This window comes from Pinus tabuliformis, chromosome 6 (genome assembly GCF_031772625.1).
Source record: "Pinus tabuliformis cultivar Carrire ecotype Pingquan chromosome 6, CPIR1, whole genome shotgun sequence".
Lineage (NCBI taxonomy): Eukaryota > Viridiplantae > Streptophyta > Pinopsida > Pinales > Pinaceae > Pinus > Pinus tabuliformis.
In genome coordinates this window covers 170,418,245-170,479,192 of record NC_142292.1, presented here as the reverse complement: position 1 = coordinate 170,479,192, position 60,948 = coordinate 170,418,245, and the positions used below count along the sequence as shown (strand labels likewise).

At 33.6% G+C, this 60,948-nt stretch overlaps 3 protein-coding genes across 3 annotated transcripts in view; all 3 read right to left on the bottom strand.

The window, feature by feature from the left end:
* Positions 1–13,646: 13,646 nt before the first annotated feature.
* Positions 13,647–15,499, bottom strand: LOC149257930 (uncharacterized). Its single transcript, XM_089370421.1, has 4 exons — positions 15,374–15,499; positions 14,662–14,788; positions 14,455–14,524; positions 13,647–14,324 (listed from the first exon to the last, which is right to left on the bottom strand). The coding sequence occupies exons 1-4, from the start codon at positions 15,393–15,395 to the stop codon at positions 14,040–14,042; spliced, it is 504 nt and encodes a 167-aa protein (XP_089226547.1). The 5' UTR covers positions 15,396–15,499; the 3' UTR covers positions 13,647–14,039.
* Positions 15,500–28,656: 13,157 nt separating this feature from the next.
* LOC149257929 (uncharacterized) lies at positions 28,657–30,275 on the bottom strand. Its single transcript, XM_089370418.1, has 4 exons — positions 30,136–30,275; positions 29,429–29,555; positions 29,245–29,314; positions 28,657–28,952 (listed from the first exon to the last, which is right to left on the bottom strand). The coding sequence occupies exons 1-4, from the start codon at positions 30,167–30,169 to the stop codon at positions 28,716–28,718; spliced, it is 468 nt and encodes a 155-aa protein (XP_089226544.1). The 5' UTR covers positions 30,170–30,275; the 3' UTR covers positions 28,657–28,715.
* A 13,118-nt stretch (positions 30,276–43,393) lies between these two features.
* LOC149257928 (uncharacterized) overlaps positions 43,394–60,948 on the bottom strand; it is an 18,225-nt gene continuing 670 nt past the window's right edge. Inside the window, exons 2-4 of the mRNA XM_089392192.1 lie at positions 44,171–44,297; positions 43,983–44,052; positions 43,394–43,689 (exon numbers count right to left, since the gene is read on the bottom strand). Of these exons, the coding sequence (XP_089248318.1) occupies positions 43,453–43,689; positions 43,983–44,052; positions 44,171–44,297 (434 nt within the window). The 3' untranslated portion in view covers positions 43,394–43,452. The remainder of the gene's footprint in view (positions 43,690–43,982; positions 44,053–44,170; positions 44,298–60,948) is intronic.

Below are 60,948 nucleotides of genomic sequence, written 5' to 3'. Positions count from 1 at the left end.
AAAAAAGGGGATATAAATCAACCATTCCGAGGCTCTTTAAGAGAGTCTTAAAAAATTATCCTATGTGGTTATATGGACCCAAATTCCAGCTAGATTCAAACACACATAGTGCTTTCTTTCAAATATTATGTTTGAATGAATTCCCCATCCCCCCACCCTCACTGTTGTTTGATCTTTCATGCCAAATCCCCCTCACACACACACATCAATTTGTAGTTAATTGTAAATATTATCTTATGTCATATATTTTCCCTAATTTATTTAATTTTAGTATTTTTTTTGGTTTAGTTTTAAGCTAGAATAGGCAATTGGGCCTTTGTTCCAGAGAGTATACAACTAATTCAAATGAAAAGGGGTCTAATTGGGACCCTGGTCGGGCCAATACTCAAATCGTTGTAGTTGGGAACTTTTGCCCTGGTCAACATGACCAAAACTGTACAAACCAAGCCACATAACCAACTAATTGGATGGATGAGTCATTACTCATCACCATATCACAAATATACATACCAAAATTCAAGCATAAATACAAAAAATCATAGTGTGTCCCTTCATAGATCACATAGCTCACACGTTAACAAACCATCATCCACAAAATCGAAACACAAAGGCAATAAATAAAACCATAGAGCTCGATGTTCGTGCTATCAACTCAAACTTTCTCTACAAAACCAGATAGATTGTGTGTATGTTCTTTTGAGTCATGGCATTGTTGTATACATACATACATACATTGTGTGGACCCACAATTATTTGGAGTCGACCATCATTTTCCCATATAATATGGGATTAGTCCCTTTTCCTTTGACGTGGACCATATGACCATGCCATGTGACTTTGACCCTAGGGGTCCATGGTTTCTTGCATGATGATGTTAGCATGATGTCATCATGCCGCATGGTAGCCCGTGAAGGGTGCCACATGTCACCCTTTTTTGGACTTTTTACAAGTCAAAATGTGCCAAGTGTACTTGCCACGTGGCAGGCCTTAGAGGCACCACATCACCTTTCTGATGTCACTCAAGTGATGTGTCAGGACACATCATCCATTTCCTATCATGTTATTATCTTCGCCTAATCACTCTTTGCCACATCACCATGGCTGCCACATCGACTTCTCTATCCAATTAAATTTTATCGTGTGTCAAAATTTCCACATCTATTCCTTGGGCCAATCATGGTGCACCACATCGCACTATGTGGTTGGATGTCATGGGGGGCTACCCGAGATTAACTAGTGAGCATGTTGGTAAAACATCTATTGTTTGAACCATCACTTGTTTGTCTGATTCGTCGAACTTGAACAAATGTGCTCGATGTTTAACATCATTAACTATCGTGCATGTTTAGCTACTATCCATCATTGACTTAACTACTAAACCATGGATTTTCACAGAAGATGCACACTCTTTAATGAATTTGCTATTAATGAGTTTTGCGTCATAGTTTATGTCCTTTGCCCAATGCTCATCCTCAAATGGCCATAACTTCTCATATGGGAGGAATTTTTTAGAGTGAGATATATCATTGGAAAGGTCTTAATGAGGACTACCCAACCATATTATCCACATGATCATTAGGGTATTATAACTTCATCAAAACCAAATAAACTTCAAACATATTTCACTTCACTTAATGAGGTCATGCAAGAGATCATATTGTCATACTCCTTCATTGATGACACTACTTCTTCCTTAGGCATCCCCTTTGACATCAATGGCACTTGTTGTCATAAGTGATGATACTATGTGAAACAATTCAGGGCTTGGCTAGTAGACAAAAAAGTTATGTCCTTCAACAATATTCCTTGTCTTTTAATTGTTTGTATTTAGAGATCCATGAATTTATGTGCTTTTTTTCAGGATTATTGTATGCCCCCCACAGGTGCGTGCAACTAAAGTGACAACACTAGCCTATGAATTCAAGTCATATCAAAAGAAAAATAAACAAAGGATCCCTATCATGCTAGAGGTTGATTACGACACTCCTTGGGGATATTTTGATGGCGCTAGCCAGGGACACCCCCCTTGATGTGGTGTATGCATGGTTTTGTACTTCAATCGCACTCATTTTGTATATTGCATTTATGCTCCTAGGAGGGGTCAAACAATAAGGCCAAATTCACATCCTGATGGTTATTATTGGAGCTGGCTAGGAAAAAATGCTTGTCAAGACTTCGGGTGATGAGGGATTCAAAAGTGGTTATTGATTGGGCCAATCATAGGGTTGAAGTATCGCATATCGGATTGGACACCCTTCTTAGTGACATCTGAGAGCTAGCAAGCTCTTTTTAGCATATCTATTTCTACCACATCCTTAGAGAATTAAATGTGGAAGTTAATGGACTGCCAAATGAAGCTTTTATCTTCCATTTGGTTTGGTGGGATTATATGAATTTGCAGATGGAAATGAGATGTCAATCGATCTCTCTTTTTAAATTTCGGCCCCCTGTTATTAACTATGTATTCACAATGAACAAACTATGCAAACTTACAAGATGTAGATATATTGGAGAGTCCATCCCTTGAGTATTAGATGCAGCGTTTACTATTTTTGAGCTTTAGGTACAACCCAATATGGGTAGATAGGTTCATACAAAATGATTTTTGGAACTTTCATGAGTATCAAATGTCATATCTATATCTATATATATGTTTTTTTATTAAAAAAAACACAGTGCTCAACATTTAATGCAATTAGTATATATATATATATATATATATATATATATATATGTTTTTTTATTAAAAAAAACACAGTGCTCAACATTTAATGCAATTAGTTTAATGAGTTATTCTTTTAAAAAGTAAGATAAAAATTTGTTGTCAATATATAAATAAATTAAATGTTAATGTTCAAATATAGCCGTTACTTGAAATTATGTCTTTACATTGCTCTCTATTTAAGCTTAATTTGTTTTTAATATATTAATAAATTAAATAATTTGTTTTTAATATGTTAATAAATTAAATAATTTAAATATTATTGTTCAAATATAGCCATTACTTGAAATTATGTCTTTACATTGCTCTCTATTTAAGCCTTTGCCATGGTTTGCCTCTTCATGTGAAACTGATGATGAACTACACTTGTTGGTTCGAAACACATCTACCAAAAATTTCTCTTATGTGATTTCTACCGAAAGACTTTGCTTAATTAAAAAGATTAAAATTTTTATTATCAAATCATACCATATTATTTCTCATTTTAAATAGATAATTAAAAATTATCTACAGTAAATATTATTTATGTACATTTACAATTTTTATAATCAAATTCCCATGACTAATAAATAATAAAGTAGGTGAACATTAGAGTTTTAAATAATTAATTCCAAAAAGCAATATGAAATAGGTGTATGTTAAAACTGAGAGATGTTGTATATTTCCACTGAGGATGTTGTACAACCTAGTATGGCGGTGATGTTGTAGTGATGTAAATGTTTACGTTGTACAACCCAGTATGGGGGTGATGTTGTAGTGATGTAAATGTTTGTAAACATTTACATGTCAGTTCAATTAAAAAGTAATGAGCCTAGATCCATCTTAACTCTAGATCTACCAAGGGCCAAAAGGGGTCAAATGTGCAAACCTCTCTTTTAAAGTGAAAATAGAGTTAAAATGGATCTAAGCTAATATAAAAACAAACATATTAACATTCATGAAAAAAAATTACTTGATACAATAATAGATTTTGAAATAAATTATATCTAAAATAAATTATAATAAATTTCAGTCAGAAATACAACAAATTTTCAAATTTTTATTTCAAATTTATCATATAATACTAAATTAAATTAATAATTTAAATAATTAACGTAAACATTTTTATATTGAAACGTTTTGATTTAAAAAAAATCCAATTTATGATTCTAATAATGAAAAATAATATTATAATATAATAATTTTATATTGCCTAGTTTCCATTTTAGAAAATTCCAATTTATGATTATAATAATGAAAAATAATATTACAATACAATAATGTAAATATAAATATAAAGTAATATAAATATAAAGTAGTAATGGTAAACCTAATATAAAGTAGTACTGATAGCATAGAATCATTAAGGCCCTCACATGGCTATTGACGTTTGTACGCTGCGAATGGAGATTCTAACGACAAATGAATTTTTGTTAGGTTTGTTGGACTAGGGTTATCTACACGATCTCGCTGTTTGCAATTCGATGAAAGTAATATTAATGTATTAGACGAAAGTAATATTAAGGTATAGTGCTCAATAAAATATTAAAAGTAACATAGAGTTTAATATGGGAAATGTTATAGGGCTGAAATTTAAATATTGGTTTAAATAACAATAAATAATTAAAAGTAATAAAAATAATAATTTTGTTTTTATTAATGAAATTATAAACAATTTTACAAATAAAAAAAATTATGATGATGATGATGGTTAACGTCCATTGAGACCAAACATTGGTCTATCGGACCTAAAGAAACAAATTATTTATTTTGAATTAAGATTTTATTCCTATGCTCAAAAAGCTTGGAGAGAAGCCTTCCGAGCTCACTATAATTTTGACATTGTAAAAGGCTAGGAAGGTCAGTATTGTAACAAAGGTTGTGAAACTGAGATCTAACGTGGTTGTACGTGGGGCACTCTAAGAGGAAGTGGTTTTCATCCTCGATGTTCCTATTCTCACATATATGGCAGATCCTTTCCATCCATGGTGTTTTAGGAACTGCCCAATGACCTGTTTCACTATGGAGCTCATGAGAATTCGTTCTAATCTTTGCTATATTCATTTTCTTCTTTGAGCTAGTTAAAAAAGAGAGATACTTTTGATCTTCTAGGGTGGGGTTGATGACCTTCTTATAATAACTTAATTTTCTTTTAGCCGCTAAATCTTTCTCACACCACATTTTTTCTTTGAACTTCGAAGTAACAATATATTTAATGTTATTTATGTTTTGCAATGCATCATTCTCGTTGATCTCCCAATAGTTTAACCAGGCCCTTGTGTCTTTATGCCACCCCCGATTGAGCCTTAGGTGGTTTTGGCTGGAATTTAAATCTAGCTTAGGAAGTCTATGATCGTCTATGTTATTGAGTTTGTGCTTGTACAACAGAAACCTAATCATAGCTAGGATCTTAGTAGGGGAAAGCCCTGCTTCTATAAGGAGAATAGGATAGGGTGTATTACTTTTAATTTTCAGCTTATAAGTTATAAAACGCTTCTGCATTTGCTCAATCTTTCTTCATGATTCTCTGGAGATGCTGCAACTCCAAACCACACAGCCATATAAGATAACAGGAGTGACTAAAGTTTCAAAGAGGAACTTCTTTTTATCCCACATTACGAGGTTTGCTGTTTTACAATTATTTTCAAGACGAAAATAAGCTTTCCACCCCCCATTAATCCTTTTCTCAATGCTATGGTTCCAGTTGAGCTTGTGAAGAATATCGATTCCTAGGTACTTGTAAGAATACACTTCCTCCAAGTTATTATTGTCATACATAAAATTAGCGTAAGTGTCCTTCTTGGATTTGATAATCATAACTTTTGTTTTGTCAGCGTTAACAGTCATACCCATGGTAGAGCAGAAATCCTTAAGAAGCCTGAGTTGCTTATCAAGATCAGATGGGCACCTTGCCAAAAGAACAATATCGTCAGCATAGAGAAGAAGGATGACGACTATCCCAGCTAATATCGTGCCATCACATCCTGCTTCCTCTAAATAGCCTTCAAGCTTATCGATGTAAATGCCAAATAGGGTAGGTGAGAGGGGGCAAAGTTGTTTAAATCCGATGTTACACTTAATATCTTTCGACCACCCCTCATTGCTCTTTAGTTTGGCAATTACATTCTCGTATAACCTTATAGCGGCAGCGCTCAACTCAAGAGGAACCTTTAGCTCTTCTAATCTATTCCAAAGGTTGTATCTAGGAACCGTATCGAAAGCCTTTCTAAAGTCCACAAAGCAACAAAATAAATTGGATTTATCATTACGACATTCCTCTGCAATGATCCTAAGCGTAACGAGGTGGTCTGTTGTTGAGTGATGCCTTCTGAAACCTGCTTGGCCTTTAGCCCGCTTACCTTCACTTTCAAGCCATATGCTTAACTTCTTTTCCAAAATACTACCATATAACTTGGCTAAGAGAGGGCTGATCATAATTGTCCGATAATTAGAGGGGTTATTTGTATCTCCACTTTTAAAAATAGGGATAATGAGGCTCTCAGTCCAAGGTTTAGGGAACCCTTGCTTGACTGCTTGATTGAAAAGCTTGTGAATGTGGGGGATGAGGACATGACCTCCAATTTTTAAGATTTCCGCCTGTTAACCTTCAATGTCCTTAGCTTTCCCATTAGCGAGGCAATTAACCCCAAACTTAATGTCTTATAAAGAGAAAACTTATTTCGTTGTGAGCAGGGTTTCCAAATTATCCATGACATTTGGAGATTCATAAAGCTTTTTAAGATAGGAATTCCAATCGTGAAGTGCAATTTTATTATTATCTTTAGTCTTCCTAGTCAGAATCTGCCTCCAAAATTTCTTAGGAGCTACCTTAGAGAGGTGTAAGAGATTCTCCTGTCTTTGACGAATGTACTGCCTCTTTTTCCTTTTAGTTAGGACTTTGTATATTTTTATCTTGTCCATTTTAAGAGATTCATCAACAGCTTCCTTAATTGCTCTCCTCGCACTTTTACAATCTTTGTCATACCATGGATTGGTTTTGCTATTTCTTTTATTATTTGAAACTTCAATTGAGAACTTGTTAATAGAATATGAGAGGGTTGTAGTAAAATTATGATAAAGGTCTTTTATGTTGTCTATACTAGATAACGGAAGCAAATTAGTTTTTAATTCCTTTAGAAAGACATCATTTTTATTTCTATCAAATATTAAGTTCTTTTGGCTGTAAGTATTATTTTCTATGGGAACTCTATGCATGACAAAATTGAGAGTTATAAGTAAAGGCTTATGATCAGAGTCAGGTTCGTGGTCATTTAAGACATCAAAATTTACTATTTCGTTGTATAATGGGAGATCGGAAATACCGTAGTCTACCACGCTGCTACCAAGTCCATGGATGCAGGTCATCTTGCTGGAATTGGGCCACTTCTTTAGACCGTTGCAAATTATGAGATCCTAAGCACTACAGAGCTTGACTAGCTCTGACCCAAACAAATTTTCCCTGAGGTCTTCAGAGCTCCTTTTGTACCTACTAGCCAGAGTAGGGTCTTCGTCTAACCAAAGAGGATTAGGGTTGGAATGATTGCTTAGAATAATAGCTTGGTTGTTTGAAGTTCGAGCATTAAAGTCACCTATTAAAAGGATATTATTGTCATTCCTTAGGCTAGAAATATCATTCTCTAAACCATTGTAAGGGTTAGTTTTATCTAGATTCTTCTTCTTATAGAAGTTAGAATTGATGGGGGGAAAATAACATATTGCTATGTAGGACTTTTTATTATTAATGTCTCTGATCTCTATCCAACTATATTGGTTATGAGGGTCGTTTTTATAAATCCTAGCATGGGGGGAGATGTTTTTCTTAATGTAACAAGCTATTCCCCCAATGCCTCTACGGGAGGATCACTTGTTCCAGGTAGACCATAGCGTAAAGCCATCTATGTTAGGGACCTTAGATTCTTCATGCTCCCAAGTTTCAACAAGCAAAATAATATCAACATCATTTGAAATCCAACTTAGCTTGGGGCCTTTGTTCCATGGGAAGCCCCGACAGTTCCAAGAAAGGATCTGGAGCATGTTTAATTGATATTGATTACTATCTTTTTGGTTTCTATCTCAAATAAATGTTTTTCTATTTCTGATTATTGCCCATTTTCCTTCCTTTCTAGCTTCTTTTACCTTTTGAACCTCCTTTCTTAATTCTGCTTGATCTTCTGGAATGAGATCTTCATTTATGAATATTCCCGTTCCTTTTAGACTTGAGGTTTTACTAAGTATGTCATACTTATGATCAGTGGAGCTCACCTTTATGCAGATTAGTCTTCCTTTATTCTTGGTTAATTTCCCCAACCTTGTTGCTTATGTGAGACACACTGTTTCAATTTGTAATCTATTATGTAATTCTGTCAGGGCTAAGGCTAAAGTATCCTCATCTACTTCCTCTTTTAAACCGAAGATTATAAGGTTCAAGGCCCTTTTGTTACATTCGTGGTCTAATTCTATTAATTTTTTCATTTCATCTTTAATTGGTTTGATATCTAACTTATCTACCACATTATTTAGGGTGAGGCAGCTATTAACTTTTTCTTCTAGTTCTTTAATCATGTCTTTCATTTTAAGACTCTCTAAAGTATCAACATCTCCTTGCTGGGATGGTTGGTTAGTATCTTGGTTTTGTTTTTCCATAACCTGCAATCTAGTCTCCATTGCCTCCATTTTATTCTCCAGTGGTTCTATTTTATTTTCTATTTGTTTTTGGAATGTGTCTTCAAGAGATGCAAATTTATTTTCCAGCATGGCTTCTAACTCTTTTTGTAGCTTGGCTTCTCTTTCTTCTCTACATTTCTCTAAAGACTCTATATACTCATAAAGGCCTTATAGAGTAACTGTGCTAGGTCTGCCCTTGGTAATATTTGGTAACTGTGGTGAAATATTCATACTTGAAATTATATGAGCAAATATGTATTAGAAAAAGAAAAAGATAAGGAATGTGTGCACCTGATATCAACAAACCCGATTGCAGATCTCCCGTGCCCACCGCAGCCCACAGACCGAAGAATATATGCGAAGAATATATAGAGTACGTTTTTAATTCTTTCACCGAGACTCAGAACTCTTTCACCGAAGAATATATGTGAAGAATATATAAAGTATGCGTTTAACTCTTTCACCGAGCCTCATAACTCTTTCACCGAAGTATATATAGAGTATGTGTTTAACTCTTTCACCGAGCCTCAGAACTCTTTCATCGAAGAAAATATGCGAAGAATATATAGAATATGTTTTAACTCTTTCACCGAGCCTCAGAACTCTTTCACCGAAGAATATATGCGAAGAATATATAAAGTACGTGTTTAACTCTTTCACCGAGCCTCAGAACTCTTTCACCAAAGAATATATGCGAAGAATATATAGAGTATGTTTTTAACTCTTTCACCGAGCCTCAGAACTCTTTCACCGAAGAATATATGTGAAGAATATATAGAGTATGTTTTTAACTCTTTCACCGAGCCTCAAAACTCTTTCACCGAAGAATATATGCGAAGAATATATAAAGTACGTGTTTAACTCTTTCACCGAGCCTAGAACTCTTTCACTGAAGAATATATGTGAAGAATATATAGAGTATGTTTTTAACTCTTTCACCCAGCCTCAGAACTCTTTCACCGAAGAAAATATGCGAAGAATATATAGAGTACGTGTTTAACTCTTTCACCAAGCCTTAGAACTCTTTCACGGAAGTATATATAGAGTACGTGTTTTCCCAAAATACACTGAATGATAAGAAACTAAAGAGAGAGTTTCATATAAATAAATTTATTTATAATTAACCTGACCATAATATTAACATATAAATAATAATTATAAATTAAGGTTTATTTTATCACATAAATTAAAATCATGATTTTATAACCATAAATAAATTTAATTAATAAGTACATAAAAACTTATTACTTACAATAAATTTAAAATATAACAAGGCTTTTAACTATGGATATTCACTTTATTTTTATCATGGATATTATTATTAAACTGTAAATAAGTTTAGTTACAATATCATGATTTATCAATACCACATACTCAACAAATATAACTCATTTCAAAATCAAAATATTTTATTTTAATTTAATTTTATAACTTTTTTTAATTAAGTATAAAAACAAAAATGTGTAAATAAGTTTAGTTACAATATCATGACTTATCGATACCACATGCTCAACAAATATAACTCATTTCAAAATCAAAATATTTTATTTTAATTTATTTTTATAACATTTTTTAATTAAATATAAAAACAAAAAAGTTATAATTACTTTTCAGATATATCTAAACCCTATATCCTCACTACTATTAAAAATATTTCATGGATATTCCATATAAGTTTTTTTTCAAGATAAATCATTCTCTCTCTTGGCCATTTTCCAAAGTCTGAGAATAAAGATTAATAAAAGAAAAATTATTCATAAGACATAGCCATTACATGAATATTTCTCATCATCATGTCACTCAAAGGGAATTGCACTATATTCATAAACACATAGCCATTACATCAATATTCTCATCATCATGTCACTCTAAAGGAATTGAACTATATGCATAAACACATAACCGTTACATCAATATTTCTCATCATCATATCACTCAAAGAGAATTGAACTTGTTTTGAGAAGATAGCAACCGTTCTACCTAACCACCCAAGATAACCCCAAATGACATATTCCATAGAAATTAAATCAAAGTTTAATAAAATTAAAAATGAAAATAATTATATATATAAATGCGAAATTTATATAATGTCAATAATATTATTAAGTATAGATCCATATTAACTAAAAATTTATCAAGATATAAGAGGAATCAAATTTTTTGAAGTATAAACTTTTTCTCTAATTTTACACTATTTTTTTTTTTTTTTTTGGACATTTTCACAAATTTAATATCTCTATACTTAATAAAACTGAAATTAAAATAAATCTATACTAAATATATTATAACGTACTCTAATATTATTAATATAAAAAATGAAAAATACATTATATAAATATTCATCCATTTAGTGAAATGATGCAAAATATTTATTACTAACTTGAGAAATGCATTGTATGAAATGATACAAAATATTAGCCGGTGAATGTTATTAAACTTGGCCATATTTTATTTCGATGCATAACTAACATGGAAGTAACCTGATAAAAATTTGAGGAAAAACGACAATATGTTTTCATCATTTTGAAGGATAATATAATCATAACAACTAATACATGAAATTCAACTATTAGAATTTTCAAGTATGCATATGAATTCATGGATGTGAGTGAATACGATTAACGACAATTTAACCTAACCATCTCAATTTTAGTTTGATTGGTTACTAAAAATTTCATGTTCCTATTTCACTATTAGGGGGCAACCTGCACTATTACTTATTATATTTGATAAATATTTTGATGTGTATATTTTTATGGATATTTCACTAAAGCAATTTGTTATAGTATATTTGATAAATTAATTGAAATGTATAAAGCAATTTGTTATAGTATATTTGATAAATTAATTAAAATGTATATCACGAAGGATTATTTTTTTCAAATTCTAGATTTTTATAGTTATAAATATTTTATTTAAATATATAAAATCTAAAGAATAATTATTAGAAACATACATATATATAAATAAATATAAATTTTATATTGAGAAAATTAAATGAGATAAAATTTAAATAAAAGGTGAGATTGTTTTGCTCTATTTCTTTTGTTATGGAAATGTGCAAGTATACAGAAAGAGGTTCTCCCTATGGAGTTAATTGAGAGTTATGGCTTGCAAGATTGTTACAAAATCTTAACTTTTTTTGTTTTGCTCTCTAACTTCCTACTCTTAGTTGCTTTTCTCAACTATGGAGCAAAATACAATAACATTGAATGGAACACCTACTCCTCTTAGTAGTCTAGTATTTAACATAGCTTGATAACGATCTAGGGGTAAGGTTTGACTTCCTCAATCCTCAACTAGTGGTAAGGTTCTTGGATCTTCTAGAGACTTCTTGAAATCCTACAGGTGGCTAGCTTCACATGTGTGAGTAACGAAGCCAACTCCACTCATACCATGGTGATTGACTTGGTAGGTCAACTTGTGAAAGGCATATATTTCTCATACAAGTTCTAATTGAGGTGATTCTTACACCATTTGAGGCCTTAAAATAGATCTCAAGTATTTTAGGCAATTTTCCAAAATGGGATCACTGCTAAAATGACCCTACAAATTTATTCCTCCAATTTTTTCCACTCTAAAAACATTGAGATAAATAAAAAATAATTTAATGATCCAATCTCAATCATAACTTTTAACCCAACCTTAGCCACAACTTATGGTTACTCATGAAAATTTTAAATTGTGTGTTGAAGGTGTTGATCTCATCCCCACATCCTCTGGACATTTTTACCCATTGTGGAAGTCACTCTTCATGTATCTTAGATGCCTTGCACTTATCTTAGTAGGAAATACATTTTCTACAATAAGTTTATTGGTAAAACTACATGAATTTAAACCAAATTAGGTTAGGAGTTAGAGAGAGAGAGAGAGAGAGAGAGAGAGAGATCCATTATAAATGAGAGTAGTTTCTTTTGGTAAGATAAAAATTGTGTTGATGGAATTCAAGAGTATACATCTAAATAGATTGAAGTATGCCTTCACCTATCACTAAAACTAGGCCAAAGGAAAAACTTTAATTTTATTAGTAGCCAAATAAAAAGTTCTGTGATCTTTAAGCAAACATTATATATACAAGTCTCATATGCTATGCCTCTATGGTCATTATTATACTTATAAGAAAAATCATAAAAATGATAGAACTAAAAACTGAAAAAGAGGATAGCATGGAAACTATCTCTAAGACTTATTAGATTTGTAAGTCTTCATAGGAATGGACTCCTTATTGCATCTTGGAGACCAAACTAGGTTAAGGTAGATGTACCTAAGTGAGTTTCTATTCGTTTGATCCTACAAACCCTTATGTACCTAAGTGAGTTTTTATTCGTCTGATCCTACAAACCCTTGAGTGCATATTCCGCTGCATTTCTTCCAACATTAAGAGAATCTCTTTTTCAGTCTCATTTCTATTAAGAATAGCTTCAAATGTTAATATACATCAATGATATGCATGCACTGGTAGTAGTGGGCCGTGATCGTGTTTGAGATCCACTTTGCTACCTTTACCAACACCTCCCATCAATTAAACAAATACATTCATTAACAATTTATTTATCCACCTAAAAAATCTCTTCCTAACCTAAAAAATAAATTACTCATCATAACAAACTAAAAATATACACTCATAAATTTTAAATTATTGATCATTATATATATATATATATAAAATTTTAAAATATTTATATGTTAAAATAATTTATAATTTCATAAACATATTCAATTGATTAAAAAACAAATTATATATATAGATATATAACTTTTCAATTAAATAAAGTAATATATGAAATTTACACCATTTTTAAATGTTTTCATTAATCCGTGATAGGGCAAGGATTAATAATGGCTATGGCGGTGTCCAAACCGTATCATGATTATAATATTGAATTGATATAAGTCAGTCAACCATGTAAATGGTATCGAGAGTCGAGGTTTGATGATAGGAGAGAAATTCAACCTGGATGAAGTATCAAGAAAAACAAAACTATATAAATCTAATAATATTTGAATTAAAATAAAGTTTATTCTAATGTATTTTTACTTTATTAAGTTATGAAATTTACTTAATTTGAATGTTGACAACAACTTAAACCTTATAACTATGTTAATATTTTGAAATATGATTAGGAAAATGTGATTCTCTTATATTTAGTTACAGTGGTTTATCTTCTTGTAACTATATGATAATAATCTTAATTTCTATGGTAGAATATTGACGGTCGAATATCATTCAGAGTTGTTAATCTAAACATTTTTTTTCCAATTAAAGAAATCATACCAGGAACAACAATTAGATGTGTTACATCAACATTTTTTGAAAGCAAATATCACATATTGTAATGGAGTGGTCTATAATGCGACTTTTTGAAGATTCCGGTGACGGAATCCCGCAAAGAAATTGAGGTCAAATCTTGATTTCTTGCAGTTAAAATGGTTTTTGAACTGCATATTTGGATTCAGCACTCTGAAAAACCCCTGGGACGTTTTCATTGTGCAGAAACTAGCTATCAAACTTGCCATTCCAATAATTCCGGCCGGATTTCGACCGGAAAAATCCGCCGGAAAAACTTTCAAAATATCGGGTTATAGACAACTCCTATTGTAATGGCCATTCTCTTCTCTATTTAAGAGGACCTTCAACCATTTGCTCTCAGATTCAACATTCGGCCCGGAGATTTTATTTCTTGAAAAACTTGCTTCTGATTAACAGAGTAGCAACCATGGCAGATGCATAAAAAACTGGACTGGGTAGTTGCCGAGTGGCCTTCCTTGTCAACGTCGCCGCAGCAGGGACTGCTACTGTCACAATCAGTATTTCTCTTGCGAATGTTGTTACCGGATTGCTCGAGACTTTTCCGACAAACCCGTGGAATATTTCTCTTGCGAATGTTGTTACCGGATGTCTCGAGAATTTTCCGACAAACCCGTGGAATTCTTCGCGATCTATTTCAAATTTAAAATTCTAACAAAATTTCAAAACAAAATTAATTCATTAAAAAAAATAAATAATAAAGCTGTTTTTCAAATAATCAAAGTCAATCACACTGGTCTAAAAATTAATAAATATACCATACAAATAAACTATTACAGACCTTCATCATTTTGACCATGGTTTCCTTTGATGGAGGAACCCAGCGGGCGCCACCTATCTCGTTGAGTTTCCTGTTCAAAAAAATCAGAAGGAAAGAGAAAAAAAAATCAGAAGGAAATAGAAAAAAATAAGGAAGAAAGGATCTTCAACCATAGAGAAGAAATGAAATTTAGAGTTGCAGACTTTTGCCCTAATTTTACAAGCCTACTTGAACATTTCAATTATTGTTCCATGCAGCTGCTCAAAGGTCACAGATTTCTTCTTAGCGTTTCCACCGGGCAAACTGTCAAATGCGGCGTCTATAATCTTAGTCACATATTCTTGTGAGACGCGGTCTGTATCATAGCATTAATGAAAATTTTAGGAATTAATATCGGTAAGTGATTTTTTAATAATTTTTGAATATATATATATATATATATATATATATATATATATATATAATATTAATGATTTGCCCATATTTTATAATATAAAATTATTTTATTTTTAAAATCATTAAAATTTTAAAAGGACAATATATAAAATGATTAGAAATTTAAATAGTTTTATAAGAATATCTAAAATTATGTAGCGTATCTTCAGGATACATCGTATTAGATTTCTTTATAATCGACGTTTCGAACCAGCGACGGTGGTTCATCTTCAACAATCTTTCACATCCTGAAAATGAACCACCATTGCTGGTTCGAAACATCGATTATAAAGAAACTTAATGCGATGTATCGAGAAGATATGCTACATAATCATGAAACTCACAGAAACCTCAAAGACAAAATATCCAAAATATTTTTGGATTAGTTATACTTTTAGAGGTTTCTAAACTTTAAGATAAATTTCTATCTTTAAAATTTTCTATACAAAATTAATATAAAAACCAAAAAAAATGATCATATTTCAAATGTTTCCGAAATCAATACATTTACTCCAGACTTCACCCATGACTTATGACAAATCCTAATGCTTGCAAACACAAAAATATGATGTTGGCAGCAACACACAGAATGCTGAGCTTATGTGATTCACAGCTCTTCAACTTCGCTTCTTTACTGCCATATTGGTTTTGATGTAATTTCCATTCTTATAGTCTTGAAGGCAGAATACTTTGCCAGAACCGCCATTGCAAGGCAGAAATAGTCCGTGCAACCAAAAAGAAAGATATGTTTTAAGAATAACTGGCCATGAGGTTATTCTAAAATTTTGGCTTTATCAAAAGGTTCCCATTTCTTTGAATCTCTAGTTTCTATTTTCTTCTCGGCTATTTTCTCATTTTTATTCGAAGTACTTCTCTCCTCATTTTCTATTAAGTGCATCTCAGGCAAAGATGTAAGCAGGGCCTTTCTCAATGCTATTGGTATAGCTTTTTATATTTTAATAATGAATATAAATTCATTTTACAAGTTTTTTTTACTTATAAATTATTTAAAAATAATTATAATTTATTAATTTTAACTTTAAATTAAAAGAATTTATTAATATAATATAATTAAAAGAATTTATTAAAATAATATAATAGAAAATGGTAAAATTGAATTTATATTAATATAATCGAAATAGAAAAAGCCATGAAAAATGGGTTAACATAATATAAAATAGTTTATTATAATAAAATAGAAAAAAAAACATTCAATTATTTTATTAAAAAAATTATTAATCTAATATAATTAAAAGAATTTATTAATATAATGTAATAGAAAAAGGTAAAATTGAATTTATATTAATATAATAGAAATATAAAAAGACATGAAAAATGGGTTAATGTAATATAAAATGGTTTATTATAATAAAATACCAAAAAAATTCAATTATTTTAATGGGTTAATGTAATATAAAATGGTTTATTATAATAAAATAGAAAAAAATTCAATTATTTTATTAGAATATTAAAATATGTATATAAATATTTATGGTTAAACATACTGAAAACACTATATAGATTTGTCTAAAAACAAAACAAACTTGCTTAAAACACTATATGGATTTATCCAAAAGTAGAAACTAGGCTTAAGAATTCAAATGACAAATGACAAATGACAAATAACAATCATATTGAAGGGCTTTCCCTAAATGAAACTAGGATTATAATACTAGATAAAAGATAAGTTTATTTGGAAAAGAATAACTCCATGAAAGCTTAAAGATTAGAGAGGAGTGTTGTAACTAACTCTTTTAGAAGAGGAATGGAGAATAATTGGAGTTTCCTTAGAAGATATAGGAGTTTCAACTTGAATTTTTTCACCATGCTTCATGACCAACCAAGACATGGAAGTAATCATTTTTGACTAGCTCCACATGGTCGCAAACATCCTTCTATTCATTATCATAAGATGCTCGAGCATGGGCCAAAAATGCCTTTTTGTGCCAATATATCTTCCTTGTGCAGTAGAATTTTTCTTCCCTAGTGCGGCTTGAACCTGGATAAAAAATGAAGTCAAGAATCATGGCCTTGACCTCCGCTTTTTCCAGTAAGGCTATGGAAATTTCAACCTTTTCTTCAACAACATGCACAATATTTTAGAGGCAAAGCAGAGTTGTTCTAAGATAAGTCGAAGCAATAGTGATGGAATTTTCTTTATCCCTAGTTGGATATAGAGCATTCTTCCCTTTCAAATAGAGTGAGGGGTTTTGCTCATGTAAGCAAAATGAGAGGCCATAGAGTCAAGGCTATTATGAACTAAAACCAAATTCTAAAACTAAAAGTGAGCTGGGACAATTAGACAAGCTAGTAAGAGATTAGTGGATGAATATGGAAAATTACCACAAATATCTCCCTTAAACTAAGGGATTTTTCCATTAAGGGATGGCATGATCATGTAAAGGTGCTATAAATTTAGGGAAATTTACCACATACAAATTTTAAGGTAGATAGATCAAGTCATCATTCCCATGATTCACATTTTCTTTATCTCTTCAAGTGTGCCATGAATGTGCGATAGCCCCTTCATTTCCTTCTTGCATAAAGGTGTATTCCTCTTGTCTGATTCAATGGCATAACATTTAGAGCTATGCATTGGGGTGCCTTCTAGTAATCTTATTCCACAACAGTTGGCTACTAATGAGGTGGATCAGGTGACCTAGATCATTTTCATGGTGCCCCATGCCAATTGGGACACTAAAAAAATTAGATTAATATAATAGAAATAAAAAAAACTACTCAAAAAATGGATTAATCAAAATGTTGGGAGATGAACATATTCTATGTTGACCATAAACTATATGGAATCTCACAAATATAATTTAGTTCGAAAATGTGACAAACAATCATTATGAATATATAATGTATTGACGAATACTTGTGTTGGAAATAATAACGAGAGGGGGGGGGGGGGGGGGGTGAATCAGTATTATCAGGTCAATTATTTTTCATTTCACAATTAGATTTGTATACACTACTTCAGTTAGTAAATACCGCGTATGTACGCAACTTCAGTTAAGGAAACAAGCGTATATAAGTAGACTTGTAATTTAAATTATTCTTCAGATGTTGATCATTAATCTGTGCATCAAACCATATGAACAGTAAAACAGGACAGGAAATCACACATAAGAACACAAGATATAAGGTGGAAACCCAATGTGGGTGAAAACCACCTGCTACAATTTGTCCCTATCTTCTTTCAATTAGAAACTTCTTTTTACAATGTTTCTGTACTGGTGCAGTCTTATACCAGTACGCAAGCTGCTCCCTCCAGAAGGCTACAACCTTCTCTCGTTCTCCAGCTTCTCCTTGAAGGGAGCTACAACCCCCTTAGCTCTTGTACTAGCTGAGGTACTAGTACGTAGGTGCTGACCTACAGAAGGCTACAACCTTCTCTTTTCTTCCAGGGACCATGTTTCATAAATTTTCAGACTGGATCCATGAATATCAATCAAACATCAAGTATATCTGCATTAACCAAACTCCTTTGTACAAACAAATACTGAATCAACCAATAACTTCTCAGAATGTTGTAACCAGAAAACAGTACCAGTAACCAAACACCAATTCTGAACCCAGAACACTGCAGCAATAAATAGAAGCAGCTAAAACATATTTCATGAGATGTACGCTACTTCAATATGTGAAACCTGCGTGCATACGCTTCTATATCAAGGCCAACCAACGTATACGTTGTTTTAAGTTAGTGGCCCAACGTGTATACGCACCTCTGCTGCACTGAACCTGCGCACAGATCTATAAAAGATAATTTATCCTTTTTACTTATTCAGACAATAGTTATACCTAGATTATCATATTTATAGATCACGTCATGCGCCAAATATAACAGATCAAAAATTACACAAAGATACTTCTCTTCAAACCGCCTTAAGATCTTGACCCATCAATAGAACTTATCCTTCTCCTTACGCTTAGGTTCCTTCTTGATTCAGATCTAGTTATGCACCATAACCCAATGACAGTATTCTAGATCTTGCTCTTCATAAGATATTCAATGCTTCAGTTGATACATTGCCAAATGATCTCCTTCCCTTTTTATAGACTTAGGCCTTACTCAAACCATGGTCCAAAACCATAGAGATCCAACACTAGGGACTCAATACCTGGATTCAACACTTTGGATGCAATACCAAGGACCAAAACCATAGGTTCAAATATGTCGAACTAAATACCATGGACCAACCATAAGTTTTCCCACATGTACGCGCTTTTCTTTGCATGAAAGTGCATGCATATGTAACGCTCCTTTTGATCGGTACACCTGTGTGTATACGCAATTTTGTTAAGAGGAACTTGCGTATACCTCATTTTCTTTCATTCTGAGAGCCTGAACTGTGATCTGCCCTTTTGAGTGAGTTGCCATCAAGGACAACACCTGTGCCATAGTGCCAAACCTATGTCATAATGCCAACAATCTCCCCCTTTGGACTTGATGGCAACCCCAAGTCACTCAAAATCATTCCCCCCCTTTGACATCAAGGACAAAGGGTTATGCTCCCCCTGAATTCATGCTGAAATCTCTGCTCTGCTGTGCTGTCCAAGCTCCCCCTGACTGTAGGCAAGGTTTGCAAGAAGATGTTCTACAAAAGAAACATGACTTTATACATTATAAATGAACTTCCTATCACCAAAGATTCATACATACATCCATCTCCCAACCAAGTGGGGACTGACTCATCTACCCAACCAAGTGGGGATACACCAATAATTTACACATGATAACAACAAGAGAATTACTTAATCAATCCCAGGCATAGTGGGGAAACCAAGATAGGCCGTTACATGGCCTTGATAAGAAAAGAAATACATGACATAGAGACGAAATATCTATAGCAAGACTAGCATCTGTCAATCATCAATCATCATAACCCTCAATCATCATTTAGACAAGCAACCATGCTCTTCCTCATGCACCTGTTCCACCTGAAATTAAAACGACTGTGAAAGTAAACCAAGATCTTCTAAGATAATGCCAACAATGAATTATTAGAAGAGAATATGCTCCCCCTGAACCTGTGCCAAATGGTCTCTACCAGACCTATATCAGACTCTTTTCATCCTGAAGCTGGTCCACTGTTTTTCTTTAGACCAACATATACACGACTGTATCTTCATAAACCGGCTTATGTACACGGATCCTCCTCATGAAACTCGAGTACAACCACTTTTCTCTGAAACAGACAAGATTCAACAGCAAGATGATGCATCAACTACCCCCAAATTTTGTCTGAGGTATTCAAATGTCTCCCTGGGCAGTGGTTTGGTGAGTATGTCAGCAACTTGTTCCTTAGAGGGAACGTATTCCAATTTAACCTTTTGTTCAAGCACTTGTTCCCGAAGAAAATGATACTTGATAGGTATGTGCTTAGTCTTTGAATGCATGACAGGATTCTTTGAAATACTGATTGCACTTGTATTATCAGAAAAAATGGAGATAGGTGGTGTACAAGTGATTTGTAGGTCTTGCAATGTTTGCATCATCCAGAGGAGTTGTGTGCAACAAGATGCAACAGCTACATATTCTGCTTCATCTGTAGATAATGCAATTGAACTCTGTTTCTTGCTGAACCAAGATACTAATCTACGACCCATGAAGAATGCACCGCCACTAGTTCTTTTTCTGTCATCCACGCTTCCTGCCTAATTTGCATCTTTATATGCATGAAGTGTGAGATCTATACTTCTAGGATACCATAAGCCATAGTTTTGAGTTCCTTGAAGATACTTGAAAATTATCTTAACTGCTTGAAGATGAGTTTCCTTTGGCTTTGCCTGAAACCTTCCAACTATTCCCACTGCATGCATAATGTCTGGTCAGGTACCTGTTAGATAGAGCAGACTACCAATCATGGATCTATAGGTTGGTTGATGCACTGTTGCTGATTCATCATTTGCGCTGAGGCTGCATCCTGTTACCATAGGGGTACATACTGGTTTCGAATCCTCCATCCCATATTTCTTCAAGATCTGCTTGAGATACTTGGTTTGTGATAGAAAAATACCGTCTTTGTTTTGTTGGACTTGTAAACCAAGAAAATATGTGAGCTCACCAAGCATGGACATTTCAAACTCTTTTTGCATCACCAAGGCAAAATTTTGACTCATGTCTTCTTCATTGCTACCAAAGATGATATCATCAACATACACAACAAGTATTAGCAACTTATCATTGTCAATTTTTATATATAGATTGTTATCTGTTGATCCTTTTGTAAAACCTTGTTGATGGAGGTACTTATCCAACTGATAATACCAAGCCCTTGGAGCCTGTTAAGGCCATAGAGAGCCTTTTTGAGTCTACATACAAGTTTTCGATCACTTCCAAGAATAAACCCATCTAGTTGCTAAATATATACTTCTTCATCCAAGTCTCCATTTAGGAAGGCAGACTTCACGTCATTTTGAAATACTTTGAACTTCTGAAAGCTAGAAAGAGCAAGGGAAATTCTTATGCCTCAAGTATAGCAACTGGTGCAAAAGTTTCTTCAAAGTCTATACCTTCTTCTTGAGCATACTCTTTACAAACAAGTCTGGCCTTGTTTCTAATCACATCTCCATTTTCATTTAGCTTATTTTTGAATATCCATTTTGTTCCTATGACATTCTTATCTTTTGGTCTAGGAACCAACTCCCAAGTGTTATTCTTTTCAATCTGCTCAAGTTCTTCCTCCATGGCCTTTACCCAGCATTCATCTTTGCATGCCTCTCTTACATTTTGTGGTTCAGTGGAGGAGATCAATGCTAGATAATTTGAAGCTTCTGAAATGGTTCTTATTGTTTGTACACCTACCTCCTTTTGCCCCAAAATTTGAGTTTCTGGATGATTCTTTTGAACATACCTGGATGGAGTCTTTTCTTCTATCCTTACATGTTCTTCTGGTGCCTCATGGGTTTCTTCTTCATCATGAGTCTGATTTGTTGTAGAAGGATAATCCTCATCATCTTCGAACTCTTCAGATTTTACTTGCCTTGGAATGTTTCCTTCTTCAACAACCACTACATCAATACTTTCAACAATTTTTCCAAGTCTTTTATTGTAACACTTATATGCTTTACTGTGGGGAGAGTAACCAAGAAGAATGCCTTCATTTGCTCTAGGTTCAAATTTTCCAAGGTTTTCATTAGTCTTTTTGATGTAGCATTTGCTTCCAAAAATTTTGAAGTATTTTACTGTGGGAGTCTTACCATACCAAAGTTCATGAGGAGTTTGAGTGATGTTCACTCAGACGTTTGTCTTGTTGAGGATAGTGATGGCAGAAAATGCAAATTCACCCCAGAAGGTTGCGGGAGTTCCAGACTCATCAAGCATAACACGAGCCATTTGTTGAACTGTTATGTTCATCCTTTCCACTACTCCATTTTTCTGAGGAGTCCTTGCAGTTGAGAATTCCATTCTTATTCCATGTTCTTCACAAAAATTGAAAAATTCATTTGAGGTAAATTCCCCTCCTCGATGACCTGAGGCATTTGATTCTGCGATTTGATTCGTTTTCAACCAAGGCTTTGAATGCTTTGAACTTTTCGAAGGCTTCATCTTTATGCTTCATAAGTCCTAACCAACACATCCTGGAAAAGTCGTCAATGAACAATATAAAGTATTCTTCTCCTCTGGGAGACCTTTTCCTAGATGGACCATATACATTAGTATGGACAAGTTCAAGTAGCCTGCTAGCTGATCCTTCCTTATCAGGGAAATTAGTTCTGGTTTGCTTACCAAACTGACATGATTTGCATATTGTATTGTCTGGAATTCTAATGTCAGGGAGATCACAAACCGCTTGATATTTGCATGCTTTCCTTATCTGAGAGAAGCTTAGATGCCCCAATCTTCTGTGCCATAGCCAGTGTTCATCATTGTTGCTTAGATAGCATTGTTGTTGTCCTCCCTTGAGTATGTATAAATTATTTTGAGTTCTTATGCCTTTGATCACTGTTTCTCCTGTATCAAGCTCACGAACAATGCATCCATTTGATCGAAATATTACTTCATTTCCTTGATCACACATTTTACTAACACTCAATAGATGATGCTTTAAGCCATCAACATACATAACATTTCCAGCCTTGACCTTTTCTTTCAAAAACACAAAACCTTTACCTTTTATGAGTGCGGGGGTGTCATTTCCAAATGAGACCTTCTTTTCCTTTTCTAAGGCACTATATGACTGAAGTTTTTCTTTATCAATTGTCATATGTTTCGAGCATCCATTGTTGATGTACCACTGATTTTCCTATCCTTCCGCATATAAGGCTATGCCACATCTTTCTGGTTGCAATTCTTTCTTTCTCCATGTTTTAGAATTCATTGAAACTTGCTCCTTCTAAGTTGTTTGCCGAAACCTACTCCTGCATTCATAATCTTCATGACCAAAGTTGTTACAAATAGAACATTCTACTTCATTCTCAAGAGCAGGAACATTATTGTAGGTCCTTTTCATGATCCTAGTCATACTCCTTTGTTTTTGAGCTTCTCTAGTCATGATGGTCTTGTAGGAAACACATTGAGCAGCTTTGTGATCAAAGTTATGACAAGAGAAACATTGGCCATTGAAGAAATTTCTGCGATTATCAAACCTACCAACCAAATGATTGTAGTTTCCATTGACATTCATTCTTGAGGAAAATTGAGAATGATTTACCTGTGGTTGGTTGAAGCTTCTGTTCATCCTTGAAGTAGATTGCCCCCGATTTACTTGGTAATCTTTATTCATTCTTGAAGCAAATTGTCCCTGATTTACTTGGTGATCTGCATTAAGCTTTTGCTGTTGATTGTCAACCTGTTCACTTTTTCTTGCTGCATCAAGATAACTTTTGGAGGTGGATGGCTTCTTTGCTTGCTTCTGTGCTTGGGATGCTTCTTCAATATATCCAAGACCTGTCTTGATTAGAGGAGAATACTGCACTTTGATAATCTCATCTAAAGTTTCAGATCCCTTAGCAAATCTAAGATTAAGAGCTTTTGAGTTCTCAATATCTTGTCTAAGTCCCACAATTTCACATTCTAACTTTTCATTGTGTTTTTCTCTTTCAGCAAGTTGGAATGTGAGAGTATCTATAATTATATTCTTTTCTTCTAAACAAATTTTGAGTTTAGAAATTTCTTCATAGATACCTTCTTCATCTATAGCATCCAAGAAATCATCATCTTCAAAAGCCATCAAAAGTCTGTAATCATTACGTTGTTCATCTTCATCACTATTTGAATATCCATCAATGTCTTCATGTGTATAATATCTCACTTACATTCTGTTTTCTATTCCATCTAACTAGTTCCTTACCTTTGTCAAGTTTATCTTTATGAGGACACTTGACAGCATAATGACCAACTCTTCCACAAGAAAAGCATTTGAAAGGCAGCTTACTTCTGAATCTTCCAGTTCCCCGTTGAAGGTTCTTGACAAAATTTGATTCTTCCTCTTCTTCTGACATATGTCATGACTCATTGTAATCTCCTTTTCCTGAGGCTTTGAATGTAGCTTCTCTCCTGTCTGATAGTCCCCCTTTTCTCATTTCGTAAGCAGTTAGAATTCCGTGCAGCTGTGACATGGTAATACTCTGTAGATTTTGTTTTTCTTCTATGGCAGAACTTTTGAATCAAACTTAGGAGACAAAGATCTTAGAATCTTTTCAACCAAAACAACTTCTTTTATTTCTTCACCCAAGTTTTTCATACAATTAACAATCTCATCTATACGTAGGAAATAGTTAGCCACGCTTTCATCATTGTGCATTCTGAGATTTTCATATTGAATTCTGAAAGTTTGTAGTTTTGCTCGTTTTACCTGTTCATATCATTCATAGCTCAGAATGATCTTGTCCCATATTTCTTTTGTGGTTTTGAGCTGCATAACCTTGACGAATTCTGATTGAGATAGGCTCCCTAATAGAGTATTGACATCCTTTGCATTTGTTTCATATTGCTTCTTACCAGCTGTATCTATAGGAGTTGCTGATGGAAATATGTATCCTATTTCCACAATATCCCAAACTTCTCTACCAAGAGATTGAAGATAGAAAGTGATTCTTACCTTCCAATAGACGAAGCTGCTCCCATAAAAAATTGGTGGCCTGATTGATGCTTCTTTTTCGTAGTTGCTCATGATGATAGATCTTCCTTCAAGTGATCAAGCTTCTTCTGAAGGACCTGCTCTGGTACCAATTGTTGGAAATAATTCTGAGGGGGGGGGGGGGTGAAAGAGAATTGAACTTGTTTTGGGAAGATAGCAATCATTCTACCTAACCACCCAAGATAACCCTAAATGACATATTCCATAGAAATTAAATCAAAGTTTAATAAAATTAAAAATGACAATAATGATGTATATAGATGCGAAATTTATATAATATCAATAATATTATTAAAATTAAGCATAGATCCATATTAACTAAAAATCTATCTAGATATGAGAGGAATCAATTTTTTAAAGTATAAACTTTTCCTCAAATTTTACACTAATTTTTTTTGGCATTTTCATAAATTTAATATCTCTATACTTAATAAAACTGAAATTAAAATAAATCTATACTAAATATATTATGATATCAAAAATGAAAAATACATTATATAAATATTCATATTCATCCCTTTGGTATCAAAAATGAAAAATACATTATATAAATATTCATATTCATCCATTTGGTGAAATGATGCAAAATATTTATTACTAACTTGAGAAATGCATGGTATGAAATGATACAAAATATTAGCCGGTGAATGTTATTAAACTATTTTATTTCGATGCATAACAAACCTATTACATATGGATGGAAGTAACACGATAAAAATTTGAGGAAAAATGACAATATATTTTCATCATTTTGAAGGATAATATAATCATAACAACTAATACATGAAATTCAACTATTAGAATTTTCAAGCATGCATATGAATTCATGGATGTGAGTGAATACGATTAACGACAATTTAACCTAACCATCTCAATTTTAGTTTGATTGGTTATTAAAAATTTCATGTTCCTATTTCACTATTAGGGCGCAACCTGCACTATTACTTATTATATTTGATAAATATTTTGATGTGTATATTTTTATGGATATTTCACTAAAGCAATTTGTTATAATATATTTGATAAATTAATTGAGATGTATAAAACAATTTGTTATAATATATTTGATAAATTAATTGAAATGTATATAATAAAGGATTATTTTCTTTAAATTTTAGATTTTTTAGTTTTGAATATTTTATTTGAATTTATAAAATCTAAAGAATAATTATATAATTATTTTATATATATGAAATTTATAAATAAATATAAATTTTATATTGAGAAAATCAAATGAGATAAAATTTAATAAAAGGTGAGGCCTTTTTGCTTTATTTCTTTTGTTATGGAAATGTGTAAGTATATAGAAAGAGGTTCTCCCTAGGGAGTTAATTGAGAGTTATGGCTTGCAAGATTGTTACAATTTTTTTTTTTTTTGCTCCCTAGCTTCTTACTCTTAGTTGTGTTTCTCAACTATGGAGCAAAATACAATAACATTGAATGGGACACCTACTCCTTTTAGTAGTCTAGTATTTAACATAGCTTGATAGCTCAATCCTCAACTAGTGGTAAGGTTCTTGGATCTTCTAGAGACTTCTTGAAATCCTACACATGGCTAGCTTCACATGTGTGAGTAACAAACCCAACTCCACTCATGCCATGGTGATTGACTTGGTAGGTCAACTTGTGAAAGGCATATATTTCTCATACAATTTCTAATTGAGGTGATTCTTACACCATTTGAGGCCTTAAAATAGATCTCAAGTATTTTAGGCAATTTTCCAAATTGGGATCATTTCTAGAATGACCCTACAAATTGATTCCTCCAATTTTTTCCACTCTAAAAACATTGAGATAAATAAAAAAATAATTTAATGATCTAATCTCAATCATAACTTTTAACCCAACCTTAGCCACAACTTATGGTTACTCATGAAAATTTTAAATTGTGTGTTGAATGCGTTGATCTCATCCCCACATCCTCTCACATCTTTACCCATTGTGGAATTCACTCTTCATGTATCTTAGATGCCTTGCACTTATCTTAGTAGGAACTACATTTTCTACTATAAGTTTATTGGCAAAATACCTGAAATCTTCGAAAACTGCATGAATTTAAACAAAATTAAGTTAGGAGTTAAATATTTGACATTCATATAACTTTTGTATATATATATATATATATATATATATATATATATATATATATATATATATATATATATATATATATATATTTCCAGAGATTAGATTCATGATTAGATCCATTATAAATGAGAGTAGTTTTTTTTTTGGTAAGATAGAATTTGTGTTCATGGAATTCAAGAGTATACATCTAAATAGATTGAAGTATGTCTTGACCTACCACTGAAACTAGGCCAAAGAAAAAACTTTAATTTTAGTAGTAACTAAATAAAAAGTTCCCTGATGTTTAAGCAAACATAACATTATATACACAAGTCTCATATGCTATGCCTCTATGGTCATTCTTATACTAATAAGAAAAACATAGAACTAAAAACTGAAAAAGAGGAAACTATCTCTAAGACTTATTAGATTCATAAGTCTTTATAGGAATGGGCTCCTTATTGCATCTAGGAGACCAACCTAGGTTAAGGTGGATGTACTTAAGTGATTTTCTATTGTATGATCCTACAAACCATTGAGTGCATATTGAGCTGCATTTCTTCCAACATTAAGAGAATCTCTTTTCTGCCTCATTTCTATTGAGAGTAGCTTCAAATATTAATATATGTCAATGATATGCATGCACTGGTAGTAGTGGCTTGTGATCGTGTCCGAGACCCACTTTGCTACCTTTACCAAACACCTCCCAATCAATTAGATAAATACATTCATCACCAATTTATTTATTTACCTAAAAAATCTCTTTCTAACCTAAAAGAAATAAGTTACTTGTAATAACACATTAAAAATATACACTTATAAATTTTAAACTATTTATCATATATAAATATAAATATTTATATGTTAAAATAATTTATAATTTCATAGACATATTGATATATCAAAAATATATATATTTTTAATTTTAAAACATTTATATGTTAAAATAATTTATAATTTCATAAACATATTCATATTTAAAAAAGTAACATATTCGTATAATTACTTTTCAATTAATTAAAAAACAAATTATATATATGGATATATAACTTTTCAATTAAATAGAGTAATATATGAAATTTACACCATTTTTAAATGTTTTCACTAATCCGTGATAGGGCAAGGATTAATAATGGCTATGGCGGTGTCCAAACCGTATCATGAGTATAATATTGAATTGATATAAGTCAGTCAACCATGTAAATGGTATCGAGAGTCGAGGTTTGATGATGGGAGAGAAATTCAACCGGGATGAAGTATCAAGAGAAACAAAACTATATAAATCTAATAATATTTGAATTAAAATAAAGTTTATTCTAATGTATTTTTACTTTATTTTGTTTAAAATGGGAAAAATAGTTGGAATAATAAATATAAGTTATGAAATTTACTCAATTTGAATGTTGACAACAACTTAAACCTTATAACTATCTTAATATTTTGATTAGAAAAATGTGATTTTCTTATATTTAATTACAGTGGTTTATCTTCCTGTAATTATATGATAATAATCTAAATTTCTATCAACAGTCGAATATCCTTCAGAGTTATTAATTCATACTAGGAACAACAATTAGATGTGCTACATCAACATTTTACATTTTTTGAAAGCAGATATCACATATCTCTTATATATTTAAGAGGACCTTCAACCATTTGCTCTCAGATTCAACATTCGGCCCGGAGATTTTATTTCTTGAAAAACTTGCTTCTGATTAACAGAGTAGCAACCATGGCAGATGCATAAAAAACTGCACTGGGTAGTTGCCGAGCGGCCCTCTTTGTCAACATCGCCGCAGCAGGGACTGCTACTGTCACAATCAGTATTTCTCTTGCGTATGTTTTTACCAGATGTCTCGAGAATTTTCCGACAAACCCGTGGAATTCTTCGCGATCTATTTCCTTATTTTTGTCTAAATCATATTCCTGCATGTAGTTGGTATCCACCCATGTTTAAATTTCACTTTGGAAAGGAATCCGAGAATCAAATTTTTAATTAAAATTGTAATTTTCTTATTATTATTTAAATTAAAATTATTAAAGACTTTTAAAATATTCGAATTATAAAAATTTTCCTATCTCAAATTTATAATTCTAACAAAATTTCAAAACAAATTTATTAAAAAAATAAATAATAAAGCTGTTTTTCAAATAATCAAAGTCAATCACACTGGTCTAAAAATTAATAAATATACCATACAAATAAACTATTACAGACCTCCATCATTTTGACCATGGTTTCCTTTGATGGAGGAACCCAGCGGGCAACACCTATCTCGTTGAGTTTCCTGTTCAAAAAAATCAGAAGGAAAGAGAAAAAAATAAGGAAGAAAGGATCTTCAACCACAGAGAAGAAATGAAATTTAGAGTTGCAGACTTTTGCCCTAATTTTACAAGCCTACTTGAACATTTCAATTGTTGTTTCATGCAGCTGCTCAAAGGTCACAGATTTCTTCTTATCGTTTCCACCGGGCAAACTGTCAAATGCAGCGTCTATAATCTTAGTCACATACTCTTGTGAGACGCGGTCTGTATCATAGCATCAATGAAAATTTTAGGAGTTAATATCGGTAAGTGATTTTTTAATAATTTTTGAAAAGAATTATTATTATTTTTAAATGATTTGCTCATATTTTATAATATAAAATTATTTTATTTTTAAAATCATTAAAATTTTAAAGGGACAATATATAAAATGATTAGAAATTTAAATAGTTTTATAAGAATATCTAAAATTATGTAGTATATTTTTTGGATACATCGTATTAGGTTTTTTTATAATCGATATTTCAAATCAGCAATGGTTGTTTATTTTCAACAATCTTTCACATCCTGAAAATGAACCAGTGAAGATGAATCACCATCGCTGGTTCGAAACATCGATTATAAAGAAATTTAATGCGATGTATCCAGAAGATATGCTATATAACATAATCATGAAACTCGCAGAAACTTCAAAAGATAAAATATCCAAAATATTTTTGGATTAGTTATACTTTTAGAAGTTTCTAAACTTTAAGATAAATTTCTATCTTTAAAATTTTCTATACAAAATTAATATAGAAACCAAAAAAAATTATTATATTTCACATATTTCCGAAATCAATACATTTACTCCAGACTTGAACCCAGACTTGACCCATGACTTATGACAAATCCTAATGCTTGCACACACAAAAATATGATGTTGGCAGCAACACACAGAATGCTGAGCTTATGTGATTCACAGCTCTTCAACTTGGCTTCTTTACTGCCATATTGGTTTTGATGTAATTTCCATTCTTATAGTCTTGAAGGCAGGATACTTTGCCAGACCCGCCATTGCAAGGCAGAAATAGTCCGTGCAACCAAAAAGAAAGATATGTTTTAAGAATAACTGGGCATCAGGTTATTCTAAAATTTTGGCTTTATCAAAAGGTCCCCATTTCTTTGAATCTCTAGTTCCTATTTTCCTCTCGGCTATTTTCTCATTTTTATTCGAAGTACTTCTCTCCTCATTTTCTATTAAGTGCATCTCACGCAAAGATGTAAGCAGGGCCTTTCTCAATGCTATTGGTATAGCTTTTTATATTTTAATAATGAATATAAATTCATTTTACAAGTTTTTTTACTTGAAAATTATTTAAAAATAATTATAATTTATTAATTTTAACTTTAAATTAAAAGAATTATTTATATAATATAATTAAAAGAATTTATTAATATAATATAATAGAAAAAGGTAAAATAGAATTTATATTAATATAATAGAAATAGGAAAAGCTATGAAAAATGGGTTAACATAATATAAAAAGGTTTATTATAATAAAATAGAAAAAACCATTCAATTATTTTATTAAAAAAATTATTAATATAATATAATTAAATTTTTTATTAATATAATGTAATAGAAAAAGGTAAAATTGAATTTATATTAATATAATAGAAATATAAAAAGACATGGAAAATGGGTTAATGTAAATATAAAATGGTTTATTATAATAAAATACAAAAAAAAATCAATTATTTTAATGGGTTAATGTAATATAAAATGGTTTATTATAATAAAATAGAAAAAAAATTCAATTATTTTATTAGAAAATTAAAATATGTAAATAAAATTTATGGTTAAACATACTGAAAACACCATATGGATTTGTCTAAAAACAAAACAAACTTGCTCAAAACACGATATGGATTTATCCAAAAGTAGAAACTAGGCTTAAGAATTCAAATGACAAATGACAAATAACAATCATATTGAAGGGCTTTCCCTAAAAGAAACTAGGATTATAATACTAACGAGTGACAGATAAAAGATAAGTTTATTTGGAAAAGAATAACTCCATGAAAGCTCAAAGATTAGAGAGGAGTGTTGTAACTAACTCTTTTAGAAGAGGAATGGAGAATAATTGGAGTTTCCTTAGAAGATATAGGAGTTTCAACTTGAATTTTTTCACCATGCTTCATGACCAACCAAGACACGGAAGTAATCATTTTTGACTAGCTCCACATGGTCGCAAACATCCTTCTATTCATTATCATAAGATGCTCGAACATGGGCCAAAAATGCCTTTTTGTGCCAATATATCTTCCTTGTGCAGTAGAATTTTTCTTCCCTAGTGCGGCTTGAACATGGATAAAAAATGAAGTCAAGAATCATGGCCTTGACCTCCGCTTTTTCCAGTAAGGCTATGGAAATTTCAACCTTTTCTTCAACAACATGCACAATATTTTAGAGGCAAAGCAGAGTTGTTCTAAGATAAGTCGAAGCAATAGTGATGGAATTTTCTTTATCCCTAGTTGGATATAGAGCATTCTTCCCTTTCAAATAGAGTGAGGGGTTTTGCTCATGTAAGCAAAATGAGAGGCCATAGAGTCAAGGCTATTATGAACTAAAACCAAATTCTAAAACTAAAAGTGAGCTGGGACAATTAGACAAGCTAGTAAGAGATTAGTGGATGAATATGGAAAATTACCACAAATATCTCACTTAAACTAAGGGATTTTTCCATTAAGGGATGGCATGATCATGTAAAGGTGCTATAAATTTAGGGAAATTTCCCACATACAAATTTTAAGGTAGATAGATCAAGTCATCATTCCCATGATTCACATTTTCTTTATCTCTTCAAGTGTGCCATGAATGTGCGATAGCCCCTTCATTTCCTTCTTGCATAAAGGTGTATTCCTCTTGTCTGATTCAATGGCATAACATTTAGAGCTATGCATTGGGGTGCCTTCTAGTAATCTTATTCCACAACACTTGGCTACCAATGAGGTGGATCAGGTGACCTAGATCATTTTCATGGTGCCCCATGCCAATTGGGACACTAAAAAAATTAGATTAATATAATAGAAATAAAAAAAACTACTCAAAAAATGGATTAATCAAAATGTTGGGAGATGAACATATTCTATGTTGACCATAAACTATATGGAATCTCACAAATATAATTTAGTTCAAAAATGTGACAAACAATCATTATGAATATATAATGTATTGACAAATACTTGTGTTGGAAATAATACTGAGAGGGGGGGTGAATCAGTATTATCAGGTCAATTATTTTTCATTTCACAATCAGATTTGTATACACTACTTCAGTTAGTAAATACCGCGTATGTACACAACTTCAGTTAAGGAAACAAGCGTATATAAGTAGACTTGTAATTTAAATTATTCTTCAGATGTTGATCATTAATCTGTGCATCAAACCATATGAACAGTAACCAGGAACAGTAAAACAGAACAGGCAATCACACATAAGAACACAAGATATAAGGTGGAAACCCAATGTGGGTGAAAACCACCTGCTACAATTCGTCTCTATCTTCTTTCAATTAGAAACTTCTTTTTACAATGTTTCTGTACTGGTGCAGTCTTATACCAGTACGCAAGCTGCTACCTGCAGAAGGCTACAACCTTCTCTCGTTCTCTAGCTTCTCCTGGAAGGGAGCTACAACCCCCTTAGCTCTTGTACTAGCTGAGGTACTAGTACGTAGGTGCTGACCTACAGAAGGCTACAACCTTCTCTTTTCTTCTAGGGACCACGTTTCATAAATTTTCAGACTGGATCCATGAATATCAATCAAACATCAAGTATATCTGCATTAACCAAACTCCTTTGTACAAACAAATACTGAATCAACCAATAACTTCTCAGAATGCTGTAACCAGAAAATAGTACCAGTAACCAAACACCAATTCTGAACCCAGAACACTGCAGCAATAAATAGAAGCAGCTAAAACATATTTCATGAGATGTACGCTACTTCAATATGTGAAACCTGCGTGCATACGCTTTTGTATCAAGGCCAACCAACGTATACGCTGTTTTAAGTTAGTGGCCCAACGTGTATACACGCCTCTGCTGCGCTGAACCTGCGCACAGATCTATAAAAGATAATTTATCCTTTTTACTTATTCAGACAATAGTTATACCCAGATTATCATATTTATAGATCACGTCATGCGCCAAATATAACAGATCAAAAATTACACAAAGATACTTCTCTTCAAACCGCCTTAAGATCTTGACCCATCAATAGAACTTATCCTTCTCCTTACGCTTAGGTTCCTTCTTGATTCAGATCTAGTTATGCACCATAACCCAATGACAGTATTCTAGATCTTGCTCTTCATAAGATATTCAATGCTTCAGTTGATACATTGCCAAATGATCTCCTTCCCTTTTTATAGACTTAGGCCTTACTCAAACCATGGTCCAAAACCATAGAGATCCAACACTAGGGACTCAATACCTGGATTCAACACTTTGGATGCAATACCAAGGACCAAAACCATAGGTTCAAATATGTCGAACTAAATACCATGGACCAACCATAAGTTTTCCCACATGTACGCGCTTTTCTTTGCATGAAAGTGCATGCATATGTAACGCTCTTTTTGATCGGTACACCCTTGTGTATACACAATTTTGTTAAGAGGAACTTGCGTATACCTCATTTTCTTTCATTCTGAGAGCCTGAACTCTGATCTGCCCTTTTGAGTGAGTTGCCATCAAGGACAACACCTGTGCCATAGTGTCAAACCTATGTCATAATGCCAACAATCTCCCCCTTTGGACTTGATGGCAACCCCAAGTCACTCAAAATCATTCTCCCCCTTTGACATCAAGGACAAAGGGTTATGCTCCCCCTGAATTCATGCTGAAATCTCCACTCTGCTGTGCTGTCCAAGCTCCCCCTGACTGTAGGCAAGGTTTGCAAGAAGATGTTCTACAAAAGAAACATGACTTTATACATTATAAATGAACTTCCTATCACCAAAGACTCATACATACATCCATCTCCCAACCAAGTGGGGACTGACTCATCTACCCAACCAAGTGGGGATACACCAATAATTTACACATGATAACAACAAGAGAATTACTTAATCAATCCCAGGCATAGTGGGGAAACTAAGATAGGCCGTTACATGGCCTTGATAAGAAAAGAAATACATGACATAGAGACGAAATATCTATAGCAAGACTAGCATCTGTCAATCATCAATCATCATTTAGACCAGCAACCATGCTCTTCCTCATGCACCTATTCCACCTGAAATTAAAACAACTGTGAAAGTAAACCAAGATCTTCTAAGATAATGCCAACAATGCATTATTAGAAGAGAATATGCTCCCCCTGAACCTGTGCCAAATGGTCTCTACCAGACCTATATCAGACTCTTTTCATCCTGAAGCTGGCCCACTGTTTTTCTTTAGACCAACATATACACGACTGTATCTTCATAAATCGGCTTATGTACGCGGATCCTCCTCATGAAACTCGAGTACAACCACTTTTCTCTGAAACAGACAAGATTCAACAGCAAGATGATGCATCAAATACCCCCAAATTTTGTCTGAGGTATTCAAATGTCTCCCCGGGCAGTGGTTTGGTGAGTATGTCAGCAACTTGTTCCTTAGAGGGAACGTATTCCAATTTAACCTTTTGTTCAAGCACTTGTTCCCGAAGAAAATGATACTTGATAGGTATGTGCTTAGTCTTTGAATGCATGACAGGATTCTTTGAAATACTGATTGCACTTGTATTATCACAAAAATTGGAGATAGGTGGAGTACAAGTGATTTGTAGGTCTTGCAATGTTTACATCATCTAGAGGAGTTGTGTGCAACAAGATGCAACAACTACATATTCTACTTTAGCTGTAGATAATGCAATTGAACTCTGTTTCTTGCTGAACCAAGATACTAATCTACGACCCATGAAGAATGCACCACCACTAGTTCTTTTTCTGTCATCCACGCTTCCTACCCAATCTGCATCTGTATATGCATGAAGTGTGAGATCTGTACTTCTAGGATACCATAAGCCATAGTTTTGAGTTCCTTGAAGATACTTGAAAATTATCTTAACTGCTTGAAGATGAGTTTCCTTTGGCTTTGCCTGAAACCTTCCAACTATTCCCACTGCATGCATAATGTCTAGTCAGGTACCTGTTAGATAGAGCAGACTACCAATCATGGATCTATAGGTTGGTTGATGCACTGTTGCTGATTCATCATTTGCGCTGAGGCTGCATCCTGTTACCATAGGGGTACATACTGGTTTCGAATCCTCCATCCCATATTTCTTCAAGATCTACTTGAGATACTTGGTTTGTGATAGAAAAATACCGTCTTTGTTTTGTTGGACTTGTAAACCAAGAAAATATGTGAGCTCACCAAGCATGGACATTTCAAACTCTCTTTGCATCACCAAGGCAAAATTTTGACTCATGTCTTCTTCATTGCTACCAAAGATGATATCAACAACATACACAACAAGTATTAGCAACTTATCATTGCAATTTTTTATATATAGATTGCTATTTGTTGATCCTTTTGTAAAACCTTGTTGATGGAGGTACTTATCCAACTGATAATACCAAGCCCTTGGAGCCTGTTTAAGGCCATAGCGAGCCTTTTTGAGTCTGCATACAAGTTTTCGATCACTTCCAAGAATAAACCCATCTAGTTGCTCAATATATACTTCTTCATCCAAGTCTCCATTTAGGAAGGCAGACTTCACGTCATTTTGAAATACTTTGAACTTCTGAAAGCTAGAAAGAGCAAGGAAAATTCTTATGCCTCAAGTATAGCAACTGATGCAAAAGTTTCTTCAAAGTCTATACCTTCTTCTTGAGCATACCCTTTACAAACAAGTCTGGCCTTGTTTCTAATCACATCTCCATTTTCATTTAGCTTATTTTTGAATATCCATTTTGTTCCTATGACATTCTTATCTTTTGGTCTAGGAACCAACTCCCAAGTGTTATTCTTTTCAATCTGCTCAAGTTCTTCCTCCATGACCTTTACCCAGCATTCATCTTTGCATGCCTCTCTTACATTTTGTGGTTCAGTGGAGGAGATCAATGCTAGATAATTTGAAGCTTCTGAAATGGTTCTTATTGTTTGTACACCTACCTCCTTTTACCCCAAAATTTGAGTTTCTGGATGATTCTTTTGAACATACCTGGATGGAGTCTTTTCTTCTATCCTTATCTGTTCTTCTGGTGCCTCATGGGTTTCTTCTTCATCATGAGTCTGATTTGTTGTAGAAGGATAATCCTCATCATCTTCGAACTCTTCAGATTTTAGTTGCCTTGGAATGTTTCCTTCTTCATCAACCACTACATCAATACTTTCAACAATTTTTCCAAATCTTTTATTGTAACACTTATATGCTTTACTGTGGGGAGAGTAACCAAGAAGAATGCCTTCATTTTCTCTAGGTTCAAATTTTCCAAGGTTTTCATCAGTCTTTTTGATGTAGCATTTGCTTCCAAAAATTTTGAAGTATTTTACTGTGGGAGTCTTACCATACCAAAGTTCATGAGGAGTTTGAGTGATGTTCACTCAGACGTTTGTCTTGTTGAGGATAGTGATGGCAGCAAATGCAACTTCACCCTAGAAGGTTGCGGGAGTTCCAGAATCATCAAGCATAACACGAGCCATTTGTTGAACTGTTCTGTTCATCCTTTCCACTACTCCATTTTGCTGAGGAGTCCTTGCAGTCGAGAATTCCATTCTTATTCCATGTTCTTCACAAAAATTGAAAAATTCATTTGAGGTAAATTCCCCTCCTCGATGACCTGAGGCATTTGATTCTGCGATTTGATTCGTTTTCAACCAAGGATTTGAATGCTTTGAAATTTTCGAAAGCTTCATCTTTATGCTTCATAAGTCCTAACCAACACATCCTGGAAAAGTCGTCAATGAACAATATAAAGTATTCTTCTCCTCTAGGAGACCTTTTCCTAGATGGACCACATACATTAGTATGGACAAGTTCAAGTGGCCTGCTAGCTGATCCTTCCTTCTCAGGGAAATTAGTTCTGGTTTGCTTACCAAACTGACATGATTTGCATATTGTATTGTCTGGAATTCTAATGTCAGGGAGATCACAAACCGCTTGATATTTGCATGCTTTCCTTATCTGAGAGAAGCTTAGATGCCCCAATCTTCTGTGCCATATCCAGTGTTCATCATTCTTGCTTAGATAACATTGTTATTTTCCTCCCTTGAGTATGTATAAATTATTTTGAGTTCTTATGCCTTTGATCACTGTTTCTCCTGTATCAAGCTCACGAACAATGCATCCATTTGATCGAAATATTACTTCATTTCCTTGATCACACATTTTTACTAACACTCAATAGATTATGCTTTAAGCCATCAACATACATAACATTTCCAGCCTTGACCTTTTCTTTCAAAAACACAAAACCTTTACCTTTTATGAGTGCGGAGGTGTCATTTCCAAATGAGACCTTCTTTTCCTTTTCTAAGGCACGATATGACTGAAGTTTTTCTTTATCAACTGTCATATGTTTCGAGCATCCATTGTCGATGTACCACTGATTTTCCTATCCTTCCGCATATAAGGCTATCCCACATCTTTCTGGTTGCAATTATTTCTTTCTCCATGTTTTAGAATTCAATGAAACTTGCTCCTTCTAAGTTGTTTGCCGAAACCTACTCCTGCATTCATAATCTTCATGACCAAAGTTGTTACAAATAGAACATTCTACTTCATTCTCAAGAGCAGGAACGTTATTGTAGGTCCTTTTCATGATCCTAGTCATACTTCTTTGTTTTTGAGCTTCTCTAGTCATGATGGTCTTGTAGGAAACACATTGAGCAGCTTTGTGATCAAAGTTATGACAAGAGAAACATTGGCCATTGAAGAAATTTCTGCGATTATCAAACCTACCAACCAAATGATTGTAGTTTCCATTGACATTCATTCTTGAGGAAAATTGAGAATGATTTACCTGTGGTTGGTTGAAGCTTCTGTTCATCCTTGAACTAGATTGCCCCCGATTTACTTGGTAATCTTTATTCATTCTTGAAGCAAATTTTCCCTGATTTACTTGGTGATCTGCATTAAGCTTTTGCTGTTGATTGTCAACCTGTTCACTTTTTCTTGCTGCATCAAGATAACTTTTGGAGGTGGATGGCTTCTTTGCTTGCTTCTGTGCTTGGGACGCTTCTTCAATATATCTAAGACCTGTCTTGATTAGAGGAGAATACTGCACTTTGATAATCTCATCTAAAGTTTCAGATCACTTAGCAAATCTAAGATTAAGAGCTTTTGATTTCTCAATATCTTGTCTAAGTCCCACAATTTCACATTCTAACTTTTCATTGTGTTTTTCTCTTTCAACAAGTTGGAATGTCAGAGTATCTATAATTATATTCTTTTCTTCTAAACAAATTTTGAGTTTAGAAATTTCTTCATAGACACCTTCTTCATCTATAGCATCCAAGAAATCATCATCTTCAAAAGCCATCAAAAGTATGTAATCATTACGTTGTTCATCTTCATCACTATTTGAATATCCATCAATGTCTTCATGTGTATAATATCTCACTTACATTCTGTTTTCTATTCCATCTAACTAGTTCCTTACCTTTGTCAAGTTTATCTTTATGAGGACACTTGACAGCATAATGACCAACTCTTCCACAAGCAAAGCATTTGAAAGGCAGCTTACTTCTGAATCTTCCAGTTCCCCGTTGAAGGTTCTTGACAAAATTTGATTCTTCCTCTTCTTCTGACATATGTCATGACTCATTGTAATCTCCTTTTCCTGAGGCTTTGAATGTAGCTTCTCTCCTGTCTGATAGTCCCCCTTTTCTCATTTCGTAAGCAATTAGAATTCCGTGCAGCTGTGACATGGTAATACTCTTTAGATTTTGTTTTTCTTCTATGGCAGAACTTTTGAATCAAACTTAGGAGACAAAGATCTTAGAACCTTTTCAACCAAAACAACTTCTTTTATTTCTTCACCCAAGTTTTTCATACAATTAACAATCTCATCTATACGTAGGAAATAATTAGCCACGCTTTCATCAGTGTGCATTCTGAGATTTTCATATTGAATTCTGAAAGTTTGTAGTTTTGCTCGTTTTACCTGTTCATATCCTTCATAGCTCAGAATGATCTTGTCCCATATTTCTTTTGTGGTTTTGAGCTGCATAACCTTGACGAATTCTGATTGAGATAGGCTCCCTAATAGAGTATTGAGAGCCTTTGCATTTGTTTCATATTGCTTCTTACCAGCTGTATTTGTAGGAGTTGCTGATGGAAATGTGTATCCTATTTCCACAATATCCCAAACTTCTGTACCAAGAGATTGAAGATAGAAAGTGATTCTTACCTTCCAATAGACGAAGCTGCTCCCATAAAAAATTGGTGGCCTGATTGATGCTTCTTTTTCGTAGTTGCTCATGATGATAGATCTTCCTTCAAGCGATCAAGCTTCTTCTGAAGGACCTGCTATGATACCAATTGTTGGAAATAATTCTGAGGGGGGGGGGTGAAAGAGAATTGAACTTGTTTTGGGAAGATAGCAACCGTTCTACCTAACCACCCAAGATAACCCTAAATGACATATTCCATAGAAATTAAATCAAAGTTTAATAAAATTCAAAATGAAAATAATTATGTATATAGATGCGAAATTTATATAATATCAATAATATTATTAAAATTAAGCATAGATCTATATTAACTAAAAATCTATCTAGATATGAGAGGAATCAATTTTTTAAAGTATAAACTTTTCCTCAAATTTTACACTAATTTTTTTTGGCATTTTCATAAATTTAATATCTCTATACTTAATAAAACTGAAATTAAAATAAATCTATACTAAATATATTATGATATCAAAAATGAAAAATACATTATATAAATATTCATATTCATCCATTTCGTATCAAAAATGAAAAATACATTATATAAATATTCATATTCATCCATTTGGTGAAATGATACAAAATATTTATTACTAACTTGCGAAATGCATGGTATGAAATGATACAAAATATTAGCCGGTGAATGTTATTAAACTATTTTATTTCGATGCATAACAAACATATTACATATGGATGGAAGTAACATGAAAAATTTGAGGAAAAATGACAATATATTTTCATCATTTTGAAGGGATAATATAATCATAACAACTAATACATGAAATTCAACTATTAGAATTTTCAAGCATGCATATGAATTCATGGATGTGAGTGAATACGATTAACGACAATTTAACCTAACCATCTCAATTTTAGTTTGATTGGTTATTAAAAATTTCATGTTCCTATTTCACTATTAGGGCGCAACCTGCCCTATTACTTATTATATTTGATAAATATTTTGATGGGTATATTTTTTTTTGGATATTTCACTAAAGCAATTTGTTATAATATATTTGATAAATTAATTGAGATGTATAAACAATTTGTTTGTTATAATATATTTGATAAATTAATTGAGATGTATAAACAATTGGTTATAATATATTTGATAAATTAATTGAAATGTATATAATAAAGGATTATTTTCTTTAAATTTTAGATTTTTTAGTTTTGAATATTTTATTTGAATTTATAAAATCTAAAGAATAATTATATAGTTATTATATATATGAAATTTATAAATAAATATAAATTTTATATTGAGAAAATCAAATGAGATAAAATTTAACTAAAAGGTGAGGCCCTTTTGCTCTATTTCTTTTGTTATGGAAATGTGTAAGTATACAGAAAGAGGTTCTCCCTAGGGAGTTAATTGAGAGTTATGGCTTGCAAGATTGTTACAATTTTTTTTTGTTTTTTTGTTTTGCTCCCTAGCTCCCTAGCTTCTTACTCTTAGTTGTGTTTCTCAACTATGGAGCAAAATACAATAACATTGAATGGGACAGCTACTCCTTTTAGTAGTCTAGTATTTAACATAGCTTGATAGCTCAATCCTCAACTAGTGGTAAGGTTCTTGGATCTTCTAGAGACTTCTTGAAATCCTACACATGGCTAGCTTCACATGTGTGAATAACAAAGCCAACTCCACCCATGCCATGGTGATTGACTTGGTAGGTCAACTTGTGAAAGGCATATATTTCTCATACAATTTCTAATTGAGGCGATTCTTACACCATTTGAGGCCTTAAAATAGATCTCAAGTATTTTAGGCAATTTTCCAAATTGGGATCATTGCTAGAATGACCCTACAAATTGATTCCTCCAATTTTTTCCACTCTAAAAACATTGAGATAAATAAAGAAATAATTTAATGATCTAATCTCAATCATAACTTTTAACCCAACCTTAGCCACAACTTATGGTTACTCATGAAAATTTTAAATTGTGTGTTGAATGTGTTGATCTCATCCCCACATCCTCTCACATCTTTACCCATTGTGGAAGTCACTCTTCATGTATCTTAGATGCCTTGCACTTATCTTAATAGGAACTACATTTTCTACTATAAGTTTATTGGTAAAATACCTGAAATCTTGGAAAACTGCATGAATTTAAACAAAATTAAGTTAGGAGTTAAATATTTGATATTCATATAACTTTTGTATATGTATATATATATATATATATATATATATATATATATATATATATATATATATTTCCAGAGATTAGATTCATGATTAGATCCATTATAAATGAGAGTAGTTTTTTTTTGGTAAGATAGAATTTGTGTTCATGGAATTCAAGAGTATACATCTAAATAGATTGAAGTATGTCTTGACCTACCACTGAAACTAGGCCAAAGTAACTAAATAAAAAGTTCCGTGATGTTTAAGCAAACATTATATACACAAGTCTCATATGCTATGCCTCTATGGTCATTCTTATACTAACGAGAAAAACATAGAACTAAAAACTGAAAAAGAGGAAACTATCTCTAAGACTTATTAGATTCATAAGTCTTTATAGGAATGGGCTCCTTATTGCATCTGGGAGACCAACCTAGGTTAAGGTGGATGTACGTAAGTGATTTTCTATTGTATGATCCTACAAACCATTGAGTGCATATTGAGCTGCATTTCTTCCAACATTAAGGGAATCTCTTTTCTGCCTCATTTCTATTGAGAGTAGCTTCAAATATTAATATATGTCAATGATATGCATGTACTGGTAGTAGTGGCTTGTGATCGTGTCCGAGACCCACTTTGCTACCTTTACCAAACACCTCTCAATCAATTAGATAAATACATTCATCAACAATTTATTTATCTACCTAAAAAATCTCTTCCTAACTAAAAGAAATAAATTACTCCTACTAAAAATATACACTTATAATATATATATATATATATATATATATTTTAAAATATTTATAAGTTAAGGTAATTTATAATTTCATAAACCTATTCATATATCAAAAATATATATATATTTTTAATTTTAAAATATTTATATATATCAAAAAGTAACATATTCGTATAATTACTTTTCAATTAATTAAAAAACAAATTATATATATAGATATAGAACTTTTCAATTAAATAAAGTAATATATGAAATTGACACCATTTTAAATGTTTTCACTAATCCGTGATAGGGCAAGGATTAATAATGGCTATGGCGGTGTCCAAACCGTATCATGAGTATAATATTGAATTGATATAAGTCAGTCAACCATATAAATGGTATGGAGAGTCGAGGTTTGATGATAGGAGAGAAATTCAACCTGGATGAAGTATCAAGAAAAACAAAACTATATAAATCTAATAATATTTGAATTAAAATAAAGTTTATTCTAATGTATTTTTACTTTATTTTGTTTAAAATGGGAAAAATAGTTGGAATAATAAATATAAGTTATGAAATTTACTCAATTTGAATGTTGACAACAACTTAAACCTTATAACTATCTTAATATTTTGATTAGAAAAATGTGATTTTCTTATATTTAATTACAGTGGTTTATCTTCCTGTAATTATATGATAATAATCTAAATTTCTATCAACAGTCGAATATCCTTCAGAGTTATTAATTCATACTAGGAACAACAATTAGATGTGCTACATCAACATTTTACATTTTTTGAAAGCAGATATCACATATCTCTTATATATTTAAGAGGACCTTCAACCATTTGCTCTCAGATTCAACATTCGGCCCGGAGATTTTATTTCTTGAAAAACTTGCTTCTGATTAACAGAGTAGCAACCATGGCAGATGCATAAAAAACTGCACTGGGTAGTTGCCGAGCGGCCCTCTTTGTCAACATCGCCGCAGCAGGGACTGCTACTGTCACAATCAGTATTTCTCTTGCGTATGTTTTTACCAGATGTCTCGAGAATTTTCCGACAAACCCGTGGAATTCTTCGCGATCTATTTCCTTATTTTTGTCTAAATCATATTCCTGCATGTAGTTGGTATCCACCCATGTTTAAATTTCACTTATGGAAAGGAATCCGAGAATCAAATTTTTAATTAAAATTGTAATTTTCTTATTATTATTTAAATTAAAATTATTAAAGACTTTTAAAATATTCGAATTATAAAAATTTTCCTATCTCAAATTTATAATTCTAACAAAATTTCAAAACAAATTTATTAAAAAAATAAATAATAAAGCTGTTTTTCAAATAATCAAAGTCAATCACACTGGTCTAAAAATTAATAAATATACCATACAGATAAACTATTACAGACCTCCATCATTTTGACCATGGTTTCCTTTGATGGAGGAACCCAGCGGGCGCCACCTATCTCGTTGAGTTTCCTGTTCAAAAAAATCAGAAGGAAAGAGAAAAAAATAAGGAAGAAAGGATCTTCAACCATAGAGAAGAATGAAATGAAATTTAGAGTTGCAGACTTTTGCCCTAATTTTACAAGCCTACTTGAACATTTCAATTGCTGTTTCATGCAGCTGCTCAAAGGTCACAGATTTCTTCTTAGCGTTTCCACCGGGCAAACTGTCAAATGCAGCGTCTATGATCTTAGTCACATATTCTTGTGAGACGCGTTCTGTATCATAGCATTAATGAAAATTTTAGGAGTTAATATCGGTAAGTGTTTTTTTAATAATTTTTGAAAAGAATTATTATTATTTTTAAATGATTTGCTTATTTTTAGAGAAGATTTTTGGGCGAAAATCACATGGAATTTCATTTGTCGACGGGTTTCGAACCAACTAGTGTGGTTCATCGTCAGTTACAAGTTAAAAAACTTGTAACTGACGATGAACTTGTAACTGACGATGAACCACACTAGTTGGTTCGAAACACGTCGACAAATGAGATTCCATGTGATTTTCGCCCAAGAATCTTCTCTAAAACTGATATAGATCACAGAAGCCTTAACTCTATGATTTGCTCATATTTTATAATATAAAATTATTTTATTTTGAAAATCATTAAAATTTTAAAGGGACAATATATAAAATGATTAGAAATTTAAATAGTTTTATAAGAATATCTAAAATTATGTAGCATATCTTTTGGATACATTGTATTAGGTTTTTTTATAATTGACATTTCAAATCAGAACGGTGGTTTATCTTCAACAATCTTTCACATCCTGAAGATGAACCAGTAAAGATGAATCACCATCGCTGGTTCGAAACGTCGATTATAAAGAAACTTAATGCGATGTATCCAGAAGATATGCTACATAACATAATCATGAAACTCGCAGAAACCTCAAAAAACAAAATATCCAAAATATTTTTGGATTAGTTATACTTTTAGAGATTTCTAAACTTTAAGATAAATTTCTATCTTTAAAATTTTCTATACAAAATTAATATAAAAACCAAAAAAATTATTATATTTCACATGTTTCCGAAATCAATACATTTACTCCAGACCCATGAATTATGACAAATCCTAATGCTTGCACACACAAAAATATGATGTTGGCAGCAACACACAGAATGCTGAGATTATGTGATTCACAGCTCTTCAACTTCACTTCTTTACTGGCATATTGGTTTTGATGTAATTTCCATTGTTATAGTCTTGAAGGCAGGATACTTTGCCAGACCCGCCATTGCAAGGCAGAAATAGTCCGTGCAACCAAAAAGAAAGATATGTTTTAAGAATAACTGGGCATCAGGTTATTCTAAAATTTTGGCTTTATCAAAAGGTCCCCATTTCTTTGAATCTCCTATTTTCCTCTCGGCTATTTTCTCATTTTTATTCGAAGTACTTCTCTCCTCAATTTCTATTAAGTGCATCTCACGCAAAGATGTAAGCAGGGCCTTTCTCAATGCTATTGGTATAGTTTTTTATATTTTAATAATGAATATAAATTCATTTTACAAGTTTTTTTACTTGAAAATTATTTAAAAATAATAATAATTTATTAATTTTAACTTTAAATAAAAAAAATTATTTATATAATATAATTAAAAGAATTTATTAATATAATATAATAGAAAAAGGTAAAATAGAATTTATATTAATATAATAGAAATAGGAAAAGCTATGAAAAATGTGTTAACATAATATAAAAAGGTTTATTATAATAAAATAAAAAAAACCATTCAATTATTTTATTAAAAAAATTATTAATATAATATAATTAAAATTTTTATTAATATAATGTAATAGAAAAAGGTAAAATTGAATTTATATTAATATAATAGAAATATAAAAAGGCATGAAAAATGGGTTAATGTAATATAAAATGGTCTATTATAATAAAATACAAAAAAAATCAATTATTTTAATGGGTTAATGTAATATAAAATGGTTTATTATAATAAAATAGAAAAAAAATTCAATTATTTTATTAGAAAATTAAAATATGTAAATAAAATTTATGGTTAAACATACTGAAAACACCATATGGATTTGTCTAAAAACAAAACAAACTTGCTCAAAACACTATATGGATTTATCCAAAAGTAGAAACTAGGCTTAAGAATCAAATGACAAATGAAAAATAAGAATCATATTGAAGGGATTTCCCTAAAGGAAACTAGGATTATAATACTAAAGAGTGACAGATAAAAGATAAGTTTATTTGGAAAAGAATAACTCCATGAAAGCTCAAAGATTAGAGAGGAGTGTTGTAACTAACTCTTTTAGTAGAGGAATGGAGAATAATTGGAGTTTCCTTAGAAGATATAGGAGTTTCAACTTGAATTTTTTCACCATGCTTCATGACTAACCAAGACAAGGAAGTAATCATTTTTCGACTAGCTCCACATGGTCGCAAACATCCTTCTATTCATTATCATAAGATACTAGAGCATGGGCCAAAAATTCCTTTTTGTGCCTATATATCTTCCTTGTGCAGTAGAATTTTGCTTCCCTAGTGCGACTTGAACCTGGATCAAAAATGAAGTCAAGAATCATTGCCTTGACCTCTGCTTTTTCCATTAAGGCTATGGAAATTTCAACCTTTTCTTCAACAACATGCACAATATTTTAGAGGCAAAGCAAAGTTGTTCTAAGATAAGTCGAAGCAATAGTGATGGCATTTTCTTTATCCCTAGTTGGATATAGAGCATTCTTCCCTTTCAAATAAAGTGAGGGGTTTTGCTCATGTAAGCAAAATGAGAGGCCATAGAGTCAAGGCTATTATGAACTAAAACCAAATTCTAAAACTGAAAGTGAGCTAGGACAACTAGACAAGCTAGTAAGAGATTAGGGGATGAATATGGAAAATTACCACAAATATCTCCCTTAAACTAGGATATTTTTCCATTAAGGGATGGCATGATCATGTAAAGGTGCTATAAATTTAGGGAAATTTCCCACATATAAATTTTAAGGTAGATAGATCAAGTCATCATTCCCATGATTCACATTTTCTTCATCTCTTCAAGTGTGCCATGAATGTGCGATAGCCCCTTCATTTCCTTCTTGCATAAAGGTGTATTCCTCTTGTCTGTTTCAATGGCATAACATTTAGAGCTATGCATTGGGGTGCCTTCTAGTAATCTTATTCCACAACACTTGGCTACCAATGAGGTGGATCAGGTGACCTAGATCATTTTCATGGTGCCCCATCCCAATTGGGACACTAAAAAAAATAGATTAATATAATAGAAATAAAAAAAAACTACTCAAAAAATGGATTAATCAAAATGTTGGGAGATGAACATATTCTATGTTGACCATAAACTATATGGAATCTCACAAATATAATTTAGTTCGAAAATGTGACAAACAATCATTATGAATATATAATGTATTGATGAATACTTATATATGGAATATATGTGCATAGTTAATGTATATGTACCCAATTGTCTCCTTGAGGCACTATATTGATAGCAATAGAGGAAATCAAAAAGTCCTTGCAAACTTTGCCATTCTCAATTTATTTTTATTTTTTATGTTTTGATTTTAAAAATGCATTTTTGGTGTGTGCTTTAGTTTACATTTTTCTTTTCAATGAGTTAGGTAGAATAAATATATCATTTTAGATTTTTATTCTTAGGGTTTGCTGAAGGGAATTAAAAAATAAATTGAAATTGTAGAACTTTGACATGTGGCATATGCAAGGGTGGTGTGGAAATTGGTGGTTTTAATTTTATATTATGTTTTGTTAATGCCACGTCAAAGTTGGCGGCTCTAAGTTGCTTGTGCTCCCATTCTTCTTTGAATTCTCTCTCTCCATATAAAGCATATATTACATTGATCAAGCGTAGAATTCACATAATACCTAGTGTAAGGGTTGGATTGATGAGGGCCATGTTATGAAACCAGCTCACAAAAAGATAGAAAAGAGAAATCCACGCCTTAGAATTCAACCTCTTCGAGGGGGCATCCTCCTTTACATTACATAAATGAGCAATTCTTGGATGATTCAAATGAAAAAGCCTCCTTTCTATATATAGGAGTCTAAGGAGTCACAATATAACCCAGCCGACCTAACAATAATAATATAAAGCCACAAAAATAACAATAGAGGGATTCTATGGGGCACAATAATGACAATATGGGGGCAATAGGGGCACAACAATATTAATAAGGGATACAACTACAATAGTAATGGGGTAATCACTAGTATTATAGGGACCCAACATGCCCCTCTCCTTCAAAAAAGTGTTGTCCTCAACGCTTCAGTAGTTCTGGATGCTTCTGTATAAAATTCTCATCCTCCCATGTGGAATATTTAGCGGATAAGTTCTTCCACTTGATAAGATACTCCGAAATTGATTGATTTCGTAACTATCAAGTTCTTGTTTCTGTGACTGCTTCTGGTTCGAATATAATTTTTCCTTCCTCATCAAGTTTTGGCAATATTGTTTGAACTGGGAGCTTGTCACCTATAACCTTCTTTAAACATGAAACATGGAAAACTGGGTGCAATCGAGAAGCTGTAGGAAGCTCCAATTTGTATGCCATAGTACCAATCTTTTGCAACACCTTGTATGGACCATAATACTTTGGTGATAATTTATTATCCTTCTTAGCTTGCTTGAGGGACATTTGCTTATATGGTTGTAACCGTAGGAATCACCTACATCAAAACTTCTTTCGCTACGATGTTGATCTGCCTGTTGTTTCATTCTATTCTGTGCCAACACAAGGTTATCCTTTAAGAGTTGGAGGACATGTTGTTGATGTTCGATGTGATGTTCCACTGCTTGATCCTTAGAATTTTCTCTTAAATATGATGTGATGGATGGTGGCTGATATCCATAAAGTGCCATAGATGGGGTCATTTTTGTTGCTATATGGAAGGAAGTGTTATACCACCATTTAGCCAGAGGCAACCATTTGACCTATTGTGTCTGTTTATCAGATACAAAGAAACGAAGATATCCTCCCAAACATTTGTTTACTATCTCAGTTTGCCCATCAGATTGAGGATGATAAGATGAGCTATGAGCTAACTGAGTACCAAGACAAGAAAATAATTTTGTCCAAAAATTTCCAGTGAAAATGGGATCTCCGTCACTTACAATAATCTTTGGGTTTCCATGTAGCTTTTGAATTGTTTCCATAAATGCAGTAGAAACTATACTGGCTTTAAATGGATGTGATAATGCACAAAAGTGTGCATACTTGGTAAGTCTATCAACTACCACCATGATGACACTCTTTCCCTCAGACTTGGGTAAACTTGTGATAAAATCCATTGAAACCTCCTCTCAACGTTGGCTTGGAATGGATAAAGGTTTTAATAGACCTGGTGTCTTAATTGTTTCAACTTTATTTTGTTGGCAAACCAAACATTCCGCCACAAACTTTTGAATATCTGATTTAAGGCCCTCCCAAACAAATTCCTTCTTAACCCTGTGGTAAGTTTTTAAAAACCCTGAGTGCCCTCCTAAGGGAGAAGTGTGCAATTCCATAAGAATCTTTTGTTTTAGCTGGAATTCTTATAGAGGTATAAGCGATCTTTGTACCATAACGAATCATTTTTCCAGCTAAATGTATCAGACGTACTGGAGTCTTGTTGTAACTTTCGAATAAGTGCCCACACTTCTTCGTCATTCTTCCATTCCTCCCTTGCTTCGTTTATCCAATCTGGTTGGATAATAGAAATGGCGCACAACAATGCTTCCACATCCTCATCCTTTCTTGAGAGTGCATCTGCCACCACATTTTGCTTCCCTTTTTTGTAGATGATTTCAAAGTCATAACCCAACATCTTTGTGACCCACTTTTGTTGCTCTTCAGAGGATAATCTTTGTTCTAAAAAGTATTTAAGGCTATCATGATCCATTTTTACCTTGAAGTGTCTTCCCATTAGGTAGGGTCGCCATTTCTCAAGTGCATGGAGTATTGCCAACATTTCCTTCTCATAAATAGCTTTGTGTAAAAACTTTCCCTTGATTGGACGACTTTCGAAAGCAATGGGTCTTTCATCTTGCATTAAAACAACACCAATTCCATTTCCTGAAGCATCACATTCCATAATAAAGGTTTTTGTGAAGTCTGGTGTAGCTAAGACCAGTACTTGGCACATTGCCTCTTTAAGATGCTCGAAGGCCTTTGTTGCTTCTGGAGTCCATGAAAATGCATCTTTCTTCAATAATGTTGTTAGAGGTGCTGCTATGCTCCCATAATTTTTAACAAACTTGCGATAATACCTTGTCAACCCAAGAAATCCTCGCAGATGCTTTATGGATGTGGGGATTTTCCATTCCTTAATGGATTTAATTTTGCTAGGGTCTACCTTAACTCCTTCATGAGATACAATATGACCCAGATATTCCATCTCTTGTACTCCAAAGAAACATTTGGATCTTTTTTCATATAGTTGTTTCTCCTCCAATAATTGTAGCACCCTGTCAACATGTTCAACATGATCCTTCCAAGACTTGCTATAGATTAATATATCATCAAAAAATACTAACACAAATTTTCTAAGGAATGGTTTGAAAATGGAATTCATCAAACCTTGAAATGTTGAAGGTGCATTGGTAAGGCCAAAAGGCATGACCAAAAATTCATAATGACCCTCATGAGTTCTAAATGCTGTTTTCGGAATGTATTCAGTCTTCATTTTGATTTGATGATATCCTGAATGAAGATCCAACTTGGTGAAGTAAATTGATCCATGCAACTCATCCAGTAATTCATCAATGACTGGAATGGGAAACTTATCTTTAATAGTGAGCTTGTTGAGCTCCCTATAATCCGGACACATGCGCCATGATCCATCCTTCTTGTGCACCAATACTACTGGAGCAAAGAAAGAACTTTGACTCAGTTGAATTATACTAGCCTCTAGCATTTCTGCAACCATACGTTCAATTTCACTCTTTTGGGCATAGGGATATATGTACGACCTAATGTTTGGAGGAACACTTCCTGGAATCAGATGAATAGGATGATCATGATCACGAATAGATGGGAGACCTTTGGGAGTCTCAAATACCTTGGAATGATTGTCCAAGACTTTTTGGAGATCTGAAGAAATAGATGATTCCAATGTAGAAACATCTAGTGAACATAATTGTGCAATTACATCTCTTTGTTCCTTTTTTAGAAGCTTTGTCATACCGTTAGAGCTGATTATCTTTCCCGGTTTCCCTGCAATACCCCTTAATTCAACTTCCTTTCCTTCCATATAAAATTTCATGAAAAGTTCTTGAAAATTAAAAGCTATTGTACCCAAGGATTGTAGCCATTGGACTCCTACTACAACATCAGCACGTCCCATTGGAATGGAAAGCATTGGGCTAGTCAATACATATTCTCCCATGGATAGCTTGATATTATGGCACTTTCCAGAGCAATTTATTGTTCCTCCATTTGCAACCATCACTTGACACTCTGGTGCTGGATATAAGAAGCATTTTAATTCTTTTGCTACCTTACAATGAATAAAATTGTGGGTACTTCCTGAATCAATCAACACTATTACCTTTTTCTTCTTGATTTGTCCTTCTATCTTGATGGTTTGAGGAGTGGTAATTCCTGCCAATGCATTACAAGATATGGTCGGATTCATTTCTTATTTATCTAGGCTTTGTTCCTGGAGTATATCCTCTTCTTTTAACCTTTCTTGCTCCTTTTCTTCTTCCTCTTCACAATCTATGTAGAATAATTTCTTCTCAGCACACTTATGACCTTTAGTGTATTTGCTATCACAACTGTAACAAAGCCCTTTTTCTCTTTTTTCTTCCAATTTTTGTGGTGTCAACCTTATAGGTTGTGGAAGACTAGGGGAAACAACACTTCCATCTTTATAGTTGTGAGTGGTATGCTTCCTGGTTGCCATAATTTTTCTTTCCAATTTTCTTGCTAACTTGAATGCCTTCTCTAATGAATCAGGTTCCCAAAGGCGAACATCATGTTGGATATTATCCTTTAAAGTCCCTATGAACACATCAATCCTATGCTCCTCTGGAATATTTTTTACCCTTATGTTCAATTTTTGGAACTCCTCAATGTGCTCCATTATTTAACCCTTTTGTTTGAGACTTATCAATTGGCTAAAAAAAGTGTTGCTTTTTATATCCTTAGAATGTGCTGTTAATTCTTTTGTAAAAATTGCCCAAGTGATAATTTGTTTACGAGAGAAAAGCCATTGATACCATACAAATTGATTTGGTTCCAAATATAAAGTTGTAATACGTACCTTTTGTGTGTTTTGCACATTATTGAGATCTTAAAATTGATCCATCTGTAATATCCATGTTGCGGGATCCTTGCCATCAAACTTCCTCATATCGATTTTTGGAATATGGTGGGTCTTAGATCCAACATTAGAGTCTATGGAATCATGATTAACATTTCTTTTGTTCTCATCATGAGTTTCCTTTACTACCCTTTCACCATTAGTGACCATTTCTTGTAGCAACTTATTCATATTTATCTTAAATTCTTCCATCTTATCATCCATGCCATCAATTTTAGCGTCCATGCCATTCATCTTAGCTTCCATGCCATCCATATTAGCTTCTACACCTTTATTTAAACAATCCATCGTAGCTTCTACACCTTTCTTTAAACCATCCATCTTAGCTTCTACATCTTTCCTTAAACCATCCATCTTAGGTTCTGTTGCTTTTTGTGCAAGTGACACTTGTTGCACTTGGTCTCATAATTTTGATATATCATGTTGCATTTCTTCCTCTTCTTCATAAGTATTGCTAGAGCTTTCAGGTTTCTTACTAGGTGTTTGCATTTTCTTTCCTCGGGGCATAAATTACCAATTCAAACTAATTTTTCAAACCTGGCAAGATTATGCAAAAATTAAAAAAAAACTACACACCTTTTTTCACTTTGTAGAAGCTTGATATTGAATTTGATGTATCTCTGCAATTTCGGATCATCCAGTTCTGAAATTGCGACCTATAGTAGCCCTTTTTGTCCTCTTTCCAATGCCATCAGTCTGATCCAAGTTGGATTCTCCAAGGAAGAGTTATGCACAATCTCCCAAGATGACCTGATTATAGACTAGTTCAGTAGAGCGAACTTGTACGACGTGCCATGAGTCACTGTTTTGACCTTTGGATCTGAAAATGATATACAAGAAACTAAAGTCCGTCCTCTTTCTGTACCTTCCTACGAAATTTGAATCCGATGCTCAGAGAGAAAGTTATGACGATTTTACCCAGGTCACCTGTTTGGAATGTAATTCAGGAGTCTTCAAAAAGACCAACTTCCTCAGATCATATCTCCGCAAATATAGTGCGAAAAGCTCTGAAATTCAGATCCAAGATTCAACATGATTTTTTCTCAAATGGTTTTTTTTTTAGCTTCTAAAACATCGCAGAAAAAAAGTTATAGCGAAAATGCCACGATGACCTGTTTGGAGTAGCGAAACCTTAGAATCCAAAGCTCTGATACCAAATATTATGAAACCAGCTCACAAAAAGATAGAAAAGAGAGATCCATGCCTTAGAATTCAGCCTCTTCGAGGGGCCAACCTCCTTTACATTACATAAATGAGCAATTCTTGGATGATTCAAATGACAAAACCTCCTTTCTATATATAGGAGTCTAAGGAGTCACAATATAAGCCAGCCGACCTAACAATAATAATATAAAGCCAGAAAAATAACAATAGAGGGATTCTATGGGGCACAATAATGACAATATGGGGGCAATAGGGGCACAACAATATTAATAAGGGATACAACTAAAATAGTAATGGGGTAATCACTAGTATTATAGGGACCCAATAGGCCATGTCTGCTTTGGCACAAAGCTAAAAGCTAATAGGTGGCTTGAATTTCTTTCCTCCTCCTCATTTCATTTGGGAAAGGTGTAGCCTTTCTTGTTTATAGAGTTAAGGAAATTATGTATAGAGGTTAATTGAACAATATTTGTTTTGTAGATGAAAGGCACCTAAGTGAATGCTTAAGCATCTAAGTCTTTCCTTATATTGGCCCTTGCTTTATCATTGGTTTCTGCAAAGATTGTGTTAGGGTCTTTCCTTGAACCTTTGTAGTAGACAACTATGTTTCTTGGTATTGAGGTCATCTCTAGTAAATAAGGTTCATATAGTAAATGTTATTGTGAAAACAATAATTGTATGAAATACTATTAGAAGTTTCCACATACTAAAATTTTCCTGCTCTAGAATGTCTGTAGGACATATTATATAGCTATTTAAAGAACTAGAAGTGATGTAATGATATGTCTTGTTAAGCATTGCAATTGGAGCTATGCTCAACTGGAGATTGTCCCTCAAAGAGGAAAATGTACATTACTTTCATTAATAAAGTTGATGCTATTTATGGTATTCACGTTCTCTACAATTACCTATTTATCTTATAATCCACCATTTCTACTCTATATCTAGGTATAATATGTTATTATTGCTTTAAATATTTAATTTTTCTAATAAAGAACAACATAAATGATACCGAAGCACTTTCCTAAGCCAATATTTTAGATTTTATTTGTAGTATAAGTCATATTAATGTATGTATAAATAACACAACAACTTGTAATTTAATTAGTAAATCTATGGGAGGGGAAGAATATGTAGAGGAAATATAAGCAATTGCACCTATTTTGAAAATCTTTTAACTTGTACTAGTACCCCTTCAAGTAGTACCACATTAGACAACTCTTTTATGTGGAATTTCACTTCCGTGTACCCTCAAGCATATTGTAAGTACCCTAGATTACTTGAAATCAAATTTAGATATGTTAATCGATTGAATTTTTGATATAGTCCACTAAGAAAAGCATTTGGGAAAAAATATTCTCTAATATTTAGGCAATATGGAAGTACAACTAACGGTGTGGTAAAGCCTCCTTACTTGGTACCTTAAGAAATTTAGTCAAGTATTAATATTGGACCCTGCACATGTGTCACAAAGCTCTAACACCTAAAACTCTCTTTCCCTCAAGACCCTATAAATCATATCCCTTATTGCTACTCCATGAATTTCCTATATAGATTATAGTATCAAGAATTTGGGGATATATTAACACAATATATTCAAGTAGGAGTACAAATCTAATGTTAAGAGTAGTAAAAAAATAGTATGTGTCCTACCCACACCCTTATTTGAGACTTATCTCAATAAAGTTCTTGCATCAAACTAGTTGTCATGGTACCTCTATCTAGTAAGTATTTTTGGTAGACTTACTCCCACTACTACTAAGAAACTATCTCAATAGACATAGGAAATAGTGATATTTACCTTGGTCCTACTCTCTAGTAATATTTTTCATGTGGACCCACATGTCTATGCCTACCACTTGTGGCATCAAGTTATCCACCAAAGTCTCATGTTTGGAAACTATGCGACAAGATGCAACATAATATAAATTACAACCAATCTTATGCCAAGGAAAATATTGATCCATCTATGATAAGTTATCCAAACTAAAGTCACTCCTTGAAAAGATGTTCAAACTCATGGAAATGCAAACTTATATCCTTGCTTCATTATGTATGCATTATTAATGGTGAGACTACTTGTCCCCGAAGGAATGGTCTAAATCATCCAATCCCATTAGGAATTATTCTACCTCAGTAATCTATGATTCTATGACTCACATGTGGCATATACTTCGTAAAGTGGATCTCAAAATATTTAATGGATTCAACCCCAGAGGTTGGGTTACTTAGATGGGACATTATTCTTCCCTACATGTAATTATAGATGATTTAGTGAAGTTTTATGTGGGAATATTATTTGGATCCTTAAAGTTGGAAATTGAATAATAAATCCTATATAGGTTATATGTCTTGGACAAAAATCTATCTCATGCCTTTGTGAATGCTTTGAAACATACGTTCATTATTTGGGACCAATGGCCAAGCTTAAACATTCTGGTATAATTGAAGATTTCATACTTACTTTTGAACAACAAATCATTCACATCAGAGGCATGATCAATAGTTTTCTCAAGGAATTCTTCATTAGTGGTGTGGAAGAAAAAATACATGCACAATCCCTAATGATTTATCTTACTACTTGGTTAGAATCCTTTCAAAGAGGTAAGGAAGCTTAAAGGTGACGAAAGCTCGAATTAAAATATTACCATTTATTCTTCATCATTTTCCTACTATTTCTCCCCTTTCCAATCCCTATCAATATTTTCTACCCCTATAGATCCACAAGCTAACCTAAGCTGAAATGGAAAAGTTCCAATTTAGAGGACTTTGCTACATCTATGATGAGAAATATTTTCATTGGCATAAATGTAAGGAGAAAAAACTATTTATCACCATTTTGATGGACATTTTTTATGATGAATTTAAAGCTATACCTTCTTAGATTATTAATCTACCCATTGGAGGAATTCCCCTATCTACTTTATAGGCTATGGTATCATATATCTCCCTATGTTCCTTGACTAACCTTTTTTCTCCCTAACCCTCAAATTGATTGGGTATGCCAAACATTGTAAAGTATTTGTCTTATTTGAGAGTAATAAAACACATAATGATCCAGGTGGATGTTGGTGGACACCCACCTATCCCATTTGGACCCCCACAATTGTCTCTTTCAGTCTTTTAAGTTTCCTAAATTGTAGCACAGTTTACTAATTTTAGCAGTTTTTCGGGTCCTGAACTTCCGGAGCCGTTTTGAGGCCCTAAACGACATTTTTTTGGGAATCTGGGTCAACATGGGTCCATGGTTGGATGTTGCCTCCCAAAGTGGTAGTACTCGGATAGATCTTTCTAACGAGCTATCATACGCGTCAAACAGATATCGTATGCCAAAGTTATGACCCCGGGAAATTGATGTACGAATTTACCCAAACGAGGCCCACAATTTGGCGTTTCATCTTCTAGGGTTAGGTTTTGGGATGTGAAGGGTTTTCCATTGTTTCTCAACAATAAATAGGCCTTCGAGCCTCATTGTAACACAGTTTTAGAACAGTTCAGAGGCATGTAGCCACCATATCTCTTCTCAGAGATAAGCTACCATCGCCCTAGCTGGTTTATTTCCATTTCTGGTTGTAAGCATATTTCAGTATTTTCCATTAATGAAATGAAGTATTATTTCCGCTGCATCTTTGTGTATATGGTTATCTCTGTAATTTGTTGCGTTCTTGTTTAAATCTGGATCAGTGGTATCAGAGCGGTCTGCTTTTTCTCTGTTTTTCTTTGCATGTCCCCAACGAGGTCGGGATATAAGGAGTTAGGGCTTGAACTGGTCGAACCTTTGCAAGACCAGCCTTGAAAATCCCGACGGCCTCCCATGGCGGATGAGAAGAAAGACGAGGGGGCAGGAGATCCTATCAGAATCTTGCTCGAAGAAGCCCTCGAGCGGCAAAGGAACGCGATGATGGATAGCTTTGCGCAGATCCTTCAGCGGCTACCCAAAGGCGACGCATCGGCTTCCAACAGCGACTCTGGAAACGCCACGCCGTTTAAGGTACAAGTTAATTTCGAAATCCCCATATTCGAGGGTAAAATAGACGCAGATGCCATAGATAAATGGTTAAATCTGCTAGATGGGTATTTTTCTGTTCATGAATTTTCAAGCCAGGAAAAGATTGTTTTCGATCTTCTCAAAGCAGCCCCCCACGTCAAGGACTGGTCGGAAACCTACTGCGAGCAGAAGGATGAAAGTACAGACTCACTATTTTCAGCCGCACCCACTTGTAATGACTTCTTGGATGCCATCAAGGAGCAGTACTACCATGTCGGAAGCTATGAGGACAAATACATCAAATGGACCACACTGCGATAGGGACGAGACCAAAATGTGCCGGAGTTCACAAACATTTTTCATACCCTTCGCACACAGTTGGGTATCAAATATTCTGAGCTGCATCTGGTACTCAAATACCGTGGCTGCCTGCACAAGTACATCCAGGAAGAGATGGTGTTCTTGAACATCTCCTCGCTCGGCACGACGTACCGATACGCTGTCAAAATCGAGCAAAATTTCAAACAGAAGAAGCGAGACTTTGGATCTACAAATCTGAAGCCCAAAGGACAAAGCCAAGGCAGGGTGACCCAAGACAACCCGTCGAAGCCACAAGAAAAGAACAACACCATGAAGCCGAAGAAGGACACAAGGAAATGGTGTGAGTTCCACAAGAGTCCCACTCATAACACAAGTGAGTGTCGGACCAAGCAGTCGCTGGTGGCTGAGTTGAAGGCTTCCGAATCAGATGCATGTTCCGACCCTGAGCCAGAACCCGACAAGGGGAATGGCAAAGGGAAGCAGATCATTGATGCGGATCCCAGCGCCACTGTTGCCACCGCCAAGATCCAGAAAGATGAGCCCGAAAATCCAAAGGAAGGGGAGCGCCTTTTCCACTCACAGATGTGGGTGAAGGGTTCACCGCTACAATTCATTATCGAAAGTGGCAGCCAAAAGAACCTCGTTTCAGCAGAGGTCGTGAAGCGGTTGGGCCTACTGACTACACCGCACCCGCAGCTGTACAGTATCGGGTGGCTTCACGAAGGACGAGATCTGAAAGTTCGCCAGCAGTGCCGCCTTCCATACAGCATCAAACCCTTCACGGACGAGGTATTGTGTGATGTTACACCTCTGGATGTTTGCGATGTATTATTAGGCCAACCATACTTTTGGAGGTGACATGCTGTGTATGAGTCAAGGCCTCGTGTTGTCATTATATCTTTGAATAATTCATTATACAGGATACCAGAGGTAGCCCCACCTACCGCCACATCTTTGATCACTGCTAAGAAAGGCAGCAAGCTCATATCACACACCAGGAAATTCATCTGTCTGGTTCACTCCCAGAGTAAGGGGAAGATCGTTACTACATCCATGACCCCTACAAAGGGTTCCTCTATGCAGCAACATCATCAAAGGAATACGGTCATGACAGAACACAGGAACAACTTCTCCTCACCCACAGGGGTACCACACAAGCTTCAAGTGGGCAACAAAGTCTGGTTACATCTGCAGAGAGAACGCCTTACCAGAACCCATCAGAAACTTAGACCACTCCGACATGGTCCTTACACCAGTACCAAGGCTACGAGCAACAATGCTTTGAAGCATAGCATTCCTCCATTCTTTCGTTTGCTCCGAGTGTTCAATGTGGATCATTGTCAACCATGATTTCCACCATTTCTGGACACATCAGAGATTGCAGAACAGCTCACCAGAGACCCAACTCGACAGAAGCTTCCTCATCTCAGGGAGGAACTCAACGCAATGGGACCATTGCTTCCTAAGGGGGAGGAATGATCCAGGTGGATGTTGGTGGCCACCCACCTATCCAATTTGGACCCCCACAATTGTCTCTTTCAGTCTTTTCAGTTTCCTAAATTGTAGCACAGTTTACTATTTTTAGCAGTTTTTCGGGTCCTGAACTTCCAGAGCCGTTTTGAGGCCCTAAACGACGTTTTTTTGGGAATCTGGGGCAACATGGGTCCATGGACTAATGTTGCCTCCCAAAGTGGTAGTACTCGGATAGATCTTTCTAACGAGCTATCATACTCGCCAAACGAAGATCGTATGCCAAAGTTACGACCCCGGGAAATTGATGTACCAATTTACCCAAACGGGGCCCACAATTTGGTGTTTCATCTTCTAGGGTTAGGTTTTGGGATGTGAAGGGTTTTCCATTGTTTCTCAACAATAAATAGGCCTTCGAGCCTCATTGTAACATAGCTTTAGAACAATTCAGAGGCATGTAGCCACCACATCTCTTCTCAGAGATAAGCTACCATCGCCCTAGCTTGTTTATTTCCATTTCTGGTTGTAAGCATATTTCAGTATTTTCCATTAATGAAATGAAGTATTATTTCTGCTGCATCTTTGTGTATATGGTTATCTCTGTAATTTGTTGCGTTCCTGTTTAAATCTGGATCACATAACTTCATTAATATACATGTATCCCAAGAAACATATTTCTCCATCCATGTTTTGAACAACTTCCAAATCACGATTATTATTGGAAGTTCTATGAAATGTGGTGGTCATTGTGAATAAGTGTGGATTTAAATGGATGACTATTCCTTGAAAACCCACATTTTTTCTATTGAAATGGGAGGTTGTGATATTTCCTTATGTGTTTAATGGTTATGGAAATTAGGACCCATCACCATGGATTTCTATGAGTTATACATTAATTTCTAGTAGGAGGTACATAGATACACTTTGAAATTTATTTCAACTAGCTCCCTAAATATTATCAACTCCAATCATATGGAAAAAATTCTTAAAAGAGGCCAGTCAAGCATTGTAGGTCAATTCCATGAAATTTAATGCTTTGAGACACCTTCTCTACCCATTCATACTGACATGTAGTTAGTATTTTCCAAACATCAACCTACCTTGAGCCTCCCTAAGGAATACCACCCTTTCGAGGTGAGAATGACCATTCCATTATGTTCATACCAGGTATCCCCCGCCTAATATATTTCCATATCACCATTCATTTTCCTAAGGTAGTGCACCCATTCTCTACTTTTTCAATCCATTGGGTTATGACACTATGATGCTTAGGATTCCTTCATAGAGTAGTAAGGAAGTCTCAAAGTTTTGTAGCTTTGGGAGCTTATAGATGCCCTCAAGATTTAGGCACCACTAAGGCTATACTCTAGGCATATTTCCCAAAAAATTCCCCCCTTCAAGCTCCATATTTACCCAAGACAAGCAAGGATAATTAGTTGTACAATTCACTAGGAAAATATTCCCAAAAATCTCCCTTGCTCCAATATTAACAAAGAAAAGAAAGGATAATTAACCATGAAATTCTTTAGGAAAACCTTTCAAAACAATTCCTCCTCCAATCTCCAACCTTACACAAGACAAGCAAGGAGATTGAGCCAAGGAATACATTGAGTGAACCTA

What these genes read in the sequence shown, in the direction of transcription:
- LOC149257929 (XM_089370418.1), bottom strand. Translation starts at nt 30,169, where the DNA reads ATGGGTCAAGTCTGGGTTCAAGTCTGGAGTAAAT. An exon ending in GGTTCAAGTCTGGAGTAAAT is followed by an intron (nt 29,556 to 30,135) that starts GTATTGATTTCG and finishes GCTATGATACAG; the next exon opens with ACCGCGTCTCACAAGAGTAT. An exon ending in ACAACAATTGAAATGTTCAA is followed by an intron (nt 29,315 to 29,428) that starts GTAGGCTTGTAA and finishes TTTTTTGAACAG; the next exon opens with GAAACTCAACGAGATAGGTG.
- LOC149257930 (XM_089370421.1), bottom strand. Translation starts at nt 15,395, where the DNA reads ATGGGTGAAGTCTGGAGTAAAT. An exon ending in GGGTGAAGTCTGGAGTAAAT is followed by an intron (nt 14,789 to 15,373) that starts GTATTGATTTCG and finishes GCTATGATACAG; the next exon opens with ACCGCGTCTCACAAGAATAT. An exon ending in CCATGGTCAAAATGATGAAG is followed by an intron (nt 14,325 to 14,454) that starts GTCTGTAATAGT and finishes AAATTTTGTTAG; the next exon opens with AATTTTAAATTTGAAATAGA.